At 32.5% G+C, this 72,089-nt stretch overlaps 1 protein-coding gene across 1 annotated transcript; it reads left to right on the forward strand.

Annotated features, from left to right (window-relative positions):
• The first annotated feature begins 552 nt into the window (after positions 1–552).
• LOC143076759 (uncharacterized) lies at positions 553–39,842 on the forward strand. Its single transcript, XM_076252625.1, has 5 exons — positions 553–798; positions 15,314–15,593; positions 18,536–18,765; positions 26,911–27,184; positions 37,107–39,842. Exons 2-5 carry the CDS (start codon positions 15,377–15,379, stop codon positions 39,797–39,799), a joined length of 3,414 nt encoding a protein of 1,137 aa, XP_076108740.1. The 5' UTR covers positions 553–798; positions 15,314–15,376; the 3' UTR covers positions 39,800–39,842.
• Positions 39,843–72,089: the final 32,247 nt, after the last annotated feature.

Genomic DNA, 72,089 nt, shown 5'->3' on the forward strand with positions numbered 1-72,089 from the left:
TCGTATGCTATCATACAGACCTGTGAAATACAACATCTGATTCAATATTTGCTGTTCTGCATACACCAGGTGCGTATGCTAGCATACATACTTGAGAAATACAATGTATTAATTAAATGTAGACATTAGCATACACCAGGTACGCATGCTAGCATACAGGCCTGAGAAATGCAAGTTAAATTATTACAATTCAGTTCAGCATACACCAGGTGTTAAATATGCCAGATTCACGATTTCCAAGTGCTTGATAAAATAAAAATGTGTTTTTTCCTTTATTTTTCTCTTTTTGCATAAGTTTGTCTTATGAGCAATAATTCGACCTATTTGAGCACGAATTATGACAAATTACCGTTAATGAGAATTTCTAATTTTAGATGAGAACGTGTTACAGACAGACCGTTACCAATACCTTTAATAAATATATTTATATTATATCATACAAATGTTACAACAAAGCTCAAAGAAGGAGGATGTTGTTTATGCTGTTGAGGGGTGCTCTGAATAACGGATGATCTCACATACACACATGTAAAATCCTTGTGTTGGTTCCCTGCGTAAAATATTCGGTGAGTATGGCTACTTTTTAAAATTGTCAATCTTGCTTGTCAATAACGTTCGGGTACCAGTTAAAGAAATAGACCGTTAGAGGGCGCAGAATTATCCGATTTGTTTGTTTGGTAATCGTCCTAATCAACCTGTGTGAGGGAGAATTTTAACAGTCACAGTGTGAACAGTCAAAGTTAAGATTTACAGCAGCAGCAGATTAATAAATTTAATTTAACAAGACTGAAACAGATGGTAAGGTATTTATAAAACACAAAACACAGTAAAAATTAAGTCTACTTTCGATTTCACATGTCCTGCATGTCATCGTCCTCGGATGGATGTCAACTCGTACCTTCGCCAACTCGTCCTTTTATCATATACTACTAAATTTTTATACGACCGCAAAAAAAAAATGCGGTCGTATAATGATATCATGTCGTCGTCTTCCAAAGACAGTTGGTTTCCAGACAATAACTTTAGTAGAAGTAAATAGAAATCTATGAAATTTAAACACAAGTTTATATCCACAAAAGGAAGGTTGGGATTGATTTTTGGGATTATGATCCTAACAGTTTATGAATTAGGGGTAAAAAAAGGGTCCAAATAAGCATTTGTCTAGTTTACATCTAATCACTTGAAACGGTGTATGAATCTCTCTGAAATTATACCACAAGTTTCCATACCACAAGGGGATGATGGTTAAGATAGACTTTGGGTGGTTATGGCTCAAACCGTTTAGGATTTTGGGGCAAAAAAGGGGGAAAACAAGGGTTTCCTGGTTAATGGACAATTTAAAAGCAGTGTAAGGGAGGTAATCCAAACACATTTAAAGTACAATGTTTAGTCTTTTCAATAGTCATTATAGTCGTCTGGCGCAAAAAGGCCGATAACTTAATTTAAGAATTTTATATTTTCGGAGACGGTCAATTTCCAGAATTGCATGCTTTATCATCACCATTTTTCTTTGGCCATCAATAACGACACTATTGCTGCATTCTTTGACAATAAGTTATATTTAACAAGACAGTATTATCAATGTGTTATCGTGATATCAACATATGTTACATGTAGCAATGTTAGATACCTGAATTAATTGTTATTTTGGCAAGGACATCATCACTTCCCCTGAAAACATGATTTTGTACAAGTTCACTTTTCGGCATCTCTGGGCGGCAAAGCAGATTAAATTTCTGATTATTTTTACTACAGCATTCTGATTTTTATTAATTGCTTCATATAACCATTTTTTAAATCAATTTTTGTTTATATTATCAACAAAAAAGACATTGTAAGAGTTTACTTAAAGGGAAATTCCGCGATTTTTTACTTATCATCTAATTATGTTCATCTTAACATAAAAAACACATTTGCAAAGTTTTAAATTTATATTCCTTCTAATAACGGAGAAAATCAAGTATTTGTAACTTTTTTGGTTGAATTCTCGAGTGGGTCGTGACGTATTAGCCCGATTTATTGAATTCTGGGAAAAAATAAAATCTGTTTAACTCTTATAGCTTATCGACAATATACGTAATTAAAAGCGCACAGCTGACGAATGGTCGAAGTTATAAACCACAATATAAGAATGAACGAAAGTGAATATGCATATATATACCGTTTTGTATTGATTGAATTAAACTCCTATAAAATTATCTCTAGTAAATGTTTTTGAATAAATTTAATTAATTATTGTTGAGATTTTTTTCATAAAATATTTATTGAACATTTTTACTGATATTGAACTGAAAATATTTCAGTTCTATTTACCGTTATTGTTTTGATAATCATTTCAATGCAACTAATGTGTGAGCAGAGTGTGTATATTATTTTGTAAAGGTCACTGTATATTTCTCGGCTTGAGGTCAATTCGTTTACTTTGTAGCTATTTAGCCGCAGGTGTGAGTTCAAGCGTACACAGGTATAAATGTTGTTATTTGGAAAGGATAAATAGAAAGGATTAGAGTATATGCTGTCATGATGTTAATACACTAAGATTAAATACACGATGAGAATAAAGATACAATAATTAAATTGTGTAAATTAATTGAAAATAAAATTCAGATTCGTAATTCCGAAAGTGTATAAAAATAAAAGGAAACAATTTTTGATTACTTTCTTAGCGGCAATTGGCGTAAAGATTCAAATATGAAGCAAAAAATAGTAGTTTTAATCTTTAATAAAAACTAAATGCAATATTACCCAATTTGATATACCATTGTACATCTGTTTGATATCATTGACTTTACCGGAATTTCTTAACTTGTATTCAAATCTGGCTGTGTTTAAATGCTAATAAAACTATTGCAATTTTAAAGTTTTTAATTGACAAAAAAATACAACATACAACATGCATAATTTTTTTTTAGTTTCTTTTTAACATTTTATTCTTACATAATTAAATTCATTTGACAATCATTTACACGAACTTTTTGTGAAAAGAATACTAATTATCTAAGCTAAGGCATTATATCTTTTGAGGATTTTTGAGGATTTTTTTTAAAATTCTATGATAATAGTTGTGCAATGTTGAACATGATAGCCGTCATTAATCCAAATAAGTAATACAGTAGTTGTAATAAAAGTTATACTTTAGTCATGCATTACAGATATTGACGAATTTATAATAGTTCGTTCATACATCGTTGTTCATGAAACAATCATTATTAGTATACATGTAAGTTTCCTGACGTATAAGAGCCATTGAGGATGAGCTCCAGAGAAATCAGACTAGTTGCGTTTCGTTCGTTTGTTTGTTGGGAAAGGAGAGGAAATGCAACCGCTTGTACAGATAAACGACAGAATTACCATACAAGCATTTATAGTCAACACAATCAGAAAGAGTTCCCATCGTTAGACGGGGAATATGAAGGCTTCCAAGAATGAACAAGTGACATGTCTAACTCTGAACAGTTAGAGAACAGACTATCGACATCGAACGCTTGTTCTTGATATTTGAAACTGTATGCATATATATACGTATACGTTTATGATATAGTGATGAGTTCTGACAAAAACTAAATTCCTTCATGGTTATATCTTGCCATACGTTTATATTGGTTTGTAAGGTGATTACTCAAAATCGTTATTTGAAAATCCTGTTTGTGAGATGTAGATTCATTTCAATACAGAAATTTCGTCTATATATTTCACAAGTGTATAACACGGAGAAGCTCTGAAGGTTCATAACTCCCATTTTGTTTGGGTGTGAACCATCGATGTTTACAACAATATCAAGGAATAAGGTGATGATGGTAGAAAGAACTATGGGCGTCATGTGGCAAATATTACATGCATATCGGACAATGAGTTGTCAATCTGTATGAAAAGTTTTCCAATACAACCATATTATTAAGAATGAATGTTTACATGCTATACTCTCGTACTAGTATTACAGGGTTCTTGTGGCGTTCACCTTAGACACACATCGTTTTAACGATGTTTAAAAAAAGACAGAACCAATTTAATGTCATATTTCCCTATTTTTTAAATATAACTAAAATTCTTTTATCTGACAAGAATATCCCTATTTAGCGAACAAGTAATTTATTCTTTTTTCGGTTATTGAATACCAAGAAAGAAAATAAATCCCGAAATTAATTTGAAACTTTGATACTCAAAAGTTTCCCAGCAAAATATTCACATCCCCTGGGGATAATTAGTGTTCGTCCAGTGGCATATATAACAATTGTGATGACGAATTCCTTCCTTTGTTTGAGAAAAATCTTATTGAAATAGAAATCTGTGATTTTCCTAGGTCCACAGCTTCAATGAACCAAAGCAAAAGTTATACATCGACCTGTATCTAAATCAAATTGGTTCTCTTCTTCTTTTGGTATACAACTGTAGTCTATCGACATTCGATGATTACATACTGTTGGCATACGTTGGCTAGTCTATTTACAACACTTTTACCCCTATTTATTCAAAATATATGTTTTTTTCTTATGTTCAATGTATACACGTATATATTTTAAATTGCGCTATAGTTCCGCAACTTTATATCCAGTCGTATAAACGAATCGTCGGCAAGTGCGTACATTTTTTAAAATCAATATTTCTGGTCTGTTCCAATCTGTCCTTCACTATTGACAATGACTATATATTACATTTTCCCAAATTCACCCTTGGAAAAAATATTTAAATAGATTTTAACATGTTTAATTTCATCAAATCTTATTTTTTGGGTATTATTTATATATTATGAATTATATTCTTTACACCAGAAATGTTATTTATAAACAAGCGTATGAGTTTAGTAATGACAAGTAAGACAGAGTTGTATATTATACATCTGATAGTTCAAAATGGAAAGTTATAAGTTATAAGTTATCAGCCGTGTACACTGATCAATACCTGCAGAAGTGAAACGATGCATGAACTTGCAAGCCCGACAGGAAATCGCTTGAATACCTGGACGTGTCACCTCACACCCCTCACAATACCTTTGGAAGTAATACCTTTAGCCATGCTGGTGATCAGATAAGGGAAGATCAAAATATATTTGAAAAAAGTTTATTACTTTAAAGAATTATGAACAAATTAGATTTTCGAAAACAATTTTCACGGAACACTTATTTATGATTTCAACTTTGACTTTTCACCTAATTCCAATATCAACAGTTTAAAAACAACAGACCATGGTAATTTAAAAAAAGTAAGAATATTTTCCGTATCAAGTTAGTTAGTCGTATTAAACAACCGTACGATTGACAAGATATCGACACGCAATTACGACTACATCAGTTACTGTAGTTTTGTTTCTTTGTGGTTTATAGACATATCGTTTTTATTCATCGGGAAAGAAGACAAGATGGCGGATCTCGGAGAATTGATACTCTAAATTTAAAATCGATGGTGATCGCTTATCTAGCGGAATAAAACTTTAATGTCTATGAATTTGAACATTTTTATACAGAATGAACATAATATCAATTTTTGATTTTTTTGCAAAGTTTCCCTTTAACATGATCACTAGTTCAAGTTGTCGTTCTTAGTGTATAGTTTGTTCCAAAAACAGTGTTTGTTTTTGGTACAGTTTGTCAGTTGTTTATTAACAATAAATTTTTCTCAACTAAAAAACATGTTAGCTTCAGTGTGTTTGGTTTTTTTTTAATTAGTAATAGTTTCTAAATACATTTGCCAGACAGGATTATAGGTAATTGTTATGTCCCTTGTTTAAAAAAATATAAGTTGCTTGTTTCTATATTTAACGATTTACATGATACGTACTTCTTCAGTACATATTTGGTAAATTGAATAGATATTGCTTTTTTGAATTCATTTGTTAAACATGTTAAAGATATTTATTTATGTTCTAAAGTTTAGTATTTGCATTGTTGCTATAAATAATTTATGACCTTCGTTTAGAGACTTAATCATTTTATATTAGTGGTTTGGAATTTAATATTAAATTAAATTATTGAACTGCACTAAAATCTCCCTATGACATGTATGAGGTTAGTGCATTGTACTTATTGAATAAATTATATATTGTTTTCATTGTTTTTTTTGTTTTTCTTTTTTTAGATAGCGCTTTTATATTAAGCATCCATCGTCTTCTTATATATCAATTCACATACTAGAACAAGCTGTGGTCCGCATCCCCTGCAGAATTGCTCCTGCTACATACATGACCCCACCCCCTTTTCTTTTATGGCTATCAGTGAAATATGTTTATTGTTTTAACTAGTGTTGTCAAATCGTACACTTTTGCCTAACCGGTTACTCGGATAATCATTCGACCGATTAACCGGTTAACCGGTACGGAATTTGATGTGACTGTCATACAAGTTAGAGGTTTAGCTAGCTATAAAACCAGGTTCAATCCACCATTTTCTACATTAGAAAATGCCTGTACCAAGTCAGGAATATGACAGTTGTTATCCATTCGTTTGATGTGTTTGGACTTTTGATTTTGCCTTTTTATTTTGGATTTTCCATTTTGAATTTTCCTCAGAGTTCAGTGTTTTTGTGTTTTTACTTTTTAAGTGATGTTTGAAAGTCTTTTCAATAGTACCCTACACATAGATATAAGTCATACATTTACGTTTTTATAATATCATGAATTGAAGTTTGTCCTTTGGTATTATAAGGCTTGTCTGTGAAGATTCCTGTTGAAGTCTTAATTTTTTAATCAAATACACGGTATCAACTATGGCGTTTGTACTAACTTCAGAATAAAAATTTAAAAAAAAATCTTGATCTCGTAGATTTGAATATGTCTGATACCGATGATTCTTTCATTTTCACTTGTTGTTTCCGAAAATAATGTGAAGTATTTTAATTTTAATTGATTTATCTGTGCATCAAGTATATACTGAATACATTCACGTTGTTTTTTAGTTTTTTTTTTATAGTTTTTTAGTTAGTTTTTCGTTTAAAATATGACAAAGATTTGCACGGCGGAGATTGCACATTCAGATGTAGGTCTACACAATATTAGATCAAAAATACAGGGATGATTCCACTATATAGTTTAGGGCCGCTTAGCGGCCCTTAAATCTGCCAGCGGCCCCCAAAAAAGGTTTGTGAATATCAATTCCCAATTCAGGAAAATAAAATAAAAATTAGTATTTCCGGAAAAGTTTCAGGTACCGATTACGGCAACTATAATTTGTCATAGTTTGTCGTCAAAACGTAGTAAAATCCGGATAAGAATGCTGACTACGATCGCATTTTATTAACAACAATGTAATTATGTCAACTTGAGGTAAATAATTCAATTGAATAAAATGTTATGGGAGTATTTGAATTCGCAAAAGTGGATCGCTCAGCAGGTTGATCAAAAACATGCCTTTTGTCAAAATTGGTGTCAAAGCAGACCTCGGCAAAGAACAAATTCAAATTTTGATACAACATTGATGAATAAATTTTAACGGGCGCCGATCTTATAAAAGCAGATCACCCAGCAGAGCCGGTTATGTAACTTGATTAAAACTTTTTTTGTAAAAGAAATTATTTTATATTTTGCCTAATCTCCTCAAAAGACAAAAGTTTGAGCGTTTTTGAAAATAATGTTGATGATAGACCATTCATGAAATGAGCCCCCCCCCCCCTGAAATACGATGTCATCATTATGGAACTGTTTCAAAAGATATGAAAATGATCCAAATAATTTTAAAGTTCACTGGTCAATTGCTTTACATATCTTATCAATTAAGTATATAACCTTTTGTAATTTCTTTTTTGAATTCGACAATTGGCTAGTTCAATTTGAAATCCATTTGAATCAAGGAAAGTTTATAAAGATGATCTGTTGAAAAAATACCCAATGGATGATTTTTTTCAGTGGTTAATATGGCATGCAGTTTTGCTATTCAATCTAACTTCAAGATATCTCATACACTTTATAAGATATCTTATATAATAGTGCATTAGATATCGTATATAGTTTGTAAGATATCTTATATAGTTTGTAAGATATCTTATAAAGTTTATAAGATATCTTATAAAGTTTATAAGATATCTTATAAAGTTTATAAGATATCTTAGTACATAGTTCATGAGATATGTTATAAAATGTATGAGATATCTTTTATAGTTTATAAGATATCTCATATAGTTTTCTTTATCAGATATCTTATAAATTATATGATATATATAATAAACTATTTATAAGATATCTTATATAAAGTATATTTATAAGATATCTTATATACATGTACTATATAAGATATCTAATAATCGATATTAGATATCTTCTTTATTATATAAGATATATATTTATATAAGATATCTTATATATCATATAAGATATATTATTAGAGAGATCGTATAGAAATTATAAGATAGTTCATATAATATATCTTATATGATTTTCTTAAGATGATATTCAATAAACTATATAAGATATCTTGTATAAAAAATATTTATAAGATATTTCATATACTTAATGAGATATCTTATAAACTTTAGAAGATATCTTATAAAGTATATAAGATATCTTATAAACTTTAGAAAATATCTTATAAAGTATATAAGATATCTTATAAGTATATACGATATCTTTTAAGTATATAAGATATCTTATATATTTAATAAGACATCTTATAGTTTTTAAACTTTATAAGATATCTTATTAAATATATAAGATATCTCATATAATATAAGATATCTCATATAATATATAAGATAGCTTTAAAAAATTAAATTATATAAGATATCTCATATATTAAATTATATAAGATATCTCATATATTAAATGAGATATCTTATAAAAATCTTATATGTTATATAAGATATATTATATATTATGAAATAATTTGAGATAATTTGAAATTCGAATAAATAGCTAAACTGCTTGCCATAGGTTTATGTTAGTTGGTATATATGCCTTGTTTACCAAAGTTAAGATGATAGTGCATCATGTGAAATGGTATTCATGTATTACAACTTCCCTGGTCTGAATCCAATAACTTCTTCAATCAGTGTACAGGTGAAACTTAATATACATTTTCCGTTTTTACAGGCCAGGAAAATGATATTATTTCGTTTTAGATTGTATGCATAAAAAATTCCCAATTGGGGTAAAAATTCCCAATTGGGGTAAAAATTCCCAATTTGATGTTCAAAGGACCCATTTGAAAACACCTGGAATCATCCTTGAAAATATAATAATGAAGTAAATCGTAGGATTTAATCGGATTACTGTTTTAAAGTTACTTTTAAAAAAACATGTAACTAATTATGTTTCCTTAATATCTTGCCCTGAGCTGAGAAACAAGTACTAATTAATTTTATATTTTTGGATAATCAATAGCAATCAATATACTGGACAATTGATCTGTCAAATTAATTAGCACGACGACAATTTTTAAAGATAACAATTATTTAATGATTACAATACAAATTTATATCAAATCTATTAAAATTGAAAAAAAAGTCCGGTTAACCGGTTAGCGTTTTTGGTATTCGGTATTCGGTCGTTCGAACGGTTAACCGGTTAATCGTTGACAACACTAGTTTTAACACATCTCGTTTTTAACTCGCATGCATATTTTTACTGTCAACAAAATATATGACCTCAACGCACACAAGAACAATACAAAATATCTCTTCACACATTTGTTGTCAAAATAATAAAATGTACTCTTTCAATAAATATTCTTGCAATAAATTCATAGTCACTTTAAACATGTTAAAAATTTCTATAGCATAAATTGAAAAAGAATCAGACTTTCATACACTCAATTGAATTTTGAATGTTTCAATGTCTTAAATTGTCATTCTTACCTATTTATTTGATGGAGCCCTTATTACCCTATATTCTATAATGAATCTTTAAAAAAAATCCACAAATATCACATAGCAATTCAATGTTAAGGTTTTTTCTATTAAAGTTTACTTTGCGGTACAAAGTGAGGAACTAATTATAAAACATGGGTAAGCAAAATAAATACCTAGAAGATGTTTTAAAAAATAGATTATAGTGGATGAGATACTCCTCATGTAACAAGATTTATCTCTCCTGTGATTAAAACACATTAAGATTGAATTGTCTCCCTTTGATAACAGCCAGTACCAAAGCACAATTATTGCTTATGTGATTTTTTATTGGTTAACAATAGTTAAATAAAAGAAAAAGGATAAAACTTTCAATTTCCAGGTCTCACAAAAGCATTTTTACCTGTTATTATAATTTTACATTAAAAACCCAAAGGAATAGGGCCGGTAAGGGCCGATTTTGGCCTCAAATTTCAGGTTCATCTGACGAAAGATTTTGACCTCTTTTTAAACACTTAAGTGTCTATTTCATTTGATTCAGTTAGTTTTTGAGAAAGATTTTAACTGATTTAGTCATTAAAAACGATCCGATTCAAGCTAAAAATGAAAAATCTACCAAATTTGTTAAAAAATGCCACTTTTCAGATGGTTTTTGTCAAAAATGAAAGTGGCCGCATCCGTGTTCATCCTAAACCTTTATATATGTTATGTATTATCATAAAATACAACTCTCATTCCAATATTATAGATGAACACGAATGCGGCCACTTTCGTTTTAAGCGAAAACCGTCTAAAATTTAACTAAAATGATAGAATTGTGAAGATTTCAGTAATTTAGCATGACTTAGTGGTGCTAGTACTCGATATATGTGCATTGTATTGTCAAAAGCAGCCCATATTTATGTAGCAGAAGCATTCTACTGTCCAATAAATAACTAAAAGTTTACATTTTAACAATTTGGTAAAACTGCTATATTTTGGGGCCAAAAAGGGGTCTTACCGGACCTTCTCCTTTAGATGAAAAGGCTACAATGTTGTGTATCATGTGTATGTTTGGATTTACCTCCCTTACACTTCTTTTAAATTATGTATAAAGAAATGTATTGTCTTGATGTAATAAATAGCTGTCAATTTATTTTTTGAGGTTACTATAAAAGGAATATTAATTTTAGCCATGATTATGTATGTTATTTTCTATTTTAAGACTTTTATGATGTATTTAAATTGGTAATTATGGTTGCAAACTCCATTGGAAATATGAATTGAGATTATGACCATATTTTGAGGGAAAGAAATTTTTTTTGGAAAAAAAGGGGGGAGGGGAGGTGGAAAAAAAAATAGGGGGGGGGGGGTAAAAAAGAAATTGTGGAGGTGGTAATTTTTTCTCATTTTTCTTTGGGGGGGATCAATATGCATCAGCATAATGTATTGCACAAAAGCAAAAGAAAAAAGGGGGGGGGGGGGGGTGAATCCGCAACAGCATTGTGTATTGCACAAAAGCAAAAAATTGAATATAAATTCAAATCATATAACCAATTCTTAGCTCTTTGAATACAGTTATTCTGTGTCAGAAACCTATTATGTGTCAAATATTTAATTACAATCCAAATTCCATGAATTCAGACCTGTATCATTATCAAGCACGAATATTGTGTCCATTTTTGCCCCAACTGTTCAGGGTTGGACCTCTGCGGTCATATCCAGCTGCGCTCAGCGAAGCATTTTATTATATATTATTCATATGCAATTTATTTTTCGTTTATTTACATTTCTTCATATGAAAGATATGTTGTCTTGAAATAATGATTATAAAATGATGTGATCATTAGTGGATAAATATTTTTCATATTTTTAATATTTTTTTTTTTCAATTAGTAAATAAATAGTTGAAAATAATTTTTTTTCATCTCTGCCACTCTCATGACTCTACTTCCTTTAAATGTTTAACTTTTTTTTATTATACTCTAAACTGTATAGATATGAAAAAAATAATTTTAGAGTCTAATATCAACCACACTTCAATAACCTACTGTGTGAGGGCTGTATAGCAAGTCAAGGTCCTTAAAAAACCCATAAATAAGTCCTTGGGATAATGTATACAACTGTACAGATAGATGCACACTGAACGTCTTGTAACTCGTGAATTGAATATAATAAGGAAAAGGGTTTATGGCTTGGCTTTAATTATTAAAGTATTAAACATTATAATCTATCAAAACCATAAGTGCATTGCACCAATAATAGTTTTAAATTATTTGCAGTTTATACTTAACCATTGGAACATGTTTTGGAAACTCTTAGTTTTAAAATACAAAAATATTTTTATGTAAAAAAAAATGTCCCCTAAATCATGTAAATACTTAAATTCAGCTGGAAAAAAGTTTGTATGCGTTATGACCTGAGATTTTATTCTTCAATGCAGGTCATGACCTACATTTTCATAGGTTGACAGGTATGCATTCCTCCTTTTCTTTCTTCACACAAGTACAGCTATAGTAGATTTCTTTGGGTTTAATTTGTAGTTTTGTGGAAACATGACACCAGCATGAGCTTTTTGTGGACAAGTAAGTGGTTAAGGGGTCTCTACTTATTCAATGAGCCCCCATATTTTGCAGAAATAGAGTTAGCATTAGGGGTTCCTTTACATAGATGATATCATTTTTTGGGACAAAGAATGGCATTACCATTGTACAATGTTGTATGTCAGATTGATTAGATAGTTTATTTATTTTAGAAGCAAAGGTCATGAATTGTTTTAATTTTCTGACCCGAAAAAGCACAAAAAGGTAATTAAATTGATTATGTAAGGGGACATAATTTAACTTAATTCATACATGAGAAACAGCTAACTTACTCAACTTAATATAGATATATTCATGATATTCTAGTCCATGTATTGTCAAAATATTTAAAAATTTAAAAATTGTTCACTCCTTTAGCATGTTAAGTAAAAGTGGCGATATGAAAAAAGTGTAATCTGCTTGCTAGGGCAATGTGGGGTAGTAGATTGTTCTTTGGTTTGAATTGTTTTGTCATGTTTGGGACTATTTTATCTCTTAACTGACAACACTGTTTTGATTTTGTTCATACAGTATCAGTTGATCTATAGTTAAGAAAATCCAGTAGTCTGTTGTCTTAAATCCAAACAGGACTGTGAAATGTAAAATGTATGATACTAGAACACACCCGCGATATGACTGAATTAAAGTACATACCGTAATGCCTTTAACTGATGTTTAGTCTGGAGTTTTAGTATTTATACTGTAATCTGATAAAGTCATGCTGATTATAAGGTGAACAGTTTTAAAATAAAATTGAGAATGGAAATGGGAAATGTGTCAAAGAGACAACATCCCAAAAAAAAGCATTTTTCTCTGTTTCAAGATCTATCTGTTTGGGCCCATCCTAATTTTCTTACTACAACTGGGAAGGCAAATGCTCACATTAAATCTGTACCGTACAGTGTGTTTAATGTCCGCCTTTACATCATAACCCTTGGTAGTGCTCCTAATAAAGGAGGAATATACAGAACATACATACATACAACTGGAAACTACATGCATGACATGTGACACATGCTATTGGTATTGGTATTGGATTCGCCCCAAAACTTGTTATAACTATCGGTAATACTAATTATTTGGAAAACAAAAGGGCCTGGAATGGTGTAATTTTTATTAAACAGTATTGTCCTATATTAGATATATATAAAGTTAAATTTTTTTATTTTTCATTTTTGCGTCACGCGGCTAACAAATTGCAACTCATCATGCCAGACAGTCAAGAGTAACAATAAATCCTACATAAACTAAAGCTGTCATCCTCAACAAACCGAAAAAGATAAGCAAGTCCGATTTAAACTGGACCCTAGGCAACACCCTTGTTTATCCATCGGAAGACACAACACATCTTGGCATAATAAGAGCAGAATTGAAGGAAAACAATCTAAATATTGATGCACGCATCAGCATTGCGAGAAGAACTCTTTACTCTCTGATGAATACTGGTTTACATGGAACAAATGGACTAAACCCACAGACATCTTACAAGATATATCAGAGCTATGTTATTCCCCGATTGCTGTATGGAATGAAAATACTCCCTCTTAACCAATGCCAACTTGATATTATGGCCCGTGAGCGCTACCAATTGAGGCAGAAATACATAAAAGGCAACTCTCATTTCTGTACAGTGTTCTCTCATGTAACAATTCAACAATCCAAGGTTTAGTTGACAGACAAGTCGTTATGAATATTGATAACAATCTCAGCTTCTTCTGTAAGGTCACAGGTGTACTAACTTTATACGATCTGCCAAGTATATCTACACTTAGTCAAAATTTACCGTCAAAATTAAAATGGAAAGCAACAGTTAAAATAGCAATTCAGGATTATTGGACTAAAACTCTCATTAAAGAAATAGAAACAAAGTCCTCATTAACATATTTGGACAAAACCGTGTTAAGAATTGGGCATACACATCTGGTTTGGACAAGTCTTTCTTCAACTGTATCAGATGTTAAAAAGGGAGCGATAAAAGTTCGTCTATTAACTGGGACTTATATTCTTGAATCTCACAGATCTAAATTTAGTGGTGGCAAGGAATCGGCATTATGTAAATGCTGTGGAACTTCAGATGAAGATATAATTCATTTCCTTCTATTGTGTCTGGCTCTACACAAGCAGAGAAAAGAAACATTTAGCAAACTCAAGTCTAATGTGATCTCAGTCATTGGCACGAAATATTGGTCTAAGAATTTTAAAGGACATTTGGATCTGATAAAACTTATTGTTGACAGCTCTTTTCTACTGCCAATGCTTAGAAATAGGACTGAACTGGACAAAATTCATAGATTGGCTACGGACATGTGTTATAGACTCCATGCTCAGCGAGTATGGAAATTACAAGGAAAATAATATCTCTATACTCAAAGATAAATATGTATAGGCAATATATTCAGTGCAATAAGGAAAGATATGAAATGAACATTATGTACATATGTGTATAGGTAGAGGCAGGGGTGTCCTGCTTTCCATTGTATAAAGCACCCTATATTTTTAGATTTTAGTTGTGTACAGTAAATCTTATAAGTAAATATTGATAGGGCCTAGATATTTTTACCTTTTATTGCGTAAATTATTTTATCAGTCCTTACATATTTTTGATTTTATCTAATAGGGCCTAGATATTTTTACCTTTTATTGCGTAAATTATTTTGTCAGTCCTTAAATATTTTAGATTTTATCCGTGTACAGTAAATTTTTTAGTGTATAAATTTTAATTAACTCCCGTCTGGATGATATCCGCTGAGGAGGTGTGCCATAACTGGAAGGATTTACGTATAGAAGAAGAGATTGTACCTTGTTATTTAAGTATTATAGATGCACACATACATTACCACATTCTACTTCGTGCATTTACACAACAGGAGTGCAAACCCTCTTGTCAATATTTTAGATAAGGAAATGTAGCTTATTGCTCTGTTGATGATTAACGTTTTGCAATTTTGAATTATCATTTGTAGAATTTTTTTTTTATTTTTCAGGAACACATGGACCATAAATTAGGAATGGTATAGGTTTCAATTGTAAATAGAAAGATTTTTAGCATGATGGCACCCCTCTTGGAAGAAGAAGAGAATTATGTACGATTAGCTTTGTTATTGAAAGGAGTGTCACCAAGAGCAGTCCGTATTTATTTTGACAGAGAATTTCCACCTACTTATCTACCTTCAACACTGAATACAAACTACAATACTCTTTGTGACTTGAAATTAAAGAGAGTTTTGAACCAGGCTCAGTGGAATCTGTTGTTTCCAAGAAATGGTATGTTTATATGGCTGCAGCAAGTTCCCAGAATAATAAATTTAAGTTTAACATGGTTAACATGGTTAATATGGAGTGTATGTGTGATCAACATCTAGCAATGAATTCTGCTCAAACTGTTGCTTCTATCTTCTTCTCCAACTTTTGGTTACACAATATACCATCCACATCTGATGATTGCATACTGTTGTATGCCTGGTCTATTTTTAAAATTTTTACCCCTGTTTATACAGAAAATAATTATTTAGTGTGATGAAATATGAAAATAACAAATTTGTGATTAAAACTACATGTATATACAATTTTAATTTATGGTATTGAACAATAGTGCAGCGAACTGAAGGAGTCAACTGTTTTATCAACTGATGTTGCATGAACAAGTACCATATGAAGCTGATTCCACTGTGGTATTGTGTCTGGAAAGTATGAGTGTCCATGGATGTAAATATGTGCCTGTATGAGTGTATTTGTTTTGTGTCCAACGAACATCATTTGAACCTCAAAAATTATTTCTAACTCGAAATATAACTGTACTCTAACTTGAATTACATGTGTATTACTAAAACTTTAATTGGAAGAAGTGTTATATATCATGTATATATTATACTTATAGCTGTAGGAAATTTCTGGATCTGCATTTGAAATCTACTGAAATACGAAATACTTAATAACTGGAATTCTTTCTTGAAATTTAACTCAAAGGTGAACTCGAAATGGCTATGCAACTCAAACTCGGATTTAACAACAAATCTAACTCTTACTCTAACTCAAATTCTTACTCGAATTCGAAGCATAATACAAACCTTTACTCAAACTTCAACTCAAACTGGAACTATAAATCAAACTCAAACTCAAACTTTAATTGAACTTTAAACTTGACTCTAACTTGATGGAGTCACACTCCTACAGCATGTACAGTCAGTCATGGTAATACTTATACAAGTCATGTTGATCAATAATCTCTTAATTTTCCAAAAAATTACTTATATAAATATGAGTAATTTTTTTTGACAACATTTTAAATTCTAAAGTTTTGGTATCAAGACATGCCTATACAATTTCTTTTTCTGGTTTGCTAATAATTTTCTAATTACAGTTTTATTTTTTACCTCAAGAAATAAACAATGAAATCTACTGTGCACAGATATTAAGTTAGTATCTGTTCAAGGCCTCCAAAAATTGTTTCCTGGAGGCTTGTAAATGATAACTGACAAATGAGATTTTCATTGTCCATGGAATTATACATTTATAAATAGTAAAAATGTTAATATTAAGGACAAACAGTTAAACACTCATTTACTGCAAAAGAACATATGACTTTTTACTAAGTAAACAAAACATAAGTACAACAAATTTGGATGTCTAAGGGGGATAACTCATCCTCCATAATAATTCAGCTGTACAAATAATAATAAAAAACACTATATTATAAGTATAACCCCTCACTGACAGTTGAAGCTTGAGTTATAGTTCTGTTTTGGTTTAGGGATTTGTTATCAGTAAAAATTTAATGCTTGTCCCATATAAGTGTTAAATCCATCCGATGTTAACGTTACAGCCACTAGGGGAAACACTATCGCATATGCAATTTTCTTCTGAATGCTAGTTCAAATACTATAAGCAACATGCATATATGACAAGTGTATTTGTTGTGTAGCATGAGTGTTGTGTTTACTCGTCTCTCTGGCAGTGCTCATCTGACTGTATTCAATATTGTTTTAGATGTTGCCAGATTCTAAATTTAAGGAATAATTTTCAATATTGGGACATGGTGTAATTCATTTGTAGTAACAAATGGGAGATAACCCCTATTTCCTTAAACATGTTAAAACAAATGCTGAAATACAGAAAACAGTAATATTACAGATTTGTGTAATATTACAGATGTGTGTAATATTACATTTTAATGTAATATTACAGTTTTCAGTAATTGCCTGGACTGTTAATAAAACTCTAATAGTTTTTATGTTACAAGTGTGTGTACCTGATTCTAATACTTTTGATGTTACAGGTGGACCTAATTCCAATATTTTTGATGTTTCAAATGTACCTGATTCTCATACTTTTCATGTTACAGGTGTACCTGATTCTAATACTTTTCGTGTTACAGGTGTACCTGATTCTAATACTTTTCATGTTACAGGTGTACCTGATTATAATTAAATACTTTTCATGTTACAGGTGTACCTGATTATAATTCAATACTTTTGATGTTACAGGTGTACCTGATTATAATACTTTTGATGTTACAGGTGTACCTGATTCTGATTCTTTTGATGTTTCAAATGTACCTGATTATTAATTTGTTGATGTAACAGGTGTACATGACTGATTTTTTTGAAGTTACAAGTGTACCTTATTCTAATGCTTTTGAACTTTCAAAATTGTAATTAATTACAGGTAATTACAATTACATTTTTAATTATCCCAGGTCTGTTTTGATGTTACAACTGTCATGACTACATGGTTCTAATACTTTTGATGTTATAGGTGTATGATTAAAATACCTTTAAAGCTACAGGTGTATCTGGTTCTAAACTGTGATGGTGCAGGTGTATCTGATTTCACAAATTTTGATATTACAGGTGTGCCTGATTCATCAGCTTTCCATATTACAGGTGTATCCGATTCAAATAATTTTGATGTTACAGGTGTGCCTGATTTATCAGCTTTCGATATTACAGGTGTATCCGATTCAAATAATTTTGATATAACAGGTGTGCCTGATTCATCAGCTTTCCATATTACAGGTGTATCCGATTTAAATACTTTTGATGTTACAGGTGTGTCTGATTATAAACTTTTTGGTTTTACAGGTGTATGTGATTCTAATAGTTTTGATGTTACAGGTGCTTCCAATAATTTTGATGTTACAGATGTACCTGATTCTAATACTTTTGATGTTACAGTTTCACTTAGTTATAATACTTTTAATGTTGTAGGAGTGCCCGTTTCCACAACATTTGATGTAACATTGATGATTTGCTTGATCAGAAACTTGACATCTGTTACTCAGCCAATTAATGGTTTTGACCGACTACCACTACCAGGGGAGACAACTTCAGGAGCAGATCTAGCCAGGATTAAATGGTACAGGAATATATTAGCTCATCATGATAGTAACAAAATGGCCACTGCTGATTTCAATACAGCATGGAGTAATATATCGGATGTAAGTGTTACATAAGTATCAGTGATTTTATACATAGCATTGACAGGTTATGAGGGGACAAGGGATCTGTCACAAGTGAAAATGTTAATTTGTGCCTTCTTATAAAATCCTTGATCCAACATGTATTTGTTTTTCCTCACAATTTTCAATGAGCAAGATATAGGAAGAAATTCATTGTATGAGCTTTCCCTATCTCATGCTCAAGTGACTTCAAATGTTAATTTTTCTAATATAAAGGTGGGTGTGAAATTCATTAAAGAAAAAGTCTGTTTACATTAATATTGAATTATATGGAGGTTTGATTGAATACTATTTTTTTTTATGCCCGTGGTGTAGCGGAGGGGGCATTAAGTTTAACCCTTGTCTGTATGTATGTACGTCTGTCTGTACTTCCCAAAGTTGGTTTCCGTTCTCTAACTTTAGTTTGCCTCAACCAAATGTTATTTACTTATACACAATGCTTATTACCGTTAAATACAGACCAAGTTTTAATTTTGGTGCTGTCACTTTTACTGTTCTAGAGATATGCTCTTTACATTTTTTTTCTGAAAGTATCAATTGTCGTAGTCAGCGTTGTCCGAAGACGGATTGTTTCTGGATAATAACTTTTGAATAAGTTAAAAGAAATCATTAAAATTTTAGCACAATTTTTATAACCACAAAAGGAAGCTTGGGATTAATTTTGGGGGTTATGGTCCCAAAGGTTTAGGAATTAGGGGCCCAAAGGGGCCAAAAACAGCATTTATCTAGTTTCAAGACAAAAAGTTGTGTATTAGTATTTCAATTGTTCTGAAATTGTACCGCAATGTTTAATACCATAAGTAGAAGGTTGGGATTTATTTTAAGGGGTTATTAGGCAAACAGTCGAGGAATAAAGGGTCAAAAAGGGACCAAAAACAAGCATTTTTCTAGTTTACAGACAATAACTTGTGTATTCAGCGCATGGATCTCTATAAATTTTTACAAGAAGGTTCAATACCACTTAAGGAAGATTGGGATTGATTTTGGGGGTTATAGTGTCAATAGTTTATGAAATAGGGGCAAAAAAGGGGCCTTAGGGGGCCCAAAATAATCATTTTTGTAGTTATCAAACAATAACTTATGTTTAAGTGTATGAATCATTCTGAAATTAAACCACAAGTTTCCATACCATGAAGGGATGTTTAGTATTGACTTTGGGGGTTTATGGCTCAAAATATTTCGGAATTAGGGGCAAAAAGGGGAAAAACTTGTAATTTTTTGTCAATGGACAATTTAGACAATTTAAAAGCAGTGTAAGGGAGGTAATTCTATAAAACATTGAACATACAATGTTTCGTATGTTCTGATTTACCTCCCTTACACAACTTGTATATTTTGTATAAAGAAATGTCAGGTTTTGGACTACTTGCAAAAAAAAGTGGGGGTGGTAATGGTTTTCAATTTTTTTTTCTTCAAATTTCTTAAACTCCAAATTTTTGAAAAGTTAAAAGAAGAAATCTTTAATTGCACAATATTGTGCAAAAGATTTGTAAGATCTTGACATTTGTTTTGTGTCATAAACTCAAATTATGTCAAAAATTTGATCGCAATCCAAATTCAGAGCTGTATCAAGCTTTAATATTGTGTCCTACTTGCCCCAACTGTTCAGGGTTCGACTTCTGCAGTCGTATAAAGCTGCCCCCTGCTGAGCACCTGATTAGAATTGGAGTTATCTTCCTAAGTCCATGATTATAGTTGAATCAACTACAATCAGTGCTTTATATAATACAATGTTTAATTTTGCCTTCCACTGATAAATTATTTATAGTGAATATAGCATCTTCTGCATGAAGAAGTAATTTGATAGAATTTAATATAGGTACTATTACTAGCTGTGTATTGATTCCTACACTTTTTCAAATGCTATATACAAATGGAGGGAATTCAATTTCTTTTTAGTAATCTGAAGTGGAGGTTTATTTATGTTTTTCTGCAAACCAATATCCCTAAGCCAATAGCTTGTTTCAAAGTAAGTTAAGAATTGTAAAAGCATTTTTTTAAGTAAAGATTGCATGAAATACAATAAAAACCTTATGGGACTAACTTGATATCTAAATGTTACAAGGCTTATCACTACCTTTGTTGATACACAAAATATAGTGCATTGATAATAACATTCTGTACATCCTATCCATAAACATTTCAAAACATTTATCAATGTAATATATGCTCAGATATTCAATGCACAAAATTATGTTAGACTTGTCAAGAAAATTACATAACTTTGCAAGGTTCAGGAATCTGATATCTAATCTAAAAATATAAATTATGTAATTGTTAAATTGGAGTTATCTTCCTTTGTCTAGATTATCTGTTAAATTAACTACAACCAATGCCATAATTGATATTACTTCCCACTGATAAATTGAAGCAATCTTTAATGATCAGTGCTTACAAGCACTTTGATTAAACAATGTTGTATGCAAGTGGGGGCATCTTTTGTGTCCATGGGGACACATTCTCCATTTTTAGCTCACCTGGCCCGGCCAACCAACCAAGATGGCCGCCATGGCTAAAAATAGAACATAGGGGTAAAATGCAGTTTTTGGCTTATAACTCTGAAACCGAAGCATTTAGAGCAAATCTGACATGGGGTAAAATTGTTTATCAGATCAAGATCTATCTGCCCTGAAATTTGCAGATGAATCGGACAACCCGTTGATGGATTGCTGCCCCTGAATTGGTAATTTTATGGAAATTTTGCTGTTTTTGGTTATTATCTTGAATATTATTATAGATAGAGATAAACTGTAAACAGCAATAATGTTCAGCAAAGTAAGATTTACAAATAAGTCAACATGACCAAAATGGTCAGTTGACCCCTTAAGGAGTTATTGCCCTTTATAGTCAATTTTTAACCATTTTTCGTAAATCTTAGTAATCTTTTACAAAAATCTTCTCCTCTGAAACTACTGGGCTAAATTAATCCAAACTTGGCCATAATCATCTTTGGGGTATGTAGTTTAAAAAATGTGTCCGGTGACCCGGCCATCCAACCAAGATGGCCGCCACGGATAAATATAGAACATAGGGGTAAAATGCAGTGTTTGGCTTATAACTCAAAAATCAAAGCATTTAGAGCAAATCTGATGGAATGAAATTGTTAATCATGTCAAGATCTATCTGCCCTGAAATTTTCAGATGGATCCGACAACCGGTTGTTGGGTTGCTGCCCCATAATTGGTAATTTTAAGGAAATTTTGACGTTTTTTAGCTCACCTGGCCCGAAGGGCCAAGTGAGCTTTTCCCATCACTTTGCGTCCGGCGTCCGTCGTCCTGCGTCCGTCGTCGTCCTGCGTCCGTCGTCGTCCGTCGTCGTTAACTTTTACAAAAATCTTCTCCTCTGAAACTACTGGGCCAAATCAAACCAAACTTGGCCACAATCATCATTGGGGTATCTAGTTTAAAAAATGTGTGGCGTGACCCGGTCAACCTACCAAGATGGCCGCCACGGCTAAAAATAGAACATAGGGGTAAAATGCAGTTTTTGGCTTATAACTCAAAAACCAAAGCATTTAGAGCAAATCTGACATGGGGTAAAAATGTTTATCAGGTCAAGATCTATCTGCCCTGAAATTTTCAGATGAATCGGTCAATCGGTTGTTGGGTTGCTGCCCCTGAATTGGTAATTTTGAGGAAATTTTGCTGTTTTTGGTTTTTATCTTGAATATTATTATAGATAGAGATAAACTGTAAACAGCAATAATGTTCAGCAAAGTAAGATCTACAAATAAGTCAACATGACCAAAATGGTCAGTTGACCCCTTTAGGAGTTATTGCCCTTTATAGTCAATTTTTAACCATTTTTCGTTAATTAAAGTAATCTTTTACAAAAATCTTCTCCTCTGAAACTACTGGGCCAAATTAATCCAAACTTGGCCATAATCATCTTTGGGGTATCTAGTTTAAAAAATGTGTGGCGTGACCTGGTTAACCAACCAAGATGGCCGCCACGGCTAAAAATAGAACAAAAGGGTAAAATGCAGTTTTTGGCTTATAACTCAAAAACCAAAGCATTTTGAGGAAATCTGACATGGGATAAAAATGTTTATCAGGTCCAGATCTATCTGCCCTGAAATTTTCAGATGAATCGGTCAATCGGTTGTTGGGTTGCTGCCCCTGAATTGGTAATTTTGAGGAAATTTTGCTGTTTTTGGTTTTTATCTTGAATATTATTATAGATAGAGATAAACTGTAAACAGCAATAATGTTCAGCAAAGTAAGATCTACAAATAAGTCAACATGACCAAAATGGTCAGTTGACCCGTTTAGGAGTTATTGCCCTTTATAGGCAATTTTTAACCCTTTTTCGTAAATTAAGTTATCTTTTACAAAAATCTTCTCCTCTGAAACTACTGGGCCAAATTAATCCAAACTTGGCCACAATCATCTTTGGGGTATCTTGTTTAAAAAATGTGTGGCGTGACCTGGTCAACCAACCAAGATGGCCGCCACCACTAAAAATAGAACATAGGGGTAAAATGCAGTTTTTGGCTTATAACTCAAAAACCAAAGCATTTTGAGGAAATCTGACATGGGATAAAAATGTTTATCAGGTCAAGATCTATCTGCCCTGAAATTTTCAGATGAATCGGTCAATCGGTTGTTGGGTTGCTGCCCCTGAATTGGTAATTTTGAAGAAATTTTGCTGTTTTTGGTTATTATCTTGAATATTATTATAGATAGAGATAAACTGAAAACAGCAATAATGTTCAGCAAAGTAAGATCTACAAATAAGTCAACATGACCAAAATGGTCAGTTGACCCGTTTAGGAGTTATTGCCCTTTATAGGCAATTTTTAACCATTTTTCGTTTAAGTAATCTTTTACAAAAATCTTCTCCTCTGAAACTACTGGGCCATATTAATCCAAACTTGGCCACAATCATCTTTGGGGTATCTAGTTTAAAAAAGTGTGTGGCGTGACCTGGTCAACCAACCAAGATGGCCGCCATGGCTAAAAATAGAACAAAAGGGTAAAATGCAGTTTTTGGCTTATAACTCAAAAACCAAAGCATTTTGAGGAAATCTGACAGGAATAAAAATGTTTATCAGGTCCAGATCTATCTGCCCTGAAATTTTCAGATGAATCGGTCAATCGGTTGTTGGGTTGCTGCCCCTGAATTGGTAATTTTGAAGAAATTTTGCTGTTTTTGGTTATTATCTTGAATATTATTATAGATAGAGATAAACTGTAAACAGCAATAATGTTCAGCAAAGTAAGATCTACAAATAAGTCAACATGACCAAAATGGTCAGTTGACCCGTTTAGGAGTTATTGCCCTTTATAGTCAATTTTTAACCATTTTTCGTAAATTAAAGTAATCTTTTACAAAAATCTTCTCCTCTGAAACTACTGGGCCATATTAATCCAAACTTGGCCACAATCATCTTTGGGGTATCTAGTTTAAAAAATGTGTGGCGTGACCTGGTCAACCAACCAAGATGGCCGCCACCACTAAAATAGAACATAGGGGTAAAATGCAGTTTTTGGCTTATAACTCAAAAACCAAAGCATTTTGAGGAAATCTGACATGGGATAAAAATGTTTATCAGGTCAAGATCTATCTGCCCTGAAATTTTCAGATGAATCGGTCAATCGGTTGTTGGGTTGCTGCCCCTGAATTGGTAATTTTGAGGAAATTTTGCTGTTTTTGGTTATTATCTTGAATATTATTATAGATAGAGATAAATTGTTAACAGCAATAATGTTCAGCAAAGTAAGATCTACAAATAAGTCTACATGACCAAAATGGTCAGTTGACCCCTTTAGGAGTTATTGCCCTTTATAGTCAATCTTTAACCATTTTTCATAAATCTAAGTTATCTTTTACAAAATCTCCACTGAAGCTACTAGGCCACAATCATCTTTGGGGTATCTAGTTTGAAAAATGTGTCCGATGACCTGGCCATTTAACCAAGATGGCTGCCACGGCTAAAAATAGAACATAGGGGTAAAATGCAGTTTTTGGCTTTTAACTATGAAACCAAAGCATCTAGAGCAAATCTGACAAAAAGTTAAATTGTTAATCAAGTCAATATCTATCTGCCCTGAATTTTTCAGATGAATTGGACAACTGGTTGTTGGGTTGCTGCCCTCCAATTGGTAATTTTTAAAGAAATTTTGCCGTTTTTGGTTATCTTGAATACTATTATAGATAGCGATAAACTGTAAACAGCAATAATGTTCAGCAAAGTAAGATCTACAAATAAGTCAATATGACCTAAATGGTCAATTGACCCCTTAAGGAGTTATTGCCCTTTATAGTCAATTTTTAACAATTTTCATTAATTTGGTAAATTTATGTAAATTTTTACCAAATATAGTTCTCTGTTACTAATGGACAAAGTTCATTATAGATATAATTGTAAGAAGCAAAATCGTTCAGTAAAGTAAGAACTTCAAACACATCACCATCACCAAAACACAATTTTGTCATGAATCCATTTGTGTCCTTTGTTTAATATGCACATAGACCAAGGTGAGCGACACAGGCTCTTTAGAGCCTCTAGTTGTTATTATCTTGAATATTATTTTAGATAGAGATAAACTGTAAACTGCAATAATGTACAGCAAAGTAAGACCTAAAAATAAGTCACCATGACCAAAATGGTCAGTTGACCCCCTAAGGAGTTATTGTCCTTTATAGTCAATTTTTAACAATTTCATTGTAAATTTTTACTAACATTTTCCACTGAAACTACTGGGCCAAGATCATTATAGATAGAGATAATTGTAAGCAGCAAGAATGTTCAGTAAAGTAAGATGTACAAACACATCACCATCACCAAAACACAATTTTGTCATGAATCCATCTGCTTCCTTTGTTTAATATTCACATATACCAAGGTGAGCGACACAGGCTCTTTAGAGCCTCTAGTTCGTAAATCTTAGTAATCTTTTACAAAAATCTTCTCCTCTGAAACTACTAGGCCAAATTTATCCAAAGTTTGCCACAATTATCTTTGGGGTATCTAGTTTAAAAAATATGTCCGGTGACCCGGCCAACCAACCAAGATGGCTGCCACGGCTAAAAATAGAACATAGGGGTAAAATGCAGTTTTTGGCTTATAACTTAAAAACCAAAGCATTTAGAGCAAATCTGAGAATTGGTAAAATTGTTTATCAGGTCAAGATTTATTTACCCTGAAATTTTCAGATGAATCGGACAACCTGTTGTTGGGTTGCTGCCCCTGAATTGGTAATTTTAAGGAAATTTTACTGTTTTTGGTTATTATCTTGAAAATTATTATAGATAGAAATAAACTGTAAACAGCAATAATGTTCAGCAAAGTAAGATTTACAAATAAGTCAACATGACCGAAATGGTCAGTTGACCCATATAGGAGTTATTGCCCTTTATAGTCAATTTTTAACCATTTTTCGTAAATCTTAGTAATCTTTTACAAAAATCTTCTCCTCTGAAACTGATGGGCCAAATTAATCCAAACTTATCCACAATCATCTTTGGGGTATCTAGTTTAAAAAATGTGTCCGATGACCCGGTCATCCAACCAAGATGGCCTCCATGGCTAAAAATAGAACATAGGGGTAAAATGCAGTTTTTGGCTTATAACTCAAAAACCAAAGCATTAAGAGCAAATCTGACATGGGGTTAAATTGTTTATCAGGTCAAGATCTATCTGCCCCGAAATTTTCAGATGAATCGGAGAACCCGCTGTTGGGTTGCTGCCCCTGAATTGGTAATTTTAAGGAAATTTTGCTGTTTTTGGTTATTGTCTTGAATATTATTATAGATAGAGACAAACTGTAAACAGCAATAATGTTCAGCAAAGTAAGATCTACAAATAAGTCAACATGACCGAAATGGTCAATTGACCCCCTAAGGAGTTATTGTCCTTTATAGTCAATTTTCAACAATTTTTATAAAATTTGTAAATTTTTACTAAAATTTTCCACTGAAACTACTGGGCCAAGTTCATTATAGATAGAGATAATTGTAAGCTGCAAGGATGTTCAGTAAAGTAAGATGTACAAACACATCACCATCACCAAAATACAATTTTGTCATGAAACCATCTGCTTCCTTTGTTTAATAGTCACATAGACCAAGGTGAGCGACACAGGCTCTTTAGAGCCTCTAGTTTCCATATATTTTTGTAGGCAGTAAGTAGATTGGGTGGTCAGCCAATGAATCAAGAGTGCCAAGAGTTAAAGGTGAAAATCTTAGATCAGTCAAATCATGAAATTATGCTGGAAATCAAACAATCACAGGAAAAGATAAAAGAATTAGGACAAACAGTGGATGTTTTGGGGACAGAGCACTCAGAAGTGACGGAAAGTCTGAGGAAGTTACAAGATTCCCACAATACTTTACAAACTGAACACACGGAAGTCACAGAACTTTTGAAAGACCCAATACCATGGAACATCAGAGGTACATTATAATCATTTAGACAAAAATTGTAGAGTTATATAGCTAAGGATGTGAAACAAGGGAATTTACCTTCAATATTTACTATATTTCTTGTATTTTGGGTTTTTATCTCCCCTGACCTAAAACATCAAAGGAGCTATTGTTGTCACTTGGTGTCAGTTGTTGTTACATTGTATGTGTTGTCAGGTAAAGTGTAAAACATTCTACTCTAAAATTAACAACTGGGCCAGTTGTCATAGATGTGTCTGATGATCCTCTCTACAAACCAACATGGCTGATATTAGTAAAAATAGAAAATAGGTGTAAAATGTAAGTTTTGTCTTAAAGTCTGTCGTCTCTATACTTTTCTAGAAAAATCTTCTTCTGTTTAACTGTTCAATTGATTGAAACCAAAGTTTAAAATTGAGAAAGGAAATGGGGAATGTGTCAAACAGGCATGGGGTAATCGTAATCAGTAATCGTAATCAGCTGTAATCAATTACATTTTGCAGTGTAATCCTAAGTAATCAGTAATCATGCCATTTCTGATTACAAGTAATCGTAATGTAATCGATTACATTGCCAAAAACCGGTGTAATCATGATTACTTTAAGATTACTTTAAGATTACATTTATATGATTACTTGCTGATTACAAATTTATATATATATATGAAAATAGTTTTTGATAGACAAGATGAAAATAAGAAAATGTAAAGCTTGAATGAAATATCATGCAACTAGTATTCACAATGATGGGACCTTGTTTAATGTGATGAATTGTATCATCTACATAACAAATTTTTATAACCGAGTGTTTTATTTTGTTAACAGTTTACTAAAGGAAATTGCCTCTCCAATATTTCGTTGTGAGATTGAGCTCTTATGATACAAGAATATGCCTTGAAAGCATTTTTTTCCTTGATTGAAAACTTCTGATATTAACTCTAATTTCATATAAGTTTACCAAATATTTTAACATAAATACATTGAAATTCAAATGCAGAAAACATTTAGTTCCAATTTGACATTGATGGTCGACAAAAATATATGAGCCCAATTAATTCAAAATGGAAGTTAAAACCAGATTTCATTTATTGACAAATTGAATAAATTTGGGTCTATAAATTCGTGTATAATATGTGCATTCTAATTTTTATTCTTTATTAACTTTGAGCCTTACGGCTCATCAGTATAAACAAGTACATGTACAGTGTATACATATGGCATAATATTACAAACAATAGGTGACGTCAGAAGTATCATCAATACAAAATATCTTTTATTACAATAACCTGTTTTTTTAATTTAAAGAGAAATGTATATTCTTTCCTAAGTTACAAAGCTGTTTTGTGTTTTCACCTGACAATAATTCTATTAATTATTAATTAGATCAAGTATTAAAAATTTTCAAACAAATAATGACTATCAACCACTTTTAACTTTATTGATATGGTTATTTAGACAATAAAATTTTAATACCCAAGCTCACCTATTGTTTGTTAAAAAAATGGAAGTAGTGATTAACACCTGTAAAAACATTAATGGATGTGTCAATTATGTCCCAACAGACAATAAAACTATACTTAATTAATTTTTCCTTATTTGTTCAGGTTTTTTGTTAATTAGGCAGTTGGTTAAAATTTGTAGAAAAAAATAAGTTATTTTTTTACATAGAGAAAGGATACTTGTCTACAGCTATTTTATGAAGTTACACATGTTACACTGTACTTGTCTATAAATTCTTTTAAATAAGATAAATAAATTAAGGCTTTTAAAAAGATCACCAAAATTAGCTTTTTGTAAGGATAAATATTTATAAAAAAGACTTTGATATTGCAATATACAATGTAATCATAAGTAATCTAAAGTAATCATGATTACTTTAAAGAAAAGTAATCTAATGTAATCGATTACTTATGAAATAGGGTGTAATTGTCATGTAATCGATTACATTTTATAAGCAAAGTAATTGTAATTTAATCGATTACATTTTAAAGTAATCGACCCCATCCCTGGTGTCAAAGCGACAACAACCCGACCATAGAGCAGACAACAACCGAAGGCCACCAATGGGTCTTCAATGTAGCGAGAAACTCCCTCACCCGTAGGTGTCCTTCAGCTGGCCCCTTAAAAATATGTATACTAGTACAGTGATAATGGACGTCATACTAAACTCTGAATTATACACAAGAAACTAAAATTAAAAATTGTCTGTTCATGTATCATGTGTAAAGGATGTCAACTTTACAGTTTAAAATTTTCCTAAGCAATCAACATGGCCACTATGGCTAAAAATATAACATAGGGGGAACACTACAGTTTTGATTAGTATCTGGAAAACTAGAGCCAGTTGAGAAAAACTGAAAGGGGAAATATGGTTAGCATAACAAACTTTGTCTACCCTGAATATTTTAGAAAAATCTGTCCCATTTATAATTTACTTCCCCAGTCCTGAATTGTTGATTTTTGTTGAGCCTACAACTTCTGTCGCAGAAAGCTGGACATAGGAATGGTGATCCAGTGGCAGCGGGGGCGTTAGCTAACTTCTTGAAAGCTTAATATTTCAGAAGGTAGAAGACCTGGACCCTTCCTTAACTTTGTATATAGATGCCTTACATTTGTATGTTACGAAGTTTGCGTCTGTCATATGTCCATTGTCCTTGACCTCATTTTCATGGTTCAGTGACTACTTGAAATTTTTTTTAGTATTTTTAGTATTCTTATCCTTCTCTCCTAATATGAGTAATATGATAACTATATTTGGTATATATATGTTTGTATACAGGTCCTCATGCCTGTCAGACAGTTTTCACTTGACCTCAACCTCATTTCATGGATCAGTGAACAAGGTTAAGTTTTCGTGGTCAAGTCCATTTCTCAGATACTATAAGCAATAGGTCTACTGTATTTGGTGTATGGAATGATTGTCAGGTGTACATGTCCAACTGCCAGGTGTCATCTGACCTTGACCTCATTTTCATGGTTCAGTGGTTATAGTTAAGTTTTTGTGTTTTGTACTGTTTTTCTAATACTGTATGCAATAGGTCTACTATATTTAGTGTATGGAATGATTGTCAGGTGTACATGTCCAACTGGCAGGTGTCATCTGACCTTGACCTCATTTTCATGGTTCAGTGGTTAAAGTTAAGTTTTTGTGTTTTGGTCTGTTTTTTCGAACACTATATGCAATAGGTCAACTATATTTGGTGTATGGAAATATTTTATGATGTGCATGTCAGTCTGCCAGGTTTTATATGACCTTGACCTCATTTTCAAGGTTCATTGCTCAGTGTTAACCTTTTATACAACCGCAAGAAAAATTTGTGGTCGTATATTGGTATGAAGTCGTTGTCCCAAGACACATTGGTTTTCGCACTTTAACTTTTGTTAAAGTGAATGGATCTCTATTAAATTTAAACACAAGGGTTTATGACCACAAAAGGAAGGTTGGGATTGATTTTGGGAGTTTTGGTCCCAACAGCTTAGGAATTAGGGGCCCAAAAAAGTTCAAAATAAGCATTTTTCTTGGTTTTCGCACAATAACTTTAGTAAAAGTAAATAGAAATATATGAAATTTTAACACAAGGTTTATGACCAATAGGTCTACTATATTTAGTGTATGGAATGATTGTCAGGTGTACATGTCCAACTGGCAGGTGTCATCTGACCTTGACCTTATTTTCATGGTTCAGTGGTTATAGTTAAGTTTTTGTGTTTTTTTCTGTTTTTCTTATACTGTATGCAATAGGTCTACTATATTTAGTGTATGGAATGATTGTAAGGTGTACATGTCTGGCTGGCAGGTGTCATCTGACCTTGACCTCATTTTCATGGTTCAGTGGTCAAAGTTAAGTTTTTGAGGTTTTTTTTTTCTTTTTTCTATTACTAATTGCAATAGGTCAACTATATTTGGTGTATGGAAATATTTTATGATCTATATGGCAGTCGATCCTGTTTCATTTGACCTTGACCTCATTTTCAAGGCTCATTGCTCAGTGTTAAGTTTTTGTTCTTATACGACCGGCAAAAATTGAAAAATTTTTGGTCATATATTGGTATCACGTTGGCGTCATTGTCCTGGTCGGCTTCCAAAGACTTTTGGTTTTCACACTATAACTTTAGTATAAGTAAATAGAAAACTATGAAATTTACACACAAGGTTAATGACCACAAAAGGAAGGTTGGGATTGATTTTGGAAGTTTTGGTCCCAACAGTTTAGGAATTAGGGGCCAAAAAAGGGCCCAAATAAGCATTATTCTTGGTTTTCGCACAATAACTTTAGTATAAGTAAATAGAAATCTATGAAATTTAAACACAAGGTTTATGACCATAAAAGGAAGGTTGGGATTGATTTTGGGAGTTTTGGTCCCAACTGTTTAGGAATTAGGGGCCAAAAAGGGGCCCAAATAAGCATTTTTTTTGGTTTTCGCACCATAACTTTAGTATAAGTAAATAGAAATCTATGAAATTTAAACACAAGGTTTATGACCATAAAAGGAAGGTTGGGATTGATTTTGGGACTTTTGGTCCCAACAGTTTAGGAATAAGGGGCCCAAAGGGTCTAAAATTTAACTTTGTGTGATTTTATCAAAAATTGAATAATTGAGGTTCTTTGATATGCCGAATCTAACTTTGTATGTAGATTCTTAATTTTTGGTCCCGTTTTCAAATTTGTCTACATTAAGGTCCAAATTGGGGTCCAAAATTAAACTAAGTTTGATTTTAACAAAAATTGAATTCTTGGGGTTGTTTGATATGCTGAATCTAAACATGTTCTTAGATTTTTGATCATTGGCCCAGTTTACAAGTTGGTCCAAATTGGGGTCCAAAATTTAACTTTGTATGAGTTCAACAAGATTGAATTCTTGGGGTTCTTTGATATGCTGAATCACAACATGTACTTAGATTTTTATACGACCGCAAAATTTGAAAAATTTTTCGTCGTATATTGCTATCACGTTGGCGTCGGCGTCGTCGTCGTCGTCGTCGTCCTGCGTCCGAATACTTTTAGTTTTCGCACTCTAACTTTAGTAAAAGTGAATGGAAATCTATGAAATTTTAACACAAGGTTTATGACCACAAAAGGAAGGTTGGTATTGATTTTGGGAGTTTTGGTCCCAACATTTTAGGAATTAGGGGCCAAAAAGGGCCCAAATAAGCATTTTCTTGGTTTTCGCACTATAACTTTAGTTTAAGTTAATAGAAATCTATGAAATTTTGACACAAGGTTTATGACCACAAAAGAACGGTTGGGATTGATTTTGGGAGTTTTGGTTTCAACAGTTTAGGAATTAGGGGCCAAAAAAGGGCCCAAATAAGCATTATTCTTGGTTTTCGCACAATAACTTTAGTTTAAGTAAATAGAAATCAATGAAATTTAAACACAATGTTAATGACTACAAAAGGAAGGTTGGTATTGATTTTGGGAGTTTAGGTCCCAACATTTTGGAATTAGGGGCCAAAAAGGGACCCAAATAAGCATTTTTCTTGGTTTTCGCACCATAACGTTAGTATAAGTAAATAGAAATCTATGAAATTTAAACACAAGGTTTATGACCATAAAAGGAAGGTTGGTAGTGATTTTGGGAGTTTTGGTCCCAACAGAATAAGGGGCCCAAAGGGTCCAAAATTAAACTTTGTTTGATTTCATCAAAATTGAATAATTGGGGTTCTTTGATATGCCGAATCTAACTGTCATGACTGTGTATGTAGATTCTTAACCTTTGGTCCCCTTTTCAAATTGGTCTACATTAAGGTCCAAAGGGTCCAAAATTAAACTTAGTTTAAAATTAAACTTAGTTTGATTTTGACAAAAAATGAATCAGTTAGGTTCTTTGATATGCTGAATCTAAAAATGTACTTAGATTCTTGATTATTGGCCCAGTTTTCAAGTTGGTCCAAATCGGGGTCCAAAATTAAACTTTGTTTGATTTCATCAAAAATTGAATAAATGGGGTTCTTTGATATACCAAATCTAACTGTGTATGTAGATTCTTCATTTTTGGTCCTGTTTTCAAATTGGTCTACACTAAAGTCCAAAGGGTCCAAAATTAAACTTAGTCTGATTTTAACAAAAATTGAAATCTTGGGGTTCTTTGATATGCTGAATCCAAAAATGTACTTAGATTTTTTATTATGGGCCCAGTTTTCAAGTTGGTCCAAATCAGGATCCAAAATTATTATATTAAGTATTGTGCAATAGCAAGTCTTTTCAATTGCACAGTATTGCGCAATGGCAAGAAATATCTAATTGCACAATATTGTGAAATAGCAAATTTTTTTTTAATTAGAGTTATCTTTCTTTGTCCAGAATAGTAAGCAAGAAATATCTAATTGCAAAATATTGTGCAATAGCAAGATTTTTTTTAATTGGAGTTATCTTTCTTTGTCCAGAATCAACTTAAATCTTTGTTATATACAATATACAATGTATATTCACTTTTTACTACCAACTGATAAATTATAATAATCTTTACCATTCAGTGATAACAAGCAGTTTTTTTACATCTTAATATTTTATGATGTATTTAAATGAGTAGTTATTGTTTATTATGGGCCCAGTTTTCAAGTTGGTCCAAATCAGGATCTAAAATTATTATATTAAGTGTTGTGCAATAGCAAGTCTTTTCAATTGCACAGTATTGCGCAATGGCAAGAAATATCTAATTGCACAATATTGTGAAATAGCAAATTTTTTTTTAATTAGAGTTATCTTTCTTTGTCCAGAATAGTAAGCAAGAAATATCTAATTGCAAAATATTGTGCAATAGCAAGATTTTTTTTTAATTGGAGTTATCTTTCTTTGTCCAGAATCAACTTAAATCTTTGTTATATACAATATACAATGTATATTCACTTTTTACTACCAACTGATAAATTATAATAAATAACATTCAGTGATAACAAGCAGTTTTTTTTACATCTTAATATTTTATGATGTATTTAAATGAGTAGTTATTGTTGCAAACTCCATTAGAAATTTTAATTGAGATTAGTTTTGGAATAAGGGAAAGGGGGATGTGATTAAAAAAATTGGGTTCAATTTTTCTCATTTGAAATTTCATAAATAAAAAAGAAAATTTCTTCAAACATTTTTATGCCCCACCTACGATAGTAGAGGGGCATTATGTTTTCTGGTCTGTGCGTCCGTCCGTCTGTCCGTTCATTCGTCTGTCCGTTCGTCCGTCCGTCTGTCCCGCTTCAGGTTAAAGTTTTTGGTCAAGGTATTTTTTGATGAAGTTTAAGTCCAATCGACTTCAAACTTAGTACACATGTCCCCTATGATATGATCTTTCTAATTTTAATGCCAAATTAGAGTTTTTACCCCAATTTCACGGTCCACTGAACATGGAAAATGATAGTGCGAGTGGGGCATTCGTGTACTGAGGACACATTCTTGTTTTGAGAGGATTAATATTCAACAGCATAGTGAATTGCTCTAAGAGAAAACAAAAATTTTAAGTTCATTAGAACACATTCATTCTGTGTCAGAAACCTATGCTGTGTCAACTATTTAATCACAATCCAAATTTAGAGCTGAATCCAGCTTGAATGTTGTGTCCATACTTGCCCCAACCGTTCAGGGTTCAACCTCTGCGGTCGTATAAAGCTACGCCCTGCGGAGCATCTGGTTATTTATTATGGGCCCAGTTTTCAAGTTGGTCCAAATCGTGGTCCAAAATTAAACTTTGTTTGATTTCAACAAAAATTGAATCCTTGGGGTTCTTTGATATGCTGAATCTAAACATGTACTTAGAATTTTTATTATGGGCCCAGTTTTCAAGTTGGTCCAAATCGTGGTCCAAAATTAAACTTTGTTTGATATCAACAAAAATTGAATCATTGGGGTTCTTTGATATGCTGAATGTAAACATGCACTTAGATTTTTTATTATGGGCCCAGTTTTCAAGTTGGTCTAAATCGCGGTCCAAAATTAAACTTTGTTTGATATCAACAAAAATTGAATCCTTGGGGTTCTTTGATATGCTGAATCTAAACATGTATTAAGATTTTTGATTATAGGCCCAGTTTTCAAGTTGGTCCAAATTGCGGTCCAAAATTAAACTTTGTTTGATTTCAACAAAAATTGTATATATGGGGTTCTTTGATATATGCTTAATCTTACCATGTATTTAGATTTTTGATGTTTGGGCCCGGTTATCAAATTGGTCCACATTGAGGTCTAAAGGGTCCAAAATTGAACTTTATTTGATTTCATCAAAAATTGAATTCTTGGGGTTTTTTGATATGCTGAACCTACAACCATGTATTTAGATTTTGGATATTGGACCATAATAGGTAATGTCAAATTTAAAATTTAAAGTTTTTAAGTTTAAGTTCTTAGACCACATTCATTATGTGTCAGGAACCTGTGTTGTGTCAACTATTTAATCACAATCCAAATTCAGAGCTGTATCAAGTTTGAATTTTATGTCCATACTTGCCCCAATGTTCAGGGTTCAAACTTTGCGGTCGTATAAAGCTGCGCCCTGCGGAGCATCTGGTTTGGTCTGTAACGCTTAAACTATAAGCAATAGGTCAACTATATTTGTTGTATGGAAAAATTGTTAGCTGTACATGCCTGCCTGGCATGGTTCATCTGACCTTGACCTCATTTTCATGGTTCATTGGTGAATGTTTAGTTTTTTTTGGTTAAGTTTATGTGACAGTTGTCATAAAGCTTTATATTTAGGACTATCAAAATAATATCAATGATTAGTAAAGAAGGCGAGATATTTCAGTGTGTGCACTCTTGTTGATATTTTGGCCCGGTTATCTAATTGGTCTACATTGAGGTCAAAAGGGTTCAAAATTAACTTTGTTTGATTTCATCAAAAATTTAATTCTTGGGATTCTTTGATATGCTGAATCTAACCATGTATTTGGATTTTGGATATTGGACCATGATAGGTTAATTTTTATATGTTTAAGTTCTAAGACCACATTCATTCTGTGACAGAAGCCTATGCTGTGCCAAATATTTAATCACAATCAAAATTCAGAGCTGTATCAAGCTTGAATGTTGTGTCCATACTTGCCCCAACTGTCCAGGGTTCGTCTTCTGCGGTCGTATAAAGCTGTGCCCAGTGGAGCATTTTATTGTGTTTTGGTCTGTTTTTCTTAAACTATTAGCAATACATGTAGGTCAACTATATTTGTTGTATGGAAGAATTGTAAGCTGTACATGTTTGCCTTACATGGTTCATCTGACCTTGACCTTAATTTCATGGTTCAGTAGTCAATGTTTAGTTTTCTTGGTTTAGTCGGTTTCTTAGAAACTATAAGCAACAGGTCAACTATACTTAGTGTATTGAATGATTGTAATGTGTACATGTATTTCTTGTCTGGTTTATATGACCTTGACCTCATTTTATTGGATCAAGTTAAGTTCATGTGATAGTTGTAGTAATGCTTTATATTTAGGACTTTCAACATAATATCAATGATAGGGAAAGAAGAGACATTTCAGTGTGTGCACTCTTGTCATGACAAGTTACAGTTCAAATTTTGAATTTTGTTCCGGTCTGATGATTTTGTGCAGAGTAATGGACTCAGAAAATTCACTAAAATAATCAGTTTTCCGCACGTTTTGTTTGGTCATTCTTGAAGATATTGACTTGATATTTGTAATATAGTTTACACCATGACAAGTTATAGAGTAAGTTAGAATTTTGTTTCAATACAATAAATGTTTAACCGTCAGGGGACTATATCTTATCATGCAATACTCACAGAGAGCTTGTTCTATAAAAAGATATTGTTTGGATCAAAAAACCATTATATCTTTTATTGAGGAATAACTTTGATCATGTAAGCTCAAGTCCTACATTTTTATAAATTTTATAAGGTATATGAGTACATATCAGTATGGCAAAATCACAGAAGTCAGTCTCAAAATAATTGTAAATTTTAAAGAAATATCAAATTCTTTTTTTTTTAGGTCAAATTAAAGAGGAATTGGAAACTTGGACAGAAGATGACAAAATGTTTATAGAAACAAATGGAGCAAAGAGTGTATTAAAATGTATCAAAGAAAATGGTTGTGTTGTTGTTACCGGAAGTTCGGGAACAGGAAAATCATTATTAGTGCGTCATGTTGCTCTACAAATGCAAGAAGGCGACTATGATATTTTACCGGTAACAAAACCCGAAGAAATTATCAAGTGGTACAATCCAAGTAAGAAAATCCTTTTTGTTGTGGATGACTTTTGTGGAACATATACTATAAATCCAACGAAGTTGGAAAGCTGGAAAAATCTAATGGAAAAAATCAAATCATTAATAGAAAAAAAACCTGTCAAATTAATCATGTCTTGTAGACTTCAGGTTTTTAAGGATGAAAAAATGAAATCTTTATCTTTTAATCAGTCCTGTGAATTTAATCTTTTGTCTGAAGATATACGTTTATCGAAAAAAGAAAAACAATCTATTGCTGAACTTTACTTGAAAACAAAGGCCTCTAAGATCAAGGAATTTTATGACATGTTTGACTGTTTTCCTCTTTTATGTCAATTATACAGCAAAAACCCAAATCTGAGAATGGTAGATTTCTTTCAGAATCCATTTACAGTTTATAAAGAAGAGATAGATAAAATACAGCTAGAAGGAGCGCATGTCAAGTACTGTGCACTTGCTCTATGTGTTATGTTTAACAATCATATTAAAGAAGAATGGCTCACTGAAGATGTTGATAAAGATGTAACAAAAATCATAGAGAACACATATGAAGCTTGTAAAGTGGTGAAAGGAACATCTCGATTGGTACTGCGTGATGAACTGGATTCACTAACTCATACGTTTATCAGAAAGGAGGGTGAATTATACAGAACTATTCATGACAAGCTGTTTGACTTTCTTGCTTATTACTTTGGCAGTGTTATGATTTATTGTTTAATTAATAATGCTTCAAGTCATTTTATTCGTGAAAGGTTTGTTTTTGAAAAAAAAGGCAAAAGAAATGAATTTTTAATAACTGTATCAGAAAGATATCAGCAAATGTATATAAATAGATTGGTAGATGACTGGTTTAAAGGAAAGATAGTAGATGTCTTCTGTAACATCAACATGGACGATCAAATCATCAGACAAAGAATCCTTGTACATTTAAAAGGTTTAGAAATATCAAAACAGAAACAATTGGCTAGTCTATATGACACACAAAACAAAGACACTCCATTAATACAGTGTTGTTATAAAGGAGATATTGATCTGGTTGCATGGTGTTTATATCATTGTAACAGTAATGTAAACCATTGCCGTAAAGATGGAACATCACATCTGTTCATGGCTTGTCAGGAAGAACATACTGAAGTAGTACAGATGTTAATAAACAATAAGGCTGACATTAATAAGTGTAGAGATACTGGAGTATCACCTCTGTTCATGGCTTGTCAGAATGGACATACTGAAGTAGTACAGATGTTAATAAACAATAAGGCTGACATTAATAAGTGTAGAGATACTGGAGGATCACCTTTGTTCGTGGCTTGTCAGGAAGGACATACTGAAGAAGTACAGATGTTAATAAACAATAAGGCTGATATTAATAAGTGTAAAGATACTGGAGCATCACCTCTGTACATTGCTTGTCAGAATGGACATACTGAAGTAGTACAGATGTTAATAAACAATAAGGCTGACATTAATAAGTGTAGAGATACTGGAGGATCACCTTTGTTCGTGGCTTGTCAGGAAGGACATACTGAAGAAGTACAGATGTTAATAAACAATAAGGCTGATATTAATAAGTGTAAAGATACTGGAGCATCACCTCTGTACATTGCTTGTCAGAATGGACATACTGAAGTAGTACAGATGTTAATAAACAATAAGGCTGACATTAATAAGTGTAATAATGATGGAGCATCACCTCTGTACATTGCTTGTCAGAATGGACATACTGAAGTAATACAGATGTTAATAAACAATAAGGCTGACATTAATAAGTGTAGAGATACTGATGGAGTATCACCTCTGTACATTGCTTTTCAGGTTGGACATACTGAAGTAGTACAGATGTTAATAAACAATAAGGCTGACATTAATAAGTGTAAGGATGATGGAGCATCACCTCTGTACATTGCTTGTGAGAAAGGAAATACTGAAGTAGTGCAGATGTTAATAAACAATAAGGCTGACATTAATAAGTGTAAAGATGATGGAGCATCACCTCTGTTCATGGCTTGTCAGGTTGGACATACTGAAGTAATACAGATGTTAATAAACAATAAGGCTGACATTAATAAGTGGAAAGATGATGAAGCATCACCTCTGTTCATTGCTTGTCAGGAAGGACATACTGAAGTAGTACATATGTTAATAAACAATAAGGCTGACATTAATAAGTGTAAAGATGATGGAGTATCACCTCTGTACATTGCTTGTTGGAAAGGAAATACTGAAGTAGTGCAGATGTTAATAAACAATAAGGCTGACATTAATAAGTGTATAAGAACAGGAGAATCCCCCATATTTATAGCTTGTTATATAGGTCATGTAGAGATTGTTGAATTGTTGTTAAAACATGAAGCAGATTGTAACATTAAATGGAGAGGACTAACACCACTAGATATTGCAAGCAGAGAAAATCATACCAATATTGTACATTTGTTACAAAAAATAGAAATAATATAATTAGAAATTCGGCGAACATGATAAAATAAATCAATAGAACTATTCTGCTTATTATATAATTAAACAAAACCTGTGATCATTAAATATAATTGCTAGCTAGAAGAGAAAATCATACCAATGTTGTTTGTTTGAGACTAAATAGATAAAAACTGTGATGTGTATATTAAACAGCATTATGATTTCACAGCACATTTAACTTATTGACCATAAACATGATAAACATTATATTACTAAATGTAAAATAACTCTCAAAATACTTTTGTTATGCATTGTTAAAAACATTCTATTAATAAAACCATGTTGTTTAGTTTTCGATTTTGATATAAAATTCTGTCTAATAGCTCATTAGACAGTTAGACTTGCAATTTGGTGTAAGTTATTTTTGGTCAGTTTTGATATTTCTAATTGAATTGACCAAAGCAGGCATAGGTTCTTTTTGTCTTGCAACAAATGGCATGCATTGGTGTAAACCTTTTTTGTATGAAATTTTATTATGTTTCAAAAGGTGAGAATAATCCATAACCTGGACTGGCAATTGATTATTTGCACCCATTATTTCCTGAATATAACAAGTGTAGTTGAAATGTATTTGTACGTTCCCCATAGGGGAGGGGGCATTAAGTTTTACCCTTGTCCGTCAGTACGTCCCAAAGTTATTTCCTTTCTCTAATTTTATTTTGCCTCAACCAAATGTTATGAAACTTATACAATGCTTATTACCACAAAACACAGATCAAGTTTGAATTTTGGTGGCGTCACATCACTCGTTCTAGAGTAATTATATTTTATGCCCCTTTACAAATGGAAAAATTGCGGAATTTTTCGTTTTCGTTCTTTAATTTTAGTTTGTCTAAACCAAATGTTATAAAACTTGTACACAAGACTAAAAATTACTACAAAACTCAGATCAATAACAAATTTGGGTAGTATCACTTTTACCTTTCTTCAGTTATGTCCTTTTATATGATATGCAAACGGGGGCATCATCTGTGTCCTATGGACACATTCCCCACTTTTGTCGGAAAAGCTATACAAAGCGATTCTACGTACATTCCGTCGTGTGGCGGCGGCTTCCACAAATATTCACCCTGTGGTTAAAGTTTTTGTATGTCCTTGAAGTTGGATTTATACCAAACATGGACATAAGCTTGTTTATGATCTTAAGATAGTATCCAGAAATAAGAAGTTTGTAAAAACAAATCTTGTTTATCTGTATTATACTTTTAAATGCACTTAGATGTTCTGCCAGTTAACATTACATTCACACTGTGGTTAAAGTTTTGATAACTTTCTTATACGAAGCTTGTTTATGAAGAAAAGCTAGTATCTAGACCAAACTTGGACAGAAGCTAAATTTATGATCATAAGAAAGTATCAAGAAGAAAATTTTGTAAAAAAAAAACATCTTGTTGATCCGTATTTTACTTATAAATGAGCTTAGTCTACCACACTTGGATAGAAGCTTGTTTATGATCATATTAAGATAGTATCCAGAAATAAGAATTTGTAAAAAAAAAAAATCCTGTTTATCCGTATTTTACTTTTAAATGCACTTAGATTCTCTGCCAGTTAACATTTCATTAACTCTGGTTAAAGTCTTGAAAATTTTAATAATACCTTTCTTAAACGAAGCTTGTTTATGATGAAAAGCTAGTATCTAGAAGGAAATTTTGTAAAAATTTATTTCCTGTTTTCCCGTATATTACTTATAAATGGACTTATTTTTTTAGTACGTCCGTTTTAACGTATTATGGTATACAGTTGTCCCTCCATCCGTCTGTCTGTACGTCTGTCATCAATATGTCAGATATTAACTCAAAAACGCTTTAACGAATTTGTATGAAACTTTGGTGAAATGTTTATATCTATTGACGTGAGCTCTCTCTCGTTTTTTTTATAAATTTTAGATTTTACGTTTCTGAGTTTTGGGGTTTTATTCATTACAAAAAGGGGATTTTCCAGTTTTCGGACAATATCCTTAAAGTGCTTTGAGCAATTTTCATTAAACTTTAGTGACTGATTTATCATAGCCGCCATGGCTAAAAATAGAACATAGGGTAAATGCAGTTTTTGGCAGTTTTCTTATACGACCGCAAAAAAATTTTGAGGTCATATATTGGTATCCCATCGTCGTCGTCCGAAGACGGATGGTTTCCGGATAATAACTTTAGTATAAGTAAACAGAAATCAATAAAAAATTTACAATTTGATAACTACAAAAGGAAGCTTGTAATTGATTTTGGGGGTTATGGTCCCTAAAGTTTAGGAATTAGGGGCCGAAAGGGCCCAAAATAGCATTTATCTAGTGTCAGAACAATAAGTTGTGTATAAGTATTTCAATTGTTCTGAAATTGTACCACCATGTTTAATACCATAAGTAGAAGGTTGAGATATATTTTAAGGGTTATGGGACAAACAGTCTTGGAATAAAGGGCCAAAAAGGGACCAAAAACAAGCATTTTTAGATCACCTGGCCTAAAAGGCCATGTGAGCTTTTCTTATCACTTGGCGTCCGTCGTCGTCGTCGTCGTCGTTAACAATTTTTCAAACATCTTCTCCTCTGAAACTACTGAATGGATTTGAATGAAACGAAAAATGATTGTTCCTTAGATTATCCTGCACAAAGTGTGTGCTTCAATTTTTGATCCGTCAAAAAACATGGCCGCCGTTACTTAAAATAGAACATAGGGGTCAAATGCAGTTTTTGGCTTATATCACAAAAACGGAAGCATTTAGAGCAAATCTGACATGGGGTAAAAATGTTCATTAGGTCAAGATCTATCAGCCCAGAAATTTTCAGATGAATCAAACAAACCATTGTTGGGTTGCTGCCACTTAATTGGTAATTTTAAGGAAATTTTGCAGTTTTTGGTCATTATCTTGAATATTATTATAGATGAAGATAAACTGTAAACAGCAAAAATGATCAGCAAAGTAAGATCTACAAATAGGTTAATATGACCAAAATTGTCAATTGACCCCTTAAGGGGTAAATGTCCTTAAAGGGAAACTTCGCAAAAAAATCAAAAACTGATATTATGTTCATTCTGTATAAAAATGCTCAAATTCATAGATATTAAAGTTTTATTCCGCTAGATAAGCGATCACCATCGATTTTAAATTTAGAGTATCAATTCTCTGCGATCCGCCATTTTGTCTTCTTTCCCGATTAATAAAAACGATATGTCTATAAACCACAAAGAAACAAAACTACAGTAACCGATGTAGTCGTAATTGCGTGTCGATATCTTGTCAATCGTACGGTTGTTTTATCCGACTAACTAACTTGATACGAAAAATATTCTTACTTTTTTTAAATTACCATGGTCTGTTGTTTTTAAACTGTTGATATTGGAATTAGGTGAAAAGTCAAAGTTGAAATCATAAATAAGTGTTCCGTGAAAATTGTTTTCGAAAATCTAATTTGTTCATAATTCTTTAAAGTAATAAACAAATATATTTTGATCTTCCCTCATCTGATCACCAGCATGGCTAAAGGTATTACTTCCAAAGGTATTGTGAGGGGTGTGAGGTGACACGTCCAGGTATTCAAGTGATTTCCTGTCGGGCTTGCAAGTTCATGCATCGTTTCACTTCTGCAGGTATTGATCAGTGTACAAGGCTGATAACTTATAACTTATAACTTTCCATTTTGAACTATCAGATGAATAATATACAACTCTGTCTTACTTGTCACTACTAAACTCATACGCTTGTTTATAAATAACATTTCTGGTGTAAAGAATATAATTCATAAACATATAAATAATACCCAAAAAATAAGATTTGATGAAATTAAAATCTATTTAAATATTTTTTCCAAGGGTGAATTTGGGAAAATGTAATATATATTCATTGTCAATAGTGAAGGACAGATTGGAACAGACCAGAAATATTGATTTAAAAAAATGTACGCACGCGTTTATACGACTGGATAGAAAGTTACGGAACTATAGCGCAATTTAAAATATATACATGTATACATTGAACATAAGAAAAAAACATATATTTTGAATAAATAGAGGTAAAAGTGTTGTAAATAGACTAGTCCACGTATGCCAACAGTATGTAATCATCGAATGTCGATAGACTATTGTATACCAGAAGAAGAAGAGAACCAATTTGATTTAAATACAGGTCGATGTATAACTTTTGCTTTGGTTCATTGAAGCTGTGGACCTAGTAAAATCACAGATTTATATTTCAATAAGATTGTTCTCGAACAAAGGAAGTAATTCGTCATCACAATTGTTATATATGCCACTGGACGAACACTAATTATCCCCAGGGAATGTGAATATTTTGCTGGGAAACTTTTGAGTATCAAAGTTTCAACTTAATTTCGGGATTTATTTTCTTTCTTGGTATTCAATAACAGAAAAAAGAATAAATTACTTGTTCGCTAAATAGGGGTATTCTTGTCAGATAAAAGACTTTTAGTTATATTTAAAAAATAGGGAAATATGACATTAAATTGGTTCTGTCTTTTTTTTAAACATCGTTAAAAAGATGTGTGTCTAAGGTGAACGCCACAAGAACCCTGTAATACTAGTACGAGAGTATAGCATGTAAACATTCCTTCTCAGTAATATGGTTGTATTGGAAATCTTTTCATACAGATTGACAACTCATTGTCCGATATGCATGTAATATTTGCCACATGACGCCCATAGTTCTTTCTACCATCATCATCTTATTCTGTGATATTGCTGTAAACATCGATGGTTCACACCTAAACAAAATGGGAGTAATGGACCTTCAGAGCTTCTCCGTGTTATACACTTGTGAAATATATAGACGAAATTTCTGTATTGAAATGAATCTACATCTCACAAACAGGATTTTCAAATAACGATTGTGAGTAATCACCTTACAAACCAATATAAACGTATGGCAAGATATAACCTTGAAGGAATTTAGTTTTTGTCAGACGCAAGAACTCATCACTATATATATCATAAACGTATACGTATATATATGCATACAGTTTCAAATATTAAGAACAAGCGGTCGATGTCGATAGTCTGTTTTCTAACTGTTCAGAGTTAGACATGTCACTTGTTCATTCTTGGAAGCCTTCATATTCCCCGTCTAACGATGGGAACTATTTCTGATTGTGTTGACTATAAATGCTTGTATGGTAATTCTGTCGTTTATCTGTACAAGCGGTTGCATTTCCTCTCCTTTCCCAACAAACAAACGAACGAAACGCCACTAGTCTGATTTCTCTGGAGCTCATCCTCAATGGCTCTTATACGTCAGGAAACTTACATGTATACTAATAATGATTGTTTCAAGAACAACGATGTATGGACGAACTATTATAAATTCGTCAATATCAGTTATGCATGACTAAAATATAACTTTTATTACAACTACTGTATTACTTATTTGGATTAATGACGGCTATCATGTTCAACATTGCACAAATATTATCATAGAATTTTAAAAAAAATCCTCAAAAATCCTCAAAAGAAATCATGCCTTAGCTTAGATAATTGATATTCTTTTCACAAAAAGTTCGTGTAAATGATTGTCAAATGAATTTAATTATGTAAGAATAAAATGTTAAAAAGAAACTAAAAAAAAATCATGCATGTTGTATGTTGTATTTTTTTGTCAATTAAAAACTTTAAAATTGCAATAGTTTTATTAGCATTTAAACACAGCCAGATTTGAATACAAGTTAAGAAATTCCGGTAAAGTCAATGATATCAAACAGATGTACAATGGTATATCAAATTGGGTAATATTGCATTTAGTTTTTATAAAAGATTAAAACTACTATTTTTTGCTTCATATTTGAATCTTTACGCCAATTGCCGCTAAGAAAGTAATCAAAAATTGTTTCCTTTTATTTTTATACACTTTCGGAATTACGAATCTGAATTTTATTTTCAATTAATTTACACAATTTAATTATTGTATCTTTATTCTCATCGTGTATTAAATCTTAGTGTATTAACATCGTGACAGCATACTCTTTCTAATCCTTTCTGTTTATCCTTTCCAAATAACAACATTTATACCTGTGTAGGCTTGAACTCACACCTGCGGCTAAATAGCTACAAGGTAAACGAATTGACCTCAAGCCGAGAAATATACAGTGACCTTTACAAAATAATATACACACTCTGCTCACACATTAGTTGCATTGAAATGATTATCAAAACAATAACGGTAAATAGAACTGAAATATTTTCAGTTCAATATCAGTAAAAATGTTCAATAAATATTTTATGAAAAAAATCTCAACAATAATTAATTAAATTTATTCAAAAACATTTACTAGAGATAATTTTATAGGAGTTTAATTCAATCAATACAAAACGGTATATGCATATTCATTTTCGTTCATTCTTATATTGTGGTTAATAACTTCGACCATTCGTCAGCTGTGCGCTTTTAATTACGTATTTTGTCGATAAGCTATAAGAGTTAAACAGATTTTATTTTTTTCCCAGAATTCAATAAATCGGGCTAATACGTCACGACCCACTCGAGAATTCAACCAAAAAAGTTACAAATACTTGATTTTCTCCGTTATTAGAAGGAATATAAATTTAAACCTTTGCAAATGTGTTTTTTTATGTTAAGATGAACATAATTAGATGATAAGTAAAAAATCGCGGAATTTCCCTTTAAATGACAATTTTTCACAATTTGTTCATCATATTTGCTAACTTTAAAAAATCTTCTCCTCTGAAACTACTAAATGGATTTGGATGAAACTTAGCATGATAGTTCCTTAGATTATCCTGCACAAAGTGTGTGCTTTGATTTTTGATCCGTCAAAAAACATGGCCGCCCTTACTTTAAATAGAACATAGGGGTCAAATGCAGTTTTTGGCTTATATCTCAAAAACGAAAGCATTTAGAGCAAATCTGACATGGGGTAAAAATGTTCATTAGGTCAAAATATATCAGCCCTGAAATTTTCAGACGAATCAAACAATCATTGTTGGGTTGCTGCCACTTAATTGGTAATTTTAAGGAAATTTTGCAGTTTTTGGTCATTATCTTGAATATCATTATAGATAAAGATAAACTGTAAACAGCAAAAATGATCAGCAAAGTAAGATCTACAAATAGGTTAATATGACCAAAATTGTCAATTGACCCCTTAAGGGGTAAATGTCCTTTAATGACAATTTTTCACAATTTGTTCATCATATTTGCTAACTTTAAAAAATCTTCTCCTCTGAAACTACTGAATGGATTTGGATGAAACTTAGCATGATAGTTCCTTAGATTATCCTGCACAAAGTGTGTGCTTCGATTTTTGATCCGTCAAAAAACATGGCCGCTCTTACTTTAAATAGAACATAGGGGTCAAATGCAGTTTTTGGCTTATATCTCAAAAACGAAAGCATTTAGAGCAAATCTGACATGTGGTAAAAATGTTCATTAGCTGACGATCTATCAGCCATGAAATTTTCAGACGAATCAAACAAACCATTGTTGGGTTGCTGCCACTTAATTGGTAATTTTAAGGAAATTTTGCAGTTTTACATCAGAGGCCCCTGAGGGTCCTCGGGTGTATTGCCATCGCCTACTTTCAAAGATCAAAGAGATACATATATAATTAGTTTTGGAATAATAACCGACATTATAGACCCGCGGACCTATATAGTGCAGAATAAAATTCCGTATCGCTTCTTTTAAATTCATGTTTTCAATGGATACTCAGTTTTTTTTTAATTTTTCTTAATGCAAAATTTATAAAATGAAAATGTTTTGTCGTTAGAAATATTTGTATATTAATCAAACGATCTTCAATATCAATGAATGTCGAAAAATTGTTGTTGCGGATGAATACCACGAGTGCGCAAGAGGGCAAGAGCGAGCGTGTAGAAAATCGAGAGGAAATCAATTCACACATTTATACACAGAAAGGTAATTATATTTCAATTATTTGATTTGGAGTAACCTTTTTAAACCGTTTGTAGCATATTTGTCTATAATATTAACGTAGCAAAACCAGGAAAATTTAATCTGTCATAATATTAAAATAAATTATCAGGTCACGTCCCCCGCAGCCATTTTGAAAATACCAGCAGATTGGGTAGGAGTAACAAGAACCTGCAAGGCCTTTAAAGATAAGGTTACTATTTGTGTATTTTTTATAACAACAATTTGTTATTATAAAGATCTCAACTATTTTTGGAGTTAAATTTCTTTTTTTCGTAAATAACAAGTAGATTGATCACTTGGACACACACACGGAACTATTTTCTGTTTTTTTATACTGTTTCGGATTTTCGCTCCTTCTCCGACTTAGTTTGTTGCATTAGTATATGTGACCCTTGACTGGAAAATACGCGGAATTTGTAATGACTTTGACTATGTCTATGTAAGTAATTCTTCTTTCTTTTCTTCGTAAATTCCTCCGCAACGGAGCACCCGTGTCACACGGTAGTAAAAAAAATAGTTCTTATATTTTTATTTAAAAAGAGTAGTAGGTGAAGGGATATATTTACAGGCCATTATTTATCTTTTTATTAAAATTTAAAACACTAAAAAACAAAACATTTGCTATGTTAAATGAGTTTTAAATAGGATGTTGATAAGATAAAAGATTTAAAATAAATACGATTGGTGCTCGAGAATTTACAGTGATAATGTTTACATCAGTTTAAATAATAATTGCATTATTTACATGTATATGGTAACTCATAAAATTTAAAGGTGATTTATTTTAATTGGCTATATCCTTAAAAATTGTTACGAATGTTTGTAAAAGATAAAAAAAAGAAATTAAATAATAATAAAAGCTTCGACAGGTTTGGTCTTGATATATGTAAGTGTCCTTAATCTGTGGTCCTTATCAAGCCTTATATTATATGATTTAAACTTTTAATGCTTAAATTCATTAAAATTTAAAATACAAAATTTTATATAAAGAAATTAACAACCATTAGAGTTTGTGTCCATTGGGTGATTATCACTTTATAAAGTCTTAATCCTCTTTTGTAGCAGTATTCTGTTTGTATGAAGTCCATAGCATAGATCTCTGCTAATATTTTCAATTTGCACAGTTGTCTCTGGACTAAAGTTCATTTCATTGGCTACTTTTGTGCAGTCGATAATTATTTGAATTATTAAGGACTGGTTCCCTTTGAAAGTATCATTCCATTTGTTATCTCCAACAGACTGTATAATGATTTTTTTTAAATCCGGGAAAATGTTTTGCCTTTTTTCGTGCAGAGCTGGGCACTTGAGTAGGAAGTGTTCTAATGTTTCTGTTTCAAGCTGACACAGAGTACAGTGTGCTTTTTCTTGTTCCCTTTTGAATTTCTGCATGTCACATTCTAAAAGGTATGTACCAGTCAGTAATCTGGCTTTGATTTGTGCCTTTTTTACCTCATATGTTACTGATGGTAGAGAGTTCCATACTGGGTGAGTCTGGTGTATTTTGAGATCTGTTGTATTGCAGAATTTCAAAGTGGATTTTTCCTTCATATCGGTTTGTAGCTTACTTGTCCATTTATCGGCTATGGCTATATTAATTTGTTTTTTCCATTGAAATTTTGTTGGAAGTTTTTCTTTTAGCTCGTGAATTGGAGTTAAGCTGTAGTACTGTAAGATTTCTTGCACCCTTGGAAAGAAACTATCTGGATTTTCTGAGTTAACAATCAGTTGTCTTTCCATTAGATTCCTTAGTTTGGTGTTTTCACTTGCTAGGATAGAATATAGCAGGCTAAGTTGCCTCTTGTGAAGTTCAGCTTCAATTGGTATTGCGCCAATAAGCATATATACAGCAGCTGTTGAAGTTCTTATTGGAAGGGATTGGAAACATCTGATAGTTTTGATGTGGAATTGCCTTAATTCTCCTATTTGTGTCAAATTCAGAGGCAGTATTTCAAGTCCGTATAGCAGTCTTGGAAGTACGTAAGCTTGGTAGATCTTGTAAGATGTTTTGGGGTTAAGACCTCGTTTACCATTTAGTCCCACTGGAATTAGAGAATACAGAGTCTTTCTTGCAATACTTATATGTTCTTGTATATTTATTCTTGATTCGTTTTTAGATGCTCTTATGATTCCTAAATGTGTTGCTTGGTTATCAGTTTGTATTGCTTCATTTCCTAATCTGATTATTTCTGGTTGATATTTCGACTTCGTTCTTTCTGTCTTTATAAGAGTGCTTTTTTGAGGATGGATATTGTACCTGTGTTCACAGGAATATTTATATGCTATATCAAGCATTGCTTGAATCTCTGTTTCATCTGTTGACATCAGCACAATATCATCTGCACATAATGGGCTGGCACAGTATTCTAGTCCTATTGATAGTCCTAAGGCTCTTTTTTCTAGTTCTTTTGGTAAGATAAGATTTGTAAAAATGAGTGGATAATACACCTCCCTGTCTGACTCCCTGTTTTATTGGAAATTTTTTACTGAAGTGATTATTCCATTTTACTTCCGTTGACATATTTGAGTACAGATTTTGAATTACTTTCCAAACATCTGCTGGAACTTCATAGTATAATTTTTCTAGCAGGATCATATGATGTACTACATCAAAGGCCTTTTGACTGTCAAGGGTTGCTAGAAATAGGTTTTTGTTTTGTTGTTTTGCATGAAGTATGCCTTCGGAAACAATAAGAGCTGCCATGATTGGTGAGAGACCTGTTGTAAAGCCAAATTGGAGTTCCGTCTGATTAGCATTCAAGTCAGGCATTTTTTCTAATAATGCATATTCAAAAGTTTTCCCCAAGACAGAGGTGACTGTAATTCCTCTGTAGTTTGTTGTTACGGTTGGATCTTTTTTGTTTTTATGAAGAGGAGTAAGGATGCCAGTTTTAAATATCTCGGGTATTGTCCCTGTCAGCATGATATTGTTAAAGAGATTAGCAATATCTGGTAATATTGTATTACCGGCATATTTAAAGTGCTCTGCTGTTAAGGAGTAGCCATCCTCTGTTTTCCTTGTATTCAGTTCATTGATGGCTTTTGTTATCTCTTCTTCAGTAAATTGGGTAATGTCATTTCTATTGATGGCAGATTGATGTACAATTGAGTTGATTAGATTGTATCTAAATTCACATTCTTCCATATATTCTGAGTCGAAATGTTCTTCTGTAGCTGGAGTTGCTAATGTTTCGTAGAATTCTGCAAAGATTTCAGTTTGCTTTTCTTGTTCTACAATATCATCTCCATTTGTATCCTTTATTATTAGTGTTGTTGAGTTATCAGATTGTGCCCTGTTTTTCCTAATTAATCGGTGGAAAGTTTTTGAGTCAGGATTATTCATCATGTTATTGTAAAATCTTTGGCTATCCAGATGATCTTCTTGGCGGACTTGTTTTCTTACTTCTCTTTTGCATTTTTTCATTTCCGTGTATACTATATTATCCTGCTCTTTGGGTCTTCCATTTTGTTTCCAGCTATAAAATGCATTCTTACTTTTTGATATGAGCTCTTTAACCTTCTCAGAGGCTTTCCAATTTGGTCCTTTTAAAGAGACTATTTTTTTCTTGACATTTGTATTGCTGGCGTTGGATAGAATATTGATTATGTTAATTGCCTGTTCTTCTATGTCTTCTTTAGAGTCAGTGGTGTTACCATGTTCCTGTAGTGTTTCTATAGCTTCTTGATAAGACCCTATATTGGTTTCTTCCCATTTGAGTATGGTTTTTTGTTTTGACTTTTTTCCTTTGATCTTATCAGACGCTATTGAGATATTAGTTTTCGCTCTTATTGGAACATGTGCTGATCCATTTGAATGGTACTGGTCTTCTATTATTGTACTCCTTAATAAGTCTGTATCTTTCTTCTCCAGGATATAGTCAATTTGTGAGCATGATTTACCATTATGGTGGTAAAATGTAGAGTCTCGGGTGTTCTCAAATGTATGGTTCAGATGATGTTTCCTGCAGAACTCTTTCAGAAGTTTATCATGGTTGTTATTTCTGGTTGCTATTAATGAACCATTTAGGTCACCGGTTACAATAATACTATGAGCGTTATCATACTTGAATTGTCTATTATTGATGAGATTTTATCTAGATGTTCTCTATATTGAGGTTCAGATCCTGTCATCATTGTTGGCATATAATTGTTGATGATTAATACTTGATGAGTCTCTGCACATATTTCAATTACCACTATTCTTTCCTCTTTTTCAAGTTTTATTATTTTGTGTGAAATTTTTTTGGGCCAGAGAGTTATAACACCTCCAATTCCTCTTCTATTGTGATTTTCTATATCAATGTTGTTATCATCAAAACAGGAGATATGGTAGTCATGATCAGGTGCTATATTTTGTAAAACGTTGGACTCATATCCATGTAGCCAATGTTCTTGAAGACATATAATATTTGAATCAGACTGTAATTCTTTGAGATATGGGGTGTTACCTTTGATCCCTTCAATATTGAAGGAGACAATCTCTAGCATTGTCTGTTGGTTCTTCCTATTTGTATTTCTTCTTGATTGATGTCTGGGGGTATTGGAGTCCCTCTCATCTCTAAAAAAGAACTTGGAAGATGCATTCTATTTTTCTCATTGCTTCCTATAGTAATCTTTTGTTCTGGTATATTGCTTTTCTGTTGTTGTGTTTTCTTGAGATTCTTCTTTACATATGGGACATAGGCATATGTCAATGTCATCCTGCATTAACGTATCTTGTTTAACTGGTTGGACTTGACTGGAGGTTTCATCTGATGTTTTTACCAGTTCTGTGCTTACTGTTATTTCAGATGTCTGATTCCTGTTCTTTTCTATCATCTTCATCGTTTCAGCCATACCTGTATTTGCAACATCTAGTACATCAGAACATGTGTTTATATATTCCTGTATGTCTGGTAGTATATGCTGTAGGAATATATTTATTTCAGAACCATTTACAAGTATTTTGCTGGTGGTTCTATATGAGTTGATTGTACATTTTGAGATTTTCCCTGAAGTACCATCCATTTTTTTCTTGTGTATTTTATATTTATCCTCTACTATATGTCTTTGTTCATCAAAGATAGCTTCATGTGTCACATTGTAATTAGAAGTGAATTGTGGGCTGTTTAATTTTTCCTTCATTTCTACCCGGAAAAGTTCGTATGCTGCAGAGCTGAAGGCTATTATAACATTATTTCCTGGCTTAAAGTTGATATCTATATGCTTGGAGTTACAGTTGTCAATCTTTTTCTGTAGAGCATTCCTTCTATTGAGGCTGTATTCTCTAGTGACATTTTTTTCATTTGAAATTTTATCTTCTGGACATGAAGTTAACTGTGTTTTAGATCTGTTACTTCTTCTTAGCTTGGCAACAGCCACTTCTTGTTTTTGGATTGATGTTGCCATAGTTTTTTGTATTTTGCTAACTTTAGGTCTGTGCTGATAAAGAGCAAGCTTTTACCTTGCTATATATGGATGTCTTTAATGGGACGAAATTGTAGCAAGCTATTACCTTGCTGATTGGAAGTCTTTATTGAGTGAGTATGATGATTATGATGAAGGAAGCTGATAAAGAGCAAGCTTTTACCTTCCTATATGTGGAGGTCTTTAATGTGACGAAATTGTAGCAAGCTATTACCTTGCTGATTGGAAGTCTTTATTGAGTATGATGATAGTTGAAGCTGATAAAGAGCAAGCTTTTACCTTGCTATAAGTTGAGGTCTTTCATGCGACGAGATTGTAGCAAGCTTTTACCTTGCTGATTGGAAGTCTTTACTGAGTTTGATGATTATGATGAGGCAAGCTTTATCCTTGCTTATATTGTTTAATTGTCTTTAGTGCGGACGAATTGTAGCAAGCTATTACCTTGCTGTGATGGAGTCTTTACTGAGTATGATGATTATGATGAAGCAAGCTTTATCCTTGCTATATATAAGTATTAGAAAAATATGATTGTGAAGATGGAGCAAGCTTTTGTCCTTGCTTATATTGTATAGTTGAAGCTGATAAAGAGCAAGCTTTTACCTTGCTATAAGTTGAGGTCTTTAATGCGACGAGATTGTAGCAAGCTTTTACCTTGCTGATTGGAAGTCTTTACTGAGTTTGATGATTATGATGAGGCAAGCTTTATCCTTGCTTATATTGTTTAATTGTCTTTAGTGCGGACGAATTGTAGCAAGCTATTACCTTGCTGTGATGGAGTCTTTACCTTGCTATATGTGGAGGTCTTTACTGCAACGAAATTGTAGCAAGCTATTACCTTGCTGATTGGAAGTCTTTATTGAGTATGATTATGATGAGGCAAGCTTTATCCTTGCAATATAAATAAGTATTCGAAAATTATGATGAGGATGAAGCAAGCTTTATCCTTGCTTATATTGTATAGATTCTTTAAGGCGGACGAGATGTAGCAAGTTATTACCTTGCTGTGATGGAGTCTTGAGTTAGTATGTTGATTATGATGAAGCAAGCTTTATCCTTGCTCTAAGTAAATATTTGAATACTATGATCCTGATTATTATGAAGATGAAGCAAGCTTTATCCTTGCTAAGATTATATTTGTAATTATAGATAAACTGTTAATGGTTATTGTATGCTCGATAGGACAAGTAAGCTAGAAACTTAGTATGTTATGTTAATATATGAATGAGCCCAAGAAATTGCAGCTAAATATTTGTTGATTAATATGGATTATATATGCGTTGTTGGATGATTAGAACTGTATCTTTGTAGTCTTTTAGCAAGATTAAGCCTTGCTTTGAATAGGTATAATGTTTGAAAGAAAAAAAAATTAAAGTTGAAGTTAAAGTTAGCAAGCTAAAACCTTGCTTATACTGTGTTTCGTAAACTAATAGCAGAGTTCTACCACTCGTTTTAAGATCTTTCTAATCCAAAGTTTTGATAGTAGTGGGCTCGGGTGAAGACCGTCTTTGAGAATTTTGAAGTCTGTATAGTATTTTGTTTTTTGTCCCGGAAATTTTGTCTGACGAAGGAGATCTCTGGTAAAGTTTGGTGAGTAGTAAAGGTTTGAGTTTTTATTCCTGTCTTTTATGGTTTGGCTATTGTTGTTTGGATCCTTCGCAGGTTTGTCAGTAGATCTTACTCTATATAGCTGTGTGTTTAGCCTGCGTATTTGCCTGTTTAGATAAAAGATTTGATTTTCGAGCCTGGCGGTTTGTTCTGTAAATTTGATCGGGTCCTCGTGCCCTTGGTGTTTGTTATAAAGTTTGATACTGTATGTTGGGCACTCCAGGAAACAGACTTTTGTATGCTTGTATCTCGATTCTATTTGAGCCTTTAATGTTGAAAATTTGGTTACTAAGTTGTCTATTTTACTGTGATATTTTGATGTGTTATAGGTGAGGGAGATGAATTTCCCTTCTTTTGTTGTCAAGTCACAGGGGGCTATCCACAGAAATAAAATTGCTCTGTCCTTTTTCTTTATGTTGGCCTTGATAGATTTCCAAATAATATGGGTCTTGTTGATATTAAGTCCAGGTTCAGAGACAATTTTGATATCAATGAATTTTTCAGTTGATATTTCGTCCGCCAGATATCTGCCTCTGCTGTCAGCTATGAGGAGGGCTTTTTTCTTTGGCTCTTTTTTCCTTGCGTTACCCAGACATATGTTAAATATGTTTTTCCTTATTTTTACTGTTGACATAAGTGTTTTTGGTATTGTTCTTTAGTATATATACACAGGTAATTGAATTTGTTTACAAGTTTTCACCTTTCTTTGGAACTAGCACGGGAAAAAATGGCGGACCCTGGACACAAATCTACCCTTATCTATTAAATTAACAGAATTTACAGGGTTATTTACACGAGAAAAAAACAATAAAATTCAATAAAAGTTGTTAAATAAACAAATGTGTGACACGGGAAAATATACAGGGAAAAACTTTTAGAGAAAAGTTATTAAAACTCTGGTTTTCTTTCGCTCTTCTTTTTCAAACATCCATTCACTTGCACATTCGGAACACTCAAATATAATATATAATTATTGGTTGAATTTATTGTTTATATAATATTCAGAGAATCTTCGACTTTTTCTTCTTCCAATAGAGTTGGACTCTTTTTGAGTGTATAAAGACTCTTGCTCGTAAAATCAAGAGTCTTACTTTACACTGAAATGTCCGAATTTGGGTTAATCACATTTACTGAATTACTATAGATATATTGGGAGAAACCTTACAGTTTTAGAGATATAAATATAGATTAACTGTCCTGTTTTTTAAGTCTTCCTTAGCTTGTAGTATTGTATTATTTTGACCATACATGACATATATCGCCAAAATTATATGATAATTTGATGACATACTTGTGCTTATCATACTCTACAGCATTATTTAATTTAAATGTGTAACCATATCCATGTCAAATTTTAGTATCTTATATTAGACATTTGTTCACACATACATGCATATGAGAACTTGAATTGAGCAAATATGATTAGTTATATCTATGAGAAATACAATCAGTTAACTTTATCTATGAGCACCCATGAGATCTTAAATTGAGCAAATATGATCAGTTATATGTCGAGTAAATTTGAGCTAGATCTACTCAATTGAGTTAGATATATATCAATATTGAGACTAATCTAAATGGTTATTTGAGCACACATGAGCCTATTTATACTATTGAGAGCAATATTGGGATACTGCATAAGCAAACTAAGCAAATCTTTATTGAGACAAACCTATGAGCGCTATATTTTTAAAGGAGAAGGTTCAGTAAGACCCCTTTTTGGCCCCAAAATATAGCAGTTTTACAAAATTGTGAAAATGTAATCTTTTAGATATTTACTGGAAAGTAGAATGCTTCTGCTACATAAATATGGGCTGTTTTTGACAAAACAATGTACATATATCGGGTACTAGCATCATTAAGTCATGCTAAATTACTGAAATCTTCACAATTTTAGCTTTTTATTTAAATTTTAGACGGTTTCCGTCTGAAATGAAAGTGGCCGCATTCGTGTTCATTCATAATATTGAAATGTAAGTTGTATTTGGTGATAATACATAACATATATAAAGGTTGAGGATGAACACGGATGCGGCCACTTTCACTTTTGACAAAAACCATATGAAAAGTGACGTTTTTTTGGCATATTTGATGGATTTTTCATATTTAAGCTTGAATTGGGGCGTTTTTAATGACTAAATCAGTTAAAATCTTTCCCAAAAACTTATTGAATCAATTGAAATAGACACTTAAGTGTTTTAAAAGTGTCCAAAATCTTTCGTTAGATGAACTTGAAATTTGAGGCCAAAATCGGCCCTTACCCTACTCCTTTGTTCTTGACAATTTTTTGTTTATTTTTAAACAAAAATATAGGGACAACAGAGTTGGTGTATGTGGGTTCGATTCCCACCCTAGGCATTCATTTATATTGGCTGGTGCAAAGCGGGTAGTTTAGCTTAGTGGCCCCACACTGACTCTGTTGTTCATATGTTACTTAAAAAAATAGGCGGCATCGTTCAGGTCTTGCCATCTTTATTTTTCTATTCGAAAATCAGACACAACAAAACCATTGAATAATTGTGAAAATTATACCACAGATAACTATGGTAAAACTTTAATTGTTTTTGGCATAATTAAACTTGGCTGCCATCTAAGATCTAAAAAGTTTTTATATTGATGAATTATATATATCAGATTTGGATTCTTTTGGTTACAAAACATTTTGGATGGTACATGTAGGTAGCGGCCAAATCTTTATTCCTAAAGGCTTAAAGCTTTCAGGTCTGAAAATTGCCCAAAATCATCACATTTTGACAAATTTGGAACATAAAATGTACTTTTATGAAAAGAACTGATTTATTGAGTGTTAAAACTTTTGAAATAGACCCAAATTACGAACCAAATTGAGAACTTTTTGGAGTTTTATAGTTTAGGCTATTTTGGGCAATAAGTGAAACTTGTCCTTTGAATCAGTGGTTTCACAATAACCATTATATACTAAGTATCTGTTAGAAGATAGCTCTTTCACAGTACATTGTTAAACTTAAAGATAAATATATACCGACAATGACCAATATTAATGATGAAATGAGATTATACATGTATATATATACTGTTTGATATTGTTACATGTACATACATAAATGAAAATTAAAACCAAACTGTTGTCATTATTCATAAAAAAAGAAAAGGGAGGTATGATTGGTATAAATCAGACACCAGCTCTAGACAAAATGATGAAAAAGAAATAAAGCTTATAACCATACAACATTTTTACAATCAGAAAAAAACTATACATAAATCAGTTAGAAACAGGGTTGGCAAAGTATTACCCGCCCGGGAATTCCCGGGTGGGAAAACCCGGGTTTTCCCGGGCTGGGCAATACTCTAAGAAATGGGGAATACTGGGCATTACTGGGCAATATGATTTTTTAAGCTTATTTTAACACAAAATAGTAAAATCTTTGTGTAGTTTCATAGTATTACAGCTGAATATATACTTTTTATACAGATAACCATTGACAGTCATTTCTAAAATAATGAAAAATTCAATTCCATTCCCTTCTATGCAGACAGAATACAAGATTTGCACATTTAAGGAAACCTTGTTAATTACCCAGCATTGTTTCAACAATCCATACTTTGAAAGAAAGAAAAATATTGCAATGTTTTAGTGAATTCTCAATTTCAAATGTTATACATTCATATTGCTAAATAAACACCCTAAGGGGTCATGCCATTAACTCTTATAGAATTGAAAGGGCTGATTATTGTTACATAAACAAATACATGTATGCATTCTAATCTAAATAATTATTTATTAATTAGTGATAGTACATAGACATTATTTAAATATAATTTTTCTTACATGTAATTGTAAATCCTTAATAGGAGTTATATTTATTTAAAAAAAAACATTTTTGCTTTATATTTACATTTTTAACAATCAAGACAAACAAAAAAGGTTATATATATCTTGAATGTACAACATTTGTGTTTGATCACTGAATACTCTATGAAATTTAGACCAGTATTTCATATTACCCAGTATTGCCCAGTATTACCCACTAAAACCCAGTAAAACCCGGGTTTTCCCAGTATTTCCCACTGGGCTGGGCAATACTCATAAAACCCGGGTTTTTGCCAACCCTGGTTAGAAATAGCCATAAAATGTCAAATGTTAAACAATATATACAAGAAAACTAATGGCCACATCAATGTACAATCAGGAAATCAAGATATACACCAAAAAATTACAAGGCCTGTTTTACAGGTTTCTTACAAAGTACCGACACATTCATATGGTAGTTGTGTTCTCTATGTATAGTGCAAAATGTTCTCATTGCTATACCAGTGGTATCCAAAGTATTAAATCCAGAACAAGTAAAAAAACCTAACAGTTGAAAAACTATCCAAATGTGATATTCAATTAACAAAAATACCATAGCAAATGGCTATCTACATATAATACATTGTAATATTTACAATAAACCATTTAATAATTAGAGAACAGAACCTACAATGTACATGTATAGCTGCTGATTTAAAAAAAAATATAATGGATAAATGATTGACTGTGTTACAATAAAACCAAGATACAAATGTAACTCAGTGAAGCTATTTATGAACATTTAAAGAGTTTGTGTTGACTGCAACAAAAATCTAGAATAAGTGATAGTAATCTTGCTGTGTCAACATCCATTTAATTAGCAATTGATCCAAAAGCTAAATGTTTCAGAAAAAAGACCTGGATACTACATATACAAACATTGTTAATAAATGCCATTTGTAGAGCAGGATCTGCTTACCCATCCGGAGCACCTGAGATCACCTGTTTTGGTGGGGTTCGTGTTGCTCAGTCTTTAGTTTTCTATGTTGTTTCTAGTGTACTTTTATTTGTATGCATGTCTTTTTCAGTTTTAGTCATGGAATTGTAAGTTTATTTTCCATTTATGAGTTTGCTGTTCATCTGGTATCTTTAGCCCCAGGGTTTCCCCTGGGTCAATTATTTTTTTCGCCACCTCTTTCGCCAAAACAATATATTTTTCCCCACTTTATTTATTAATTAGCCACAATATTACAATTTATCTGTTTTGATATGATTGTCTTGAACCTCTTTTTCATAGTTCAGTGAGTGACTATATACATGTAGCTACTCGAAGAATTGTTTGCTATGTTGATTCTCTATTATAAGTTATATGTTAGCGATTTTTGTATGTGTGCAACTATATGGTCATAATCTATAACAGTTCTCATTTGACCAAGTAATCATTGATAATTCACAAAGTTAAGTTTCCTAGTTCAAGTCAGTATCTCAGATATGATAGCAAATTATATTTAATATTTGTACTATATTGTATGGTGAATTTTATCTGTCTGGTAGGTATAATATAAAGACCTGTCATTTATCAATAATTCAACACAACTTGAGGTCCTCTGATGTTCAGTACTTCAGTACTTTGATTTTAATACTTTATGCATTAGGTCAAATATATTTGGTGTATGAAAATATTTTATGATCTATATGTCGGTTACGCAGGTTTTATTTGAACTTGACCTCATTTTCACAGTCCATTGCTAAGTTTTAAGTGTTTGTGTTTTGGTCTTATTTTCTTTATTTATAAACAGTAAGTCATATATATTTGTAATATTGAAGAATTGTTAGCTGTACATGTTTGCTGGCATGGTTCAATATGTTCAATAAGGCATTGTTTACCAGGTGAGCGATTCAGGCTCTTGAGAGCCTCTTGTTTTAGTTTCAAGCCAATACATTAGAGTTACCTTTCTTTGTCCAGAATGGTTGTTGAATCACCTTAAACCACTGCTTTATATAATCTTCTTTGAAAATTGGAGTTACCTTTCTTTGTCCAGAATAGAAGTTGAATCAACTTAAATCAATGCTATATACAATATACAATGCAATATTCACTTTACTACCAACTGATAAATTAAAGCAATCTTTACCATTCAGTGATAACAAGCTCTTTAATTACCATTCTAGGGTTATGCCCCTTTACAAGTGGAAAAATTGAAGATTTTTTTAGTTTCTGTTCTCTTAACTAAAGTTTGTCTTAAGTAAGTGCTTATTACCTCTAAACTAAGTTTAAGTTCAATTTTTGGCAGCTTCACTTTAACAGTTCTTGAGTTATGTCCCTTTATAACGTTATATGCTAGCGGGGGCATCATCTGTGTCCTTTTGGACACATTCCCCATTTATTTTTTTAGAAGTTACTATTAATCAATAATAATTTTAGCCATAACTCTATGACATTTTATATTTCAATATTTTATGATGTATTTAAATGAGCAGTTATTGTTGCAAACTCCATTAGAAATTTGAATTGAGATCATTTTTGGAATAAGGGAAAAGGGGGAGAGAAAACAAATAGGGGTGGGGGTCAATTTTTTTTTCTCATTTCAGATTTCAGAATTTAAAAAGAAAATTTCTTCATATATTTTTCTTTTAGAGGATTAATATTCAACAACATAGTAAATTGCTCAAAAGCAAAATAAAAATTGTAAGTTCATTAGACCACATTCATTCTGTGTCAGAAACCTATAATGTGTCAACTATTTAATCACAATCCAAATTCAGAGCTCTATCCAGCTTGAATATTGTGTCCATACTTGCCCCAACCGTTCAGGGTTCGACCTGTGCGGTCGTATAAAGCTGCGCCCTGCGGAGCATCTGGTTTTATCTCAAACACTCAAGCATTTAGAGCAAATCTAATGTGAGGTAAAAATGTTCATTAGGTCAAGTTCTATCAGCCATGAAATTTTCAGATGAATCTAACAACCCATTGTTAGGTTGCTGCCACTCAATTGGTAATTTTAAGGAAATTTTGCAGTTTTTGGTTATTATGAATATTATTAATGATACAGATAAACTGTAAACATCAAAAATGTTCAGCAAAGTAAGATCTACAAATAAGTTTGTATGACCAAAATTGTCAATTGACCCTTAAGCAGTCATTGCCCTTTAAAGACAATTTTTTTCACAATTTGTTCATCTAGTTTTCTAAAAAATCTTCTCCTTTGAAACTGCTGAATCAATTTCACCCAAACTTGGGCTGAATGAGTTTCAGAGTATCTCAGGAGTATAAATTTTGTATTTTATTTCCTTGTACTTCAAGAGACAAAGCCACTATGGCTAAAATGCATTTTTTGCTTTTGAAAAAAATATGACAGATACAAAGAACATTTAAATGGAATTTTTAAGCCACTCATTAATATATATTGAAAAGCTAAAATAATCATTGATGAAAGATTTAAGCAAAAAATTACAGGTGAGCGATTGAGGCTTTTGAGAGCCTCTTTTTACCAAACTTGGACAGAAGCTTTTTAAAATCATAAGATAGTATCTAGAGGAAATTTTTTTACTAATTTTTCCCCATTTTTGATGAACCTGCAACTAACAGCAAAAGTAGACGAGACTATGGGTTCCGCTGAACCCTAATGATTTTTTATAACAAATGATGCACTTTTCAATAATTATTGTATTATCAGAATCAAGATATGTTGTATAATTGCCATTAAGACAATTATCCACCAGACACCAAAGGATGATGATGAAAACAATAGGGAAAATTCAGAACGCTCAATGAAAAACAACATTACAACATATGTTTTTGTAGCTTTGTAATGCATTTGTATATTTGTAGCTTGCAAAAACGTTTTAGTGGTGTTTTTGTTTTCCACAGTGTAACGCCTTGTATGGGACAAAGAAATACCAGGTGTGCGTCTATCCGTCTGGTCGTGTAAGCACTCTCGCAAATACAACTCTAGCTAGATTTTTATGCTCCCGCCGTAGCGGAGGGATACCCTTGTCCGTCTGTACGTCCCAAAATTGGTTTCCGTTCTCTAACTTTAGTTTGCCTCAACCAAATGTTATAAAACTTATACACAATGCTTAATACCACCAAACACAGACCAAATTTGAATTTTGGTGATGTCTCTTTTACCGTTCTAAAGTTATGCTCCTTTACAAATGGAAAAATTGCTTAATTTTTTGTTTCTGTTCTCTAACATTAGTTTGCCCCAACTAAATGTTATGAAACTTATAAACAATGCTAATTACCACAAAACATATATTTGGGTTGCACTAATGACAGGACGATTGAAACTTATAAGTTATAAACAATGGTAATTACAACAAAACACATATTTGGGTTGCACTAATGACAGGACGATTGCCCGGATAGTGATAGGACGGTTGACCGCCTGAAACAAGTTCGTTGAGGCTACGAGTATGAGTATACTCAGTTTTACAGTAATGTGATTTTGACAATCTTTTTTTTTTTTTAAAAAGGCACCAACTTTTTAGATATCTCAAACCGACTGTTATTAGGTGTAAAAAAATTCAGGATGCTTGTACTTGACATGTATATTAACCAACACCAGAAGGTAAGTCATAATGTTTGTACAACTTCCTAGGTCAAAGTTCGAGGTAACAAAACTTTGCTTTCAGGTATGTCCGTCCGTCCGTAACAAATTGTGTCCGCTCTATATTTACAGCACGTTATAATCTGATACTTTATACTTGACATGTATATTAACCAACATCAGAAAGTGTGTTATATTGTTTGTACAGCTTCCTAGGTCAAAGATCAAGGTCAAAAACTTGGTTTCAGTTGACAACCCCATGTCCATCCGTCCGTAAGAAATTGAGTCCGCTCTATATCTAGAGAACCGTTATAATTTCATACTTTTACTTGACATGTATATTAACCAACACCAGAGGGTGTGTCATAATGTTTGTACAACTTCCTAGTTCAAAGGTCAAGGTCAAAAACGTTGGTTTCAGTAGACAACCCCTTGTCCGTCCGTCTGTTAGAAATTGTGTCCTCTATATCAAGAGAACCGTTATAATTTCATACTTGACTTGTATATTAACCAACACCAGAGGGTGTGTTATATTGTTTGTACTGCTTCCTAGGTCAAAAGTCAAGGTCAAAAACTTTGGTTTCAGATGACAACCCCATGTCCGTCCGTCCGTTAGAAATTGTGTCCGCTCTATGTCTAGAGAACCGTTATAATTGCATTCTTTATACTTGACATGTATATTAACCAACACCAGAAGGTGTGTCATTATGTTGGTACAATTTCGTAAGTCGAAGTCCAAGTTTAAAAACTTTTTTAGGTATGTCTGTCCGTCGGTAACAAATTGTGTTCGTTCTATATCTAGAGAACCATTATTATTTCATACTTTACCCTTGACTTATATATTAACCAACATCAGAGGGTGTGCTATATTGTTTTTTTACAGCTTTCTTTAGTCAAAGGTCAAGGTCAAAAACTTTGGTTTCAGTTGACAACCCCGTGTCTGTCCATCCGTAAGAAATTTTGTCCTCTATATGAAGGGATCCGTTTATAATTTCATACTTTATACTTGACGTTTATATTACTAGTAACAAACATCAGAGGGTGTTTTATATTGTTTGTACAGTTTCCTAGGTGAAAAGTCAAGGTCAAAAACATTGGTTTCAGTTGACAGGCACATGCCCGTCCGTCCGTAAGAAATTGTGTCCGCTCTATATCTAGAGAACTACTATTAAAATTTCATACTTTATACTTGACATGTATATTAACTACACCATCGGTTGTGTCATAATGTTTGTAAAACTTCCTAGGTCAAAGTTCAAGGTAGAAAAACTTTGCTTTCAGGTCTGTCCACCTGCCCGTAAGAAATTGTGTCCGCTCTATATCTACAATACCGTTATAATTTAATACTTTATACTTGACATGTATACATTTGTATTAACCAACACCATCGGTTTTGTCATAATGTTTGTACAACTTCCTAGGTCAAAGTTCAAAGTAGAACATTTGCTTTTAGGTCTGTCCGTCTGTCAATAACAAATTGTGTCCGCTCTATATCTACAATACCGTTATAATTTCATACTTTATACTTGACATATATATTAACCAACATCAGAGGGTGTGTCATAATGTGTGTACAACTTCCTAGGTCACAGTTCAAGATCAAAAACTTTGGTTTGAGGTCTCTCTGTCCGTTCGTAACAAATTGTGTCCGCTCTATATCTAGAGAACTCTTAAAATTTCATACTTTATACTTGACATGTATATTAACCAATACGAGAAGGTGTGGCATAATGTTTTTACAACTTCCTAGGTCAAAGTTTAAGGTCAAAAACTGTTGTTTCAGTTGGAAACATCTTGTCCTATGGTAAAGATCGTGTCTGCTGTATTACTTGATACGTATATTAACCAACACCAGAGAGTGTTTCATTATGTATTTACAAGTTCCTAGGTCAAAGGTTAAGGTAAAAAAAAACTTTGGTTTCAGTTGACAACTCCATGTCCATCCGTCCGTAATAAATTGTGTCCTCTATATCAAGAGAACCGTTTATAATTCCATACTTTATACTTGACGTGTATATTAACCAACATCAGATGGTGTGTTATATTGTTTGTACAGCTTCCTAGGTGAAAGGTCAATGTCAAAAACTTTGGTTTCAGTTGACAGCAACATGCCCGTCCGTCCGGAAGAAATTGTGTCCGCTCTATATCTAGAGAACTACTTTTAAAATTTCATACTTTATACTTGACATGTATAGTAACCAATACGAGAGGGTGTGGCATTATGTGTGTACAACTTCCTAGGTCAAAGTTCAAGGTCAAAAACTGTTGTTTCAGTTGGAAACACCTTGTCCTATGGTAAAGATCGTGTTCGCTCTATATCTTGAGAACCGTTACGATTTCAAAGTTAATACTTGATATGTATATTAACCAACATCAGAGAGTGCTTCATTATGTTTGTACAACTTCCTAGGTCAAAGGTAAAGGTAAAAAAACTTTGGTTTCAGTTGACAACTCCATGTCCATCCGTTCGTAATAAATTGTGACCTCTATATCAAGAGAACCGTTTATATATAATTTCACACTTTATACTTTACGTGTATATTAACCAACATCAGAGGGTGTGTTATATTGTTTGTACGGCTTCATAGGTAAAAGGTCAATGTCAAAAACTTTGGTTTCAGTTGACAGCCACATGCCCGTCCATCCGGAAGAAATTGTGTCCGCTCTATATCTAGAGAACTACTTTTAAAATTTCATACTTTATACTTGACATGTATAGTAACCAATACAAGATGGTGTGTCATAATGTTTGTACAACTTCCAAGGTCAAAGTTCAAGGTCAAAAACTGTTGTTTCAGTTGGAAACACCTTGTCCTATGGTAAAGATCGTGTCCGCTGTATGTCTTGAAAATCGTTACGATTTCAAAGTTTACACTTGATACGTATATTAACCAACACATAATGTATGTACAACTTCCTAGGTCAAAGGTCAAGGTCAAAAACTTTGGTTTCAGGTGACTACTCCATGTCTGTATCTCCGTAAGAAATTGAATCCGCTATATCTACAGTACCGTTATAATTTCATACTTTATACTTGACATGTATATAAACCAACATCAGTGGGTGTGTTATATTGTCTGTATATCTTCCTAGGTCAAAGATCAAGGTAAAAAAAACTTTGCTTTCAGGTCTGTCCGTCGGTAACAAATTGTGTCCGCTCTATATCTATAGTACCGTTATAATTTCATACTTAATTCTTGACATGTGTATTAACCAACACCAGATGTCAAGGTTAAAAACTTCGTTTCGTAATGTATGTACAATTTCCTAGGTCAAAGGTCAAGGTTAAAAACTTTGGTTTCAGTTGACAACTGCATGTCCATCCGTCCGTAAGAAATTGTGTCCTCTATATCAAGAGAACCGTTATAATTTCATACTTTATACTTGACATATATATTAACCAACATCAGAGAGTGCTTCATTATGTATGTACAACTTTCTAGGTCAAAGGTAAAGGTAAAAAAAACTTTGGTTTCAGTTGACAACTCCATGTCCATCTGTTCGTAAGAAATTGTGTCCTCTATATCAAGAGAACCGTTTATATATAATTTCATACTTTATACTTGACGTGTATATTAACCAACATCAGAAAGTGTGGTGTATTATTTGTACAGCTTCCTAGGTCAAAGGTCAAGGTCAAAAACTTGGTTTCAGTTGACAACCCCATGTCCGTCCGTCCGTAAGAAATTGAGTTTGCTCTATATCTAGAGAACCGTTATAATTTCATACTTTTACTTGACATGTATATTAACCAACACCAGAGGGCGTGTCATAATGTTTGTACAACTTCCTAGGTTAAAGGCCAAGGTCAAAAACGTTGGTTTCAGTAGACAACCCTTTGTCCGTCCGTTCGTTAGAAATTGTGTCCTCTATATCAAGAGAACCGTTATAATTTCATACTTTATACTTGACTTGTATATTAACCAACATCAGAGGGTGTGTTATATTGTTTGTACTGCTTCCTAGGTCAAAAGTCAAGGTCAAAAACTTTGGTTTCAGTTGACAACCCCATGTCCGTCCGTCCGTAAGAAATTGTGTTCGCTCTATGTCTAAAAATAGTGTGGAAAAGTGATTTGCTGGACAGACTGACTGACAGACAGACAGATGGACAGACAGACAGACGGACGGATTGCAAACCTTATGTCGGTAGGGTACTAAGGCAGCAACCATTTGATTTTCTGGGGGGGCTATGGTTTTTTTTTCTGGACAAATTTTTAAAAACAATCTATTTTTTTCGCGACAAGTCGAAAACAATTTTTTTCTTTCAATTTTAGCATTACATATAGTGGCAGCTGAGGGTGAAACAAACAATTGTTTTTTCTCAGAATCAAAAACAAATTATTTTTTTCTCCAAAAACTGGAAACAAACTTTTTTTTTTCCAAAAAAAACCATAGCCCCCCCAGAAAATCAAATGGTTGCTGCCTAAAAAGAAATGACAAAATAAGTTAATACACATGTTAAACAGTACGAATTGTACTGCACCAGATGTTCAATTTAATAATTAATGTCTTCATTATTGTTCGAGTGCAAAACATTTGAAAACCAAACCCACTTAAAACGTTGAAAAATTAATAAATGAACGAAAAGAAGATAATTCAATCGTTTTGTTTCAATTTGGAAAATATATAAAAAAGATGTGGCATGATTGTCAGAGACAAATCTCCACCAGAGACCAAATGACACAGAAATCAACCAACTATATGTCACTGTATGGTCTTCAGCAATGAGCAAAGCCCATACACACATAGTCGGCTATACAATATGATAGTTGCTGTGTCGATTCGTTATATATTCTTTACCTGAACAATCAGATGATCTTAATAGGATTGAGGCACCTTTAATTGTACCAATACTCTTCATGTACAGATATTAAATAGTGTATCAATAGAATTCAAAAGCCTTTTACTCGTGGTGGGTAAAGATTAGTCTCAATGAATCATCCAAGTCAATCCAAAATGCATGATGTCTTATTGTGTGTATAGATGTGGGATGTCTTTTTAACTTGAACTATTCATGAGGATCTGGATGCGGTTTACCGCATAGAGAACTAGAGGCTCTCAAGAGACTGTGTCGCTCACCTGTTACTGTATTTACTGATGTCGGCCATCTTGGTTGGTAGGCGGGGTCATTAGACACTTTTTTTAAAATAGATACCCTAGTAATGATTGTGGCCAATTTTGGTTAAATTTGGCCCATAGTTTTAGAAAAGAAGATTTTTGTACAAGTTACAAAAATGAAGAAAAGTTGTTCAATATTGACTATAAAGGGCAATGACTCCTTAAGGGGTCCTCTGACAATTTTGATCATGTTGACTTATTTGTAGATCTTACCTTGTTGAACATTATTGCTGTTTACAGTTTATATCTATCTATAATAGTATTCAAGATAAGAACCAAAAACTGCAAAATTTCCTTAAAATTACCAATTTTAGGGCAGCAACCCAACAACGGGTTGTCGGATTCATCTGAAAATTTGTAAGGGGATAGATCTTATTCTGATGGACATTTAAATCTTGAAAGATTTTCCCTAAATGTCTTAGTTATAAAGCAAAAACTGCATTGTTCTAATTTTAGCCATGTCGGCCATTATGTTTGGTAGACGGGGTCATCGGACACATTTTTAAACTATATACTACAATGATAATTGTGGCAAATTTTGGTTAAATTTGGCCAAGCAGTTTCAGAGAAGAAGATTTTTGTACAAGTTACAAAAAATGACGAAAAGTTGTTAAAAATTGACTATAAAGGGCAATAACTCCTTAAGGGGTTGACTGACAATTTTGATCAAGTTGACTTATTTGTAGGTCTTACTTTGATGAACATTATTGCTGTTTACAGTTTATATCTATCTATAATAGTATTCAAGATAATAACCAAAAACTGCAAAGTTTCCTTAAAATAACCAATTCAGGGGCAGCAACCCAACAACAGGTTGTTCGATTCGTCTGAAAATTTCAGGGCAGATAGATCTTGACCTGATCAACAATTTTACCATATGTCAGATTTGCTCTAAATGCTTTGGTTTCAAAGACATAAGCAAAAATATAGATTTTACCCCTGTGTTCTATTTTTAGCCATTGCGGTCATCTTGGTTGGATGGCCAGGTCATCGGACACATTTTTTTTTAAACTAGATAACCCAAGGATGATTGTGGCCAAGTTTGGTTAAATTTGGCCCTGTAGTTTCAGAGGAGAAGATTTTTGTAAAAGTTTACAGACGCCGGAAGCCAAGTGATGAGAAAAGCTCACTTGACCTTTCAGGTCAGATGAGCTAATAATGAGCAAGAAACATAAATAACATTACAAAAAGTCATTTAAAATTAAAGAACCTTAGTGAGCAATCTCGCATACCCCCATCCCCACATTGTCATTGGAGAAATTAAATAAATGTAAGAAAAAAAATTGTTTAAGAAAAAATAATGACTAATAATTTCCTGTCAATATGCACATCTACATCGTATGTCCTTATTATCTACTTAATTTCATGAAATTCTGATGTGTGGTTTCAGAGGAGTTGAGATGACAAACTGTTGCAGAAGTAAATTGAAGCAAATAAGGCAGCAACCATTTGATTTTCTGGGGCGGGGGGGTTTGGCTATGGTTATTTTTTCTAGACAAATTTTTTTCGCGACAAGTCGAAAACAAAACAATTTTTTTCTTTCAATTTTAGCATTACATATAGTGGCAGCTGAGGGTGAAACAAACAATTTTTTTTTTCTCAGAATCAAAAACAAAATTATTTTTTTCTCCAAAAACTGGAAACAAACTTTTTTTTCCAAAAAAAACCATAGCCCCCCCCCCCCCCCCCCCCCAGAAAATCAAATGGTTGCTGCCTAAGTTCAAAGGTGCGCAACTCCTAGAAAAAAAATTGAATCATAATTTCCTGTCGATATGCACAACTACATTTCTTCTGTTGTGTGGTTTGAGAGGAGTTGCTATGACAAGAAACAGGACTGACGGATGGACGGGTCAAAAACATTATACATATATATGGGGTATAATAAGGAATACAGGATTATGGGATGCTAATGTCCCTTCAATCACATGGCCATCACTACCAATAGAGTTTAGCCAGAGAAAAAAGTATGTAGAATTATTAGAAGGGGAAGATACCCTTAAGAAAACACCACAATTAGACTAGGATTCTATATGAATTGGGAAAAGATAGTTGATACATTATCGAGTGTCAATACCAGCTGAAGGCCCAAAACAACAGCCCATATGACTAAGTGTCTGTCCTAACGTAATAAGTGTTTGTCTATCATATCTTAATAATTTTTCTTTTCTTTTACACACCTTTTAACTATTTCATACAAATAAGATATTCATTCTATACACATTTTGGTTGAAAATAAGTTTCAAATGCTTCGAGCAAAGAAGATGACTCTTCAATGTCTTTTGATATTATTACTTTTGTTATCATGTATTAATCTTTGGCTATCTAAACTTTTGGTTTTTAGAGTTCTGATGAATGTTCATCCTGGAAAATTGGTAATTAGGTCTTTCCACAGAAAAGTATTTTGTATTTGATCTGATTATTAAGTCTTTCCACTTTTCTGTGGAAAGACTTATTGTTTTTCTTCTGATTATTAAGTCTTTCCACTTTTCTGTGGAAAGACTTATTGTTTTTGTTCTGATTATTATTTTTTTTTTTATTTTTTTCTTCCGCCAAATTTTGTTCTTGCGCAAAATGTTTGTTTCGCATTATGTCGCTTAGATATTTCTCATATGGTATCGTATAGTTTATGCGCTTTTAAATTTCACCCTGCTAAGGCGAACCATTTTCTATGTAAGAGTTATCTCCCTTTTCACTGTTTATCCTCTGTGTGCATCTCCTTCGTAACAAAACAAGATAGCGACAAAATTCTTTTTACAAATTATTCGTTACATCCTCAGTAATTTTTGGCGTATTTAGATCGAAGCGATTCGATGAAATTTTATAGGAGTTATCTACCTTTACAAAATAAATTTGTCGGTAGTTTATTTAACTCATAAACAGTTAACCGTATAACCCTGGAATGTTTTTATTTGAGTCCCCTAGGTCCTAACTTAGAAAATGAGGTCAAGGTCAAAGGTCAAGGTCTCAATTGTGACTTTTGCTTGTTTTTGCATTTTTTCTGACACTTTGAAAGATACATATTAAAGAACAAGTTCAAAATGTCAGCTTTATAGTAATGAAGATATGCTACATTTAGTCTTATACAATTAAATGGCATCTTATAGGAGTTGTTGCCCCTGAAATGTCTTGATATGAGGTTATTTGATTATAACTTCAATTAAGTTCATTATAAAGACATTTGACCTCATACAAAAGGTTAAGTGACAAATGACCTTGAAAAATGGCTACCGGAAGTGACCTTTAGAAAACCGGAAGTAGCTTTTTTTTGCAATTTTTTCACCTAAAAGTACACAGAATCCATATATTTTGTCATATAGATACATAAAACAGATAACTGAAGACTAAAAATGACTTCCAACAAACCGGAAGTGGCCAATTATCTCCCATTCTACATTCAAAAGTATATAGAAACTATATATTTTTGGAATCAGTGTGAAAGAAGCTATCATATGAGACCGGATGTGACATTCATTTCACCGGAAGTAGCATATTATCTCCCTTATATCACTGAAAAAGATAATTAAACCATTATTTATCGCATCAGTATGAAGAAACTACCTTCTTATCCAAATTTCTTTGGTGTGGAAAGACTTTCAATTGTTCTCTGAACAATTGGTTTTTAATTATTTTTTTTCCCCTTCCGCCAAAATTTGTTCTTGCGATAAATGTTTGTTTCACAGTATGTCGCTAAGATATTTTTTTTTATATGATATCGAACAGTTATTGCGCTTTTAAGACTGACCTGTTTAAGCGAACACTTTTTATTGTAAGAGTTATCTCCCCAAACACTGTTTTTCATGTGTGTGCATCTCCTTCGCAACCGTAAAAGATTACAACAAAACTATTTCACCAACTTGCTTGTTATATCCTCAGAATTTGAAATATAATTTGATCGAAGACATCCGGAGACTCCATATGAGAGTAAATA

The sequence above is a fragment of the Mytilus galloprovincialis genome, chromosome 5 (assembly GCF_965363235.1).
Source record: "Mytilus galloprovincialis chromosome 5, xbMytGall1.hap1.1, whole genome shotgun sequence".
NCBI lineage: Eukaryota > Metazoa > Mollusca > Bivalvia > Mytilida > Mytilidae > Mytilus > Mytilus galloprovincialis.

Bases quoted from the DNA above. Each gene is read 5' to 3' on its own strand.
- LOC143076759 (XM_076252625.1), top strand. From the start codon at position 15,377: ATGATGGCACCCCTCTTGGAAGAAGAAGAGAATTATGTACGATTAGCT. The intron at 15,594-18,535 runs GTATGTTTATAT...TTAATGTTGTAG, and splicing joins TCTGTTGTTTCCAAGAAATG to GAGTGCCCGTTTCCACAACA. The intron at 18,766-26,910 runs GTAAGTGTTACA...ATATTTTTGTAG, and splicing joins CATGGAGTAATATATCGGAT to GCAGTAAGTAGATTGGGTGG.